Source organism: Helianthus annuus, chromosome 2 (genome assembly GCF_002127325.2).
Source record: "Helianthus annuus cultivar XRQ/B chromosome 2, HanXRQr2.0-SUNRISE, whole genome shotgun sequence".
In the NCBI taxonomy this organism is placed as follows: Eukaryota; Viridiplantae; Streptophyta; class Magnoliopsida; order Asterales; family Asteraceae; genus Helianthus; species Helianthus annuus.
The window spans coordinates 170,810,181-170,875,756 of record NC_035434.2 but is presented as its reverse complement, the minus strand read 5'-3'; the positions used below and the strand labels follow the sequence as shown (position 1 = coordinate 170,875,756).

General features: G+C 34.7%; 1 protein-coding gene across 2 annotated transcripts; it reads right to left on the bottom strand.

Annotated features, from left to right (window-relative positions):
- Positions 1–21,692: 21,692 nt before the first annotated feature.
- Positions 21,693–50,908, bottom strand: LOC110927193 (probable disease resistance protein At4g27220). Of its 2 annotated transcripts, XM_035985745.1 has the most exons (6): positions 50,850–50,908; positions 26,373–28,738; positions 26,044–26,279; positions 25,456–25,933; positions 22,971–23,036; positions 21,693–21,923 (listed from the first exon to the last, which is right to left on the bottom strand). In XM_035985745.1, the coding sequence occupies exons 2-5, from the start codon at positions 28,732–28,734 to the stop codon at positions 22,972–22,974; spliced, it is 3,141 nt and encodes a 1,046-aa protein (XP_035841638.1). In that variant the 5' UTR covers positions 28,735–28,738; positions 50,850–50,908; the 3' UTR covers positions 21,693–21,923; position 22,971. The 2 variants fall into 2 exon arrangements, with proteins under 2 accessions (XP_035841638.1, XP_022026509.1); XM_022170817.2 differs by having other exon boundaries at positions 26,044–28,738.
- Positions 50,909–65,576: the final 14,668 nt, after the last annotated feature.

Sequence of the window (65,576 nt, the reverse complement as noted above, 5' to 3'; positions counted from 1 at the left end):
TTATATGTGATTTTATACTTGAACGTTCATTCGTTTCGAAATGTCGCTTTAATCCTTTCGCACGTTATCGCAATCACAAACAATAATAATCCCTTGTGAACAAACTAAATTTACAATGCTTTCGTTCATTCATGTTATGCTATGTGGAATTCATGATTATGCTATGTGAGGCGTTTAAACTTTTATACTATGCAAATCAGCTTGAATCTTTACGCGATGTGACCCTTTATGCTATGTGATCATTTTCATTTTCTTAAACAAACATTATGACCAAGTCTCATCTACTCCCTCTTTTCGAATTCGAATTATTTTTTTTTTGAAATTTCATTTTCTACGCATATATCGTACAAATACTTTATCATACATTTATACATTATTCACATACATGATTTCACATAATTTTATTTATACCCCTTGTAACAATAAATGGAGACATATCATCAAGGTGGGAGTGATTTCCTTCCCTTGACGACTAACTCCGTTTCTTCTCTCATCTTACAATGGCCTCGCCAACGTATTAGGAATGAATCCCTTACTTAGGTGATCGTTACCAATATTTTCCTTAATAAACTATATTACGTAAACATGATCACGTTTACATCTAAATCGTTTATCATTAGGCAAATCTCTATTTATTCAGCATGCATTGTTTATATGAACGAATTCCTTATCCTACAATATATATATATTTTTTTATATAGCTCACACACACGAAATTCTTAACCTTTACCATAAACGCTTATTTCTCGATTTTCAAAATTTACAACCTAGTTGGTTTAATAAACCATTGCCCACGAAATTTTGTATTCAACGTAACTATTGAAAAAGGCTCATCTTATATCCTTAGACTAGAGATCTTCTATTTTCAATTAGGAATCAAACCAACTTTTTCCCGCACACCTATAAAATACTACCAATGTTATTCAATCATTTACTAAAATTCCTTTCAAAATCGGTAAAATGTCTTATAAAAAAAAAAACGTTTTTTTTCAACGATCACTAAGATCGTATACCAAAATCCTTTTCATAAGAACCAACCATCTTCAACGAATGTAAATCCTTTTTAAAACAAGAGTAGCATTTCCTTTCTTTCACAAGGTATAACACACATAACCAATAGATATTTTATGCTCTCTTTACATTTATGAACTAGATTCTATATGTCATGTCAACTCAATCCATTTTTGATTTTAATTAAACGTCACGCTTTGCTCAAAACAACTATATATGTATATCATTTTATGTGCTTAGGTTTATATCTCGTGACAATTACACTTATACCCTCATTTTACCTTCATACTCAAAACTTCTTGGCTTTTTTTTTATGTTTAAATTCGTATATTACGATTCATACCATAAACAAAATCATTACGTATTACACTCATATCCATATTCGCATTTCTACATCTTATGTCTACACTTATATTTATATTTACACCTTTATGTTAATTTTCATAATCATATCTATATCCATACGTTTTATATTATATTCGTGTTCCCAAATTATACATTTACACTACACTTATATCCAAGTTTATGTTCATACTAATACAATTATACTTACACTCATTACGTCTACACTAATATTCATATTCATACTTATACTCATACATCCTACTTATACCTATATCTGTACAACTATGTTTAAACTTATATTCACATCCATATATTTTCCTCATACCAATACAATTATGTTTATATTTAAATTCATAGTTATACCCGCATTTATACCATTTACGTTAGACTTGTACTTATATATATACTCTCATTTATACGATTTACGTATACGCTCTTTTTTTTATATACACGCCATGCTTATACTTTACTCATACTCTTGTCATACGTTTTGGTGTTTATGCTCACATCCGTATTCATATTTAAACTTATACTATGCTCGTGATTTATTCATACTTAAAATTTATACTTTCGCACCTATACGCGAGCGAAACCCTAGGGATTCGCTTACTTTGTTATACTATTTGGGGCACAAACGTACTTATATGCTACATTTCTATACACTCGCAATCTTATTTTCAGAATTTATTTATACCTTAATTCGTACGCAACTAGTACAAGTTATGCGGATCATGTGACGATCAATGTAATCGCGGGTGCACACGGGATTATAGTGATAGTCGTATGAGAACCATAGAGTGTACTATTGTGTATGGTAAGACACGGAACGTAACATGACACCGGATACGAAACGGACGTCACATGGCCAAAACATGGTGGACACGCCGCTGGTACTTCCTATATATAAGTGTTTTCACCATGTTACCAAACTCTCGTAAAACGTGCCATGAGAAATTCAGTGTTTTGAAGACCTTTTGGACCTTATACAAACTTTAAGCAACTCATAAACGCATTATATCCGATTATCCATGACGAGACCTCATCTTTTCCCTACGTCTTCCTAAATTTCGGGACGAAATTTCCTAAAGGAGGGGAGACTGTAACGCCCGGCTCTTTTGTACTTTCCATTTATAGAAAGCTTTGTTCGTATTTCTATCTTTGGAAACTTTGTAGTCTTGTAATCGTTCCTTCTTTGTAATCATTATCAAACCGAGACTTGGATCATTAATGAAGCTTGTATTTTGTTACATTTATGTTATACACACTCTATGTATGCTCGTATGTTCGACTTCGTGAATCAATCAATGTCTAATTGTTATTCTTGGAAACTATGTGCGAAACTTATAATTAAACTAAACTTATGCATTGAACGTGTTTTGAACGAGAACGATACTTAATTTCGACATTCATGCACTCAATTATACTTGGTTTATGATAAACATACTTGTCTTGCCCTTAAACAATGCTTATATGACAAGAACATCCCCTAAAAACTCTTAAAAACCCTAAACTATGAACTACAGGGGCCAAATTGTCATTTTTCAAACTTAATCCAGAAAATTGGACCCCGTCGCGTAGCGCGACGGGTATGGGGCTTGATGCTCGCGCTAGCGAGCCCCTGTTTTCGGCAGATTGTGTTTCTTGAGCTGATTATGCACGAAATCCCATTAACCAACCTCACCCAATCACCTTTAATCCACCTCTAATCACCTCCAATCACCTTATAACTCTTCCATTATAAATACCCACCTTCTCCAACCCATTTGACACTTTCACAACTCTCTAATCTTCACAAATTCACTCTCAATCTGCAGTAAATCTGAGTTTTTGGACAGATTCTTGTAACTTCACTAAAGTGAGTGTAACTTGCTTATTTCTTAACCAAATCACTTGGTTCTTCTTCCTATTGCTTTGTTATGTCCTTGGGTTTGAATCCTTGGTTTTTCCTTGGAAGAATCATGCTTGGATTTGCCCTAAAATGGACTAAAACTTTCTGTTTTGTTTACTATTAATCAACAACAAGTTATTTCTTATCCAACTTGTGTCTAACACATCTCACACCAATGTCCTAATGCTTACAACCTCTCTTATGGTTGGTTAAGCTTAAAAACATGGTTGAGACATCTAAATCAGAGGCTAAAACCTCATAAACTTTCTGTTTTTAATTAGGGTTTTACCCACAAGTAATGTTCAAGTGTGAAACTTATTGAATGTGTGATGGTTGGATTAGCTTGGGCTATCCTTCATAAGAATCCACTCATTACTTGATGTTTTGCTATAGATTAGTTGTTGTTAATACCTTGATACTTGTATGTTCATGACCCTCCTTGTTGTTTATAACAACAAGTGTAGTGGTGAACAATAGAGGTGCCTAAATGGAAGCTTGCTCTTCCTACCTCATGTATGTATTCTATGACACAAAGAGGTACCTAAATGGAGACATTAATCTCCTACCTCATGCTTGAATCATAAGACTTGTAAACTATATAATACCTAAGCTATTCTATATGTACACATCTAAGTAACTAAGACTTGATGATGACTTAATAGTTATTTGTTAAGTGGACGTTACATCATCTATGACCATGCCCTTGTTACGACTCTAATGGATCTTAGAATCCATGAAATCATACCAACTCTTTTGAGTTTCAATAGTGTCAAGAACAAGAGTTATGTGTACAAGATGATTATTTTCACCTATGTTACTTTCTATATATTTTAAAAACTCCGAATCTATAATCTTCCGTTATACGCCAAACTCACACACCTACGTTTCCTTGTGTAGAAGGACAAGGTGCTCCGAACTAATTCATCTACAAACTTGCTCTCGGAATTTCAAGTCACCACTTGCAAACCGTGAGTATACTCGTATTTCCCCCTTTTATTTTTACCACTTTTGGGGTGTAACATGTTTACCTATTGAAACTTACACATGAACTTTTGTCTAAACACATGAACATTCCTATAACATGCTTGTATATGTGATGACTTGATACTTTAAATTTGGGTGATTCTTATGTGTTGAACTTATCATTAACTTCGTACGAGCCAAACCTTGACATATGTAGCGCTATAGGATTAACGACCCGCCTCTACTGAAACTTTGGTTATGTCATGAGCAAGTTGCGTTTTCTTGGTTTGATATGTTATACACATGCCATATTTAATGTTTATCTTGAATCGCATGCTTGCTATGAGGAATTGTTCACACTTTTATCTTATGCTATGTATGTACCAAACTTGTATACTCGCCTTTGCTTTTGCATTGAATTGTATTTTAAACATGTTACAGGTTGATGATGATGAAATGAAAGAGGTAGCACGATGCCTAGATACACACTTTAGACGTTAGGTTTAATATGTTGTATCGAATTTTGGTTATGTTGATTTGTTACTTTGATTAAACTTGTTGTTATTTGGATCTTGTACTAATGACTACTTGGAGTTTGGAAATGAAATTTAGATTATTAAATTATTGTCACAAATAGCGTTATGATGTCTCGAGCAATCTTCACACTTCGTCTCATCCCGATGTTTCCGCCATTGGTTGGGGTGTGATAGTGAGTCTCCTGAATGCCAATAAAATCTGCTTTAAACTTGCATTTTAAACTACACACCCACAAACCTTTCCTAGAGTCGGACACCCCATTAATGTTAACCGAAATAAAATTCATTGACGACACACTGACTCCATTTCCCCACTTACAATTTTTTTAACATGATTTTCGAATCCCTCCACCTCTATACCCAGACATTCACCAAATTCCATGGTTCTGTTCACTTCCGACATAAACAACCGGTTCTGGTCATTCTCACTGTTATCTCCCAAAGACTCACCGTTACCCCTTCGACTTGTGTCCTGATCCAAAACCCCAGGTGCCTCCTTTTCAAGCCTCAATATTTCTTCGATATTAAAAGGATCAGAATCTCTCGAAATATCTCCACCCTGAATATCTCTCGAACCTTCTACACTTTGATTTAAATCAGGGATCACATTTTCCCGGGCCTTCATGGACTTCTTTCCACACCGATTGGGCCTAAGTGTGACATAACTGGGCCTTGGGGACTCCAATATGTTTCCATTGTAATGTTCTGACTCACAACACAAGTCATCAGGGCCCACACAAGCACTTTTCTTGTTTAGAGAGTTGATTTGATCAACCGGGCCCACTTCCACTGTTTCCTCATTTAAAAAATCACTTTGGTCAACCGGGCCCACTTCATCCATCTCCTTATTAAAAAAGTCTTTTTGCACACCGGGTTCCTCATGCGCCGCCTCTGACTGTCGAATCTCCTTGGGACTAGGGGACGTGCAATCTTGATGATTCTCCATGCAGGGAATCGAGGAGTCCCTTGTGCAACTATCCGAACCAATATCGCCGGAGGAAATAGACTCTTCGTATTCCGATGACTCAGCCGGAGACTCCATAGCCGGTGACTCAATGTTCAAAAACTCCGGGCTCCATTTACCAGATATTTCCTCCACCCACACTGTAATAGTCTGATCCTTCCAAACCAAACTAAACTCCGATGCAATCCTTTTCCCAGTATTCACCAAAATAGCAAGACGATCTTCCGCCATGTTACCATCAGACAGATCCACCTCCGACTTAACTAAAAGACGTCCGCATCTTTCTCCAATTTTGTTTATCACATGATGATCCCAAAGGGAGACCGAGACACCCAAAACTTTAATCCAAGCTATACGCTTGAAAATGGGTGGAATACCCTCCCACAGATATAATCTGGCGAACCATTTCTCCAAAACATCCATTTTCATATAACGAAACTCTTCTGCTTCCTCAGGGCTGTTAAAACACAATAAAACCTTCAAACCTCCCAGGTATTTTAGTTTTAGGCCTTCTTCTGTGACTCCCATAAATTTTCTTTCAAGTTATTCAGGATGTCGATATCTTTAGTTTCGCCGATAAGAGACTTAAACTCCATAGATTTCTTCGTAACCGTGTTCATAGGAGGAAGTTCAATAGCCACCTTATTCACTTCTCCTCCTTTTTTGAAAATAGAACTGTAAGTGTTAGTCCCTTGATGAAAGGAACCAGAACCATAGGAGGCCCCCACTGGTCTTGTCGGAACTTCCAAACCATGCAGCCTATCAAAAACAGATACACGATTACCACTATTATTCAACTCCACCTTTGATCCATCTCTATTAAATCTTGCAAGATTGACACCAATAATCGCCCCCTCAATGCGAACTTTTTTTAGGCTTTCAATCCACCATTCCGGATCCTTGACATTGGATACTTTTATGAAACCAAACTTGTTTCCAGCTCTATCTTTTTTAACCGGGACAAAGGCGTCTTCTAAATTACCCAGGTGTTCTTCCACACTCTCCGGCCCATAACTTTTGTGTATAGAACTAACCGGAGAGCATCCCGTAGTTCTCTCGAATCAGACAACTTTTTTTGTTTTGCAAATCTACGATTTAACTTTTGAGTTAAATCACATTTTAGTCCATTTGGTTTGGATCATTTTGCCAGTTTTGTGTACAAAGGTTTCATTTTTCGTATATTGGTCCAAAAAAGTTTCATCATTTCCATTTTAATCCACTGGGTTAACTTTATCCATTTTTCTGTTGACGAGAAGGGCAATTCGATCATTTTATATGACCGAATTGTCCCTCTAGTTAACAGAATTACATATAAAATGAGTGAATTACCCTTCTCGTTAACAGAAAAAATGGATGAAGTTAACCCAGTGTACTGAAATGGCAACGGTGAAACCTTTTTGGATCCACAAGCGAAAAATAAAACCTTTGAACTAAACTGTCAAAATGGTCCAAACCACACTTAACTTTTTTTTACAGCATATCTATTAGTTTTGACACCACTATTATCATATATTTATATTGAGTAAACTGCTAAAATCGTCTATGAGGTTTGGTCATTTTAATTCAAAATCTGGTTATATTTTTCGGTTAGCATTTTTTTTTGTCTTTTCCTCCCTTTTAATGAATGGCAAAATGGTCTTTTAACGTTTTATTATAACAAATTAAAAAATCTAACCATTTTGTCCTTCATTAAAAGGGGATGAAAAAGAAAAAAAAAACTAGATTTTAACTGAAAATCTGAACATATTTTACTTTTGGATGAAAATGACAAAAAAAATTGAAACAACAAGGACCCGGATTCAAAATGTTCAAGTTTTGAACTAAACTGTCAAAAGTGACTAAACAAACCTCATACACCATTTTGGCAGTTTACTCTATATTTTAATATAAGTAGTTGATTTTCCATCCGCCCGCGCGTTGCGGCGGGGATCCAATGTCTGCAAAACGCGTGTCAGTAACGGCAAGCAGATACCGCATATCAAAACATAAATAAAAATGTCGTGAAAAGTATAGTCACTCTGTCCTAAAAAAACGATTTTAAATAACTTAATATATAATAATAGGACCCACACGTCCTACATTACGGCGGGGACACAATGACTGCAAAACGCATGTCAGTAATGGCAAGCAGATACCGAATATCAAAACATAAATGAAAATGTCGTGAAAAGGATAGTCACTCCATCCTAAAAAAGCGATTTTAAATAACCTAATATATAATAATAGGACCCACACCTCCTACACGTTTGAAATTCGGTTGTTTTCAGTTCAGTTATTACGGTGTTAACACGTTAAAATATGGATGAGCTCGGTACCGGTAACGGTACCGAAAGTACCGATTCGGAAAATCATCGAAATTAGGTACCGGCACCGAAAATGCTTGGTACACTGCGGTATGGTATTTGAAGATAAAAATCAATAAATACAGGTATGGTGCTAAACCGGTGTCGAACCGAAAGTAACGATTCTGAAAACGCCAAAAGGTGGGTACCAAATTGGTACCGAAAATGATTTGGTACAGTAAATTTGGTATCGGTACGATACCGGTTTGATTACAGGATTTGATACCATTTGCTTATCAATAATCTAAATATCCAAGTTAATTTTACATGCTATAATTCATTCATTACAGAAAAAGACAAAAAATAAAGCAAAATAAGTTGTTGTGTATATAAAACCCCATTCAAACGAAATACAATTTACTTACTGTGTGTATGAAAAGTAATCTAAACGGTGCAATTACTTGCATTGCTACGTTGCTACATGATTTGATAAGCTCGGTAACAATCGGTACGGAAAATACCGTTACTCAAATCTCCCAAAGCGGGTACCGGTACCGAATATATCTGGTATGGCACGGCTCGGTACCGGTACTGGTACGGAACCGACATTTGAGGGTAAAAACCGATGAATACCGGTACCAAACTGGTACCTAAAATACATCTGGTTTGATAAATTTGATACCGATACCCAACACCAGCTCATTCCTTAGTGATATTACTATTCATTTAATTCTATTTTTATTACAATACTATATATATTCATTGAAAATTTTGTTTACTATTCATTTACTTAAATTACATCTGATTTGATAAATTTGATACCGATTCCCAACACGAGCTCATTCCTTAGTGATATTACTATTCATTTAATTCTTTTTTTATTACTATACTATATATATTCTTTGAAAATTTTGTTTACTGTTCATTTAGTTTTGTTTTTAATATATAGGTTTCTATTTTTATTACTATACTATACATATTCATTGAAAATTTTGTTTACTATTCATTTACTTAAAATACATCTGGTTTGATATAGTTGATACCGGTTCTCAACATCAGCTCATTCTTTGGTGATATTACTATTTATTTAATTCTATTTTTATTACTATACTATATATACTATACTATATATATTCATTGAAAATTTTGTTTACTGTTCATTTACTTTGGAAATTTTGTTTACTGTTCATTTACTTTTGTTTTTAATCTGATTTGATAAATTTGATACCGATTCCCAACACCAGCTCATTCCTTAGTGATATTACTATTCATTTAATTCTTTTTTTATTACTATACTATATATATTCTTTGAAAATTTTGTTTACTGTTCATTTAGTTTTGTTTTTAATATATAGGTTTCTATTTTTATTACTATACTATACATATTCATTGAAAATTTTGTTTACTATTCATTTACTTAAAATACATCTGGTTTGATATAGTTGATACCGGTTCTCAACATCAGCTCATTCTTTGGTGATATTACTATTTATTTAATTCTATTTTTATTACTATACTATATATACTATACTATATATATTCATTGAAAATTTTGTTTACTGTTCATTTACTTTGGAAATTTTGTTTACTGTTCATTTACTTTTGTTTTTAATATATAGGTTAATAATTACCTTTTAAACTTATTTTGTGCAGTACATAAGCTTAAAGAGCTTTTATATTAAAATATAAATATTAAATCTCAGTACATGTATATTTAAATAACTTGCAAGTTAGATATATTTTTTCAATGCATTTAAGCTTTGTTAATGATTTCTAGATCAAGTAGTGAAAGACTTACATTTTTTTTGAGAGGTGCAGGTTTAACTTTTACTTTTACTTAGTGCTGAGTGAGACACTGGTGGACAATGATAGAAGATTCAGGAAAACCTGGGTTGGATTGGATCCTTGAGCCAAACGGGTTTTACTGATAATTTCACGGTCGTGCCTACGGGCGGATGGGTTACTGGGTTTTCCCCGGAATTGGTGGTGGACTCGGGTTATCTCGGAGTATTTCGTTTGTCCAGTAAGTGTTCCAAAAGTGCTCAGGATTGATTCTGTTGCCGTTAAAAAATGCATTTTAGCTTTAACTTTTTGAAAATCATAAATTGCAGGCATGTGTTAACTTGGGTATGCATTTTACTCTTATTCAAGACTGAGTTTCAAAAATTGTCCTTTATATTTATACCAATTTTCAGGTGCTGTCCTTTATGTTCAAATTTGACGAGTTTTGTCTTTTATGTTTTCGTATCATACACGTTTTGTGCTTTAGACCTAACCCAGTTAGTTTTTTCAGTTAAATTTGGTCATATGCTTTGCACATGAGGGCATTTCTGTCAATTCAAAGGTTGCAGAAGCTTTAAGCTGTAAATCTGCCGTTGAACTTACCTTTGAATTGACAAAAATGCTCTCATGTGCAAAGCATATGACCAAATTTAACTGAAAACACTAACCGGGTTAAGCCTAAAGGACAAAACGTGTATGATATGAAAACATAAAAGACAAAACTCGTCAATTTTGAAAATAAAGGACAACGTCTGAAAATAAATATAAAGACAAAGGATAATCTTTGAAATTTACTCTTTATTCAATAAAGATTGCTAACTTTTCAAAATACAATGTAATTCAAAGAGGAAACAGTTAACCAAGATGTTTGTTCTCCCTTGCATGCAATGTTGTAAAAGTAGCTTTCAGATAATCAGATTTAGTCAGTCAATTTGGGGGCGAATTAACTTAATAAAACTAAAAAACATAATTTCTATGTCCTGAAAATTAATTTCTTTAAAATATATCATGTCCAAGTACTCTCGAGATACTCTCCACCTAAGTTGACTACTCGCTTCTCAAGAATTAAACGACATGAAAGTGCCTAACAACTTCTACAACCATCATATATAATATATTTTTAACTTTTAAGGTTGCACATTTTAATATTTAGTAAAAAAGTTATATTTATGTTCTAAAATTAGTGATGTGTTTTCAACTAACTATATATGGTCCAAAAAAAAAAAAAACAAAATAAACACAAAGTTTTACAAAATTTAATACACGATACATCACAATCCAAATGCCTTTTCCAACATGGCCTTCTTATAAATTTTTGTCTTCTTTCAGATCTTAAGGCCTCACCTTCACATATTGGAAATGTGTGATGTCCCCTTCAAACATTACAGGCTTTAAATATACATATTTATAGTTCTTTCAATACCATGAAATGGTTTATTCCAGAAAATCCTAATCGATTTATACTAGACCGACATACCTACCAATGGGGAGGTGATCCATTGGTAAATACAAAGCTTTTAAACACTTTGAGAGAAGGAGGTCTTACGTTCAAGTATTATAAACACAGGAATAAAAAGAAAATTTTCCGTTCAAAAAAAAAAAAAAAAAAAACTAGACCGACATAACTTCTTAGTTTTATCACATAAGAGGTAAATTAAGTATATTATTAAATGGTTCATTTAGATCAACTCTTAGGTTGGCATGAACCTAATACATAATTGCATTTTGGTACAAGTGGTTTCAAGGGCTCTTACCATCTCTTTCTGTGTGAATCTTATTTCAAGGGCTCTTTTGGTGTAAACCATTCTATATTCTCCTACTACAAACTATAGTATGCCATAAAAGTAAAACCAGGGGTACAAACGAACTGAGTTACTCGATTTCGGCTTGAAAAAAAGCTCGAAACAAGCTGAGCTTAAATGAAATCGAGCCCGAGCCGGTTGGCGAGCCTAAACGAGCCCACTGTTTATATAACTTTTAATTATTATATTAAATATACATTTAAACAATAATAATTACTATTTATAAAAATATAAACATAACTAAATTATATATATAATAATAATTATAATTAATAAATAATAAACGAGACGAGCCCAAGCTTAGCTCGAGCTCAAGCTTTAGAAAGAAAACTCGAATCAAGCGGAGCTTAAGCTCGAGTTTTCATAAGTTAAACGAGCTCGTGCTCGCTCATGCTCGCTCGACTTGACTCGTTTGCACTCCTACGTATAACCATGTCTAATGAAACATTTCTGGTACATTACAACTCATTAATACCTAATATAACTAGTTATAATCTAATACATGATTTCTTAAATTTATAAACAAAAAAAAATCAAAAATAGAATTAAATACATATGATTTATAACATTTTGTAACACACACACACACACACACATATATATATATAGGGTAAGGATACTGTAAAAAAGGTCTAAAGTGTGAGAAGTGTATTATAACACTCTATATAATAGTATATAACACCATATAAACACCGTATAACAATACGTAACACCATATAATACCATATAACACTATGTAACACTATATAACATTATATAACAAATATAACACTATACTTCTATCATAGACATGCTATCAGACAAACTATAGTGTTATATTTGTTATATAATGTTATATAGTGTTACATAGTGTTATATGGTATTATATGGTGTTACATATTGTTATACGGTGTTTATATGGTGTTATATAGTATTATATATAGTATTATAATACACTTCTCACACTTTTTACAGGATCCTCTACCTATATATATATATATATATATATAACAATGAATTTATTTTATTTTTAGTTGATGTAATAGTATCGAAATAAAACTCTTTATTCTAATATGTCCACTTTAATGAATTTAGTAGTCTGATGTAAAGGATTAAAGAACTAAATCACAACTTAACTATTTTAGCAAAGGACTTTAATATTAAACCGCGTTTGTCCCAATATGTCTATATCCACCAAGACACGCATGGTGCGTTATAACTCAGTATGACTTAACACGACTTGTCACAATCCAATCTACACATCAAGACCTAATATGACCCTAGTTATTCTCCATCTTGTCTCATTAAGGCTATCATGATAACTTATTACAACGTAATATGAGTCGTTATAATCCAATCTAACCTGTTAAAAGTTAACGTGACCCTTAATATCCATGGTGCCTCATAACATCCATTACAACACTTTTTTTAACGGCAAAGCTTGCTCCTACCTTACATTACACAAATTAATTAAATAACTCACCTTGCCCAAGTTTGAACCTGGGACCACTTTACTAAGTGGGTTAACCCCATATTAACATTAATAAAACATTATATGTTAATATGACCGCTTACAACTTATCATCCTATTATGACATGTTGCAATTCCCATCTTGAAGTGATCTTTTTTGTCACTAATTTAGTTAATTCTTCTTAATTTGTGCTTATAAATTGGTCTTTTTTCTCATTTTTAAGAGGTCTTTTTTAGTTCTGAATTGTTTAGAAGTTAAAGTAAGTTATCTCCATAGATTTAGGTGATTAACCATTGTCATTCCATTGTATTCATTCACTTAATTCTTGAATTGTTTAGGTTTGCGTCTTTCTGTGTATGCCTGCGCACTTTTTAAATATGTAAAAACTGAAATGATATATATACACGGTTTAATCATTGTTCATATTTAAACGAGTCTTATTTTAGCTTTTCAATACGTTATTCAGAACTGTCTCCATTGATATGCTTTTCAGTAGTTCGATTTGTCTTGTCACCTGTTGGTATTTGGAAACAACAACAACTAGGACAAATTAGTTGAATCATAATTTAAAGATAAGTTAAGAGTAGTTATATCTATCTGTTTTATTGTACATATATCTACAATCTACATTAGTTTATTAGTTTCATGATTATTTAATTTTGACCTCTATTTGGAAAGAGATATCCATAGACCATAAATAATTAAGGGGCTGTTTGTTTACCTCTTAATGAGGCTCTTAATGGTTCAGACCTCTTACTGGTTCAGCACTTAATGGTTCAGACTGTTTGTTTCACGAGCAGATGTCTGAATGATTCAGACATTTGCATCTGAATGGTTAAGATTTATACAGAGTCTGAATGGTTAAGACCTCTAATCTGAATTGGTCAAACATTTGCCTCTGAATGGTTAAGCATTATACATGTTCTTAATGGTTCAGACCTCTTACTGGTTCAACACTTAATGGTTCAGACCTCTTACTGATTCAGCACTTAACCATTCAGATGTTGCCAAACAGCCCCTAAGTGAATACATAAAAAAATCAACGTCAATATTGTATATTATTTTTTCTTTATAATTCTTTATTTCTTTTGCTTATGATGTATCAAGTAATTAATTTATTTGTTTCTTTTTAAAAGTTGTTGGAAGGTGAGAAAGACACTCAGAAAAATGTAGCCATAAAAACCAACTGCTTTTGCATTGTGAATTTGCAAGTTCTGCAAATGAGGATGAATATGCATCAACTGTTGTTCTCAGCAACTTCAACAAAATTTTAGTCCTAGCATGTATGCCAGGTTATATTATAGGACCAAGTTTCAGTGTGTTTGCTGCTAGATTGCATTGAATGATATTGTTAAAGGCGCTTTAGTTTAACTGAATCATGTTTTTTTTTAACGGCAAGCGAGGAGTTCCAACAGAAAAACGCAAACCAAACTCAGCAAAGAGCTAAGATGGCCAAAACAGTAGGAATACAAGCAAAGAGCTAAGATGGCCAAAACAACAAGAATACGAGAGAAAGAATATCGCCTCTATCGCTTTTTTCCTGGTTTTGATAACTTGCAGCCTAGAAACATGCTCCAACATATCTTTGACAGATTCAAAAAAAGTCTGAATGAGAATTTTGAGCCACACACACTTGCGACAAAACTGATCTAGCCACAATGCATGCATCCAAGAGATGATATGTTGTTTCCTTATCAATGTCACAAAGCGGCATGGTTCATTATCCTCTCCTTGCTAAAGCATCCTTTGTAGGGATCCTATCTCCCATACAAAGAGATTTACTTTTGGAACATCCCAACTTTTCCAATGGAAAGTCTGGGGTTGTGTTGCCCTCGGAGTGAAGCATGTCCTCCTTGACTTGTTTGACCAGGAAGTCTTTACCACAATAAGTCTTCCACACCCTCCTGTCATCAACCTCGTTGACTTGTTGAAGTTGTAACTGGCCCATAAGCTCCTGGAATTCCTCTTGTACGCCTGATGAATGTGGGAGCCTTTTGTTGGTATCATTGTCACAGGACTCCCTCTTGTACGCCTGATGAATGTGGGAGCCTTTTGTTGGTATCATTGTCATAGGACTCCCAGGTCCAAGATTTAGGACTTGAGGGATGATAAAAATTATCCACGTAATCACAACATTCATCTCACCAATACATGATCGACTGATCGTAAAACTTGATAAAGAAACTAAAACGAACTTGTAAAACCAACCATAATACACAATCTGAACTTGATAACTTAAAGACTTGATGAAGAGGTGTGTGTGAAGGGAGACGTCGATCAAAGAAAGGATGTGTCGATCCCTTGATAACCATTTGTACGATTATTCCCCTACACACGCACCCTTTCATAATCAAGCCCAAACTAAACAAACTTATCCCTAATGGACCCTAACTCAATGACCCAATGTTTAATGGCCTTAGGCCCAATTCAAAAATCATCATCAATCCCACCAATAGCAAAGCTAAGGTAGGGTCTGATGAGGGTAGATGTAGACAACCTTACCTCTACCCCGTAGGAATAGAGAGGCTGCTTCCAGTTAGACCCCCCAACTCGATTGTAGTTTTGTATCAAGCTTTGTACCTAAGACACATAAAACTCAAACAATCGGGACAGAGACTGATTGGTGCATGCACCTCTGTGTCTTTCAGCTATCAACGTCACCACATGATGCATGATTAACCATCTTCCGCATCACTTTATCCCCTATTTGAAACTCTATGGGTCTTCGTCTTTTATCCGCATAAGATTTTTTCCGATCCTGAGCTGCTTTTAAGTGGGCCCGGACCGCGTCGACCTTTTCATTGGTGGCTCTAATCACATCTTTGTGGGCAAGTTCTCGAGGACCCACTTCACCCCAACATACCAGAGTTCGGCATTTCCTACCATAGACCATTTCATACGGGGCCATACCAATCCTTGAATGGTAACTATTGTTGTATGAACATCCGACCAACAGTAGGTAAGCATCCTCACTACCGTCGAAATCGATAATACATAGGGTTGAGCAAGTCACGGTTCCGAACCGCGAGAACCAAGGAACCAAAACCGAACCGCTAGATCCGAACCGTATTCTTGTATTTAGGGTATGGATCCGGTTCCGGTTCTTAAATTTGGGTGAAAACGGTTCATAGTTCGGTTCGGTTCAGAACCGCCAAGTCCTTTTAAAGAACCTCCAGAACCAGGTTGGGTTTAAACTTTAAATATTATATATAAAATTACTAGTGCATGATTTAGTAGTTAAATATTTATGTAAACCTGGCACTATGATACAAGGATGAATTGGGATTTATTGTTATATTCCAATCCACAACTTGATTGCAGCTTATAATCAAAGAGCTTTTCATTTCTTTATTTCTTTTGGATGGAGTTATGTGTACCGTCATTTATGTTTGTTTTACAAATCTATATATTTAGAAGTTTATGTTTTCTAAAGCTTGTTAATCGGTGCAAAAATTGTTAATTTACACATACTGTAAGTTGCGAATTGCTAATTGATGCTAAATATGAAAAATGTATTTTGGTCTTTATAGCTATCAGTCTCATCATCAAGTAACAGAAAGTATCATTTAGTAAGTCCGTCACCTTCATGTTCCATATCCATTAGAGTTCATTATAAGTTTTAAATGAGTTTGATTGTTTTTTTAGTTTAATTGTTAGTTTTGAGATATATTTGTCAACCGGTTCTGGCAAGAACCGTACACGAGAACCGTTAAACTCGGTTCCGAACCGAACTGAATTGGTTTTTAAACGGTCCAGTTCCGGTTCTTATATTCAGCATTAAACGGTTCCTAGTTCGGTTCGGTTCAGTCCGGTCTGGTTCTGAACCGTTTCAAAGCCCTAATAATACATGCCCGAAGCATATCTTCTAATGTTTGAATTGTTCGTTCGCTTTGCCCGCCAGTTCGAGGGTAATACGCCGTACTGATCAACAGTTTTGTACCCAATTGTTCTTGAAAATCGCGCAAGAAATTTGAAGTGAACTGGGTATCTCTATCGGACACGATGGATACCGGCACTCCATGCCAAGCTACAATCTCGTTCATATACACCTCTTACATCTTTTCAGAAGTATAGGTCTCACGAATAGGAATAAAGTGAGCATTTTTGGTTAGTCTATCCACGATCACCCAAATGGCATCGAATCCCCGAGCCGTTTCCGACAATTTGGTTAAAAAGTCCATAGTAACATGTTCCCATTTCCAAACCGGCATGTCTAGCGGTTGGAGCTTGCCATAAGGCTTTTGATGCTCTGCTTTTACTTGTAAACAAGTTAGACATTTTTCGACTTACTTTATCACATCTTTTTTCATCCAGGGCCACCAATAATTTTGTTTCAAGTCCCGATACATCTTGGTTGACCCCGGGTGAATCGAATAACACGACTTATGGGCTTCGCTAAGTAGGAGGTCCTTAACACCACATGTGTTTGGAACACATATTCTACCAAACCGGGTTTTCAACCCGTTATATCTATTATATCATTCACTCAGCCTTTCACTCGTTCCTTGCTCCAATTTTCTTCCCTTACCGCTTCGATTTGCACTTCTCGGATTCATTCAAGTAGACTCGAGGTTACCACAGGTTGCATCGACCGTACTCAAATTGGAGTGTATCCTTCCTTTCGGCTTAGCACATCTGCTACTACATTGGCTTTTCCCGGATGATAGTGTATTTCGCAATCATAATCTTTCACTGTTTCTAGCCAACGTCTTTGTCTCATATTCAGCTCCTTTTGATCAAAGAAATATTTCAAACTCTTATGGTAGGTGAAAATAATGCATTTCACCCATACAAGTAGTGCCTCTAAATCTTTAAGGCAAATACCACTGCGGCCAACTCGAGGTCATGAGTCGGATATTTCTTTTCGTGGACTTTCAATTGTCTCGAGGCATAGGCAATCACCTTGCCCCGTTGCATAAGTACACACCCGAGGCCTAGGTGTGATGCGTCGGACTACCATATCATCGATGCCATCTGGTAAAGTCAATACCGGAGCACGGGTCAAATTTTCTTTGAGCGCTTGGCACACCCTTTCTTGTTTGTCACTCCAGGCAAACTTTTCATCTTTACGGGTTAGCTTAGTTAACGGTGAAACAATCTTGGAGAAATCTTGAATGAATCTCCTATAATATCCCCCAAGCCCCAAAAAGCTTCTAATCTCAGACGGATTCTTCAGAGGGCTCCATTTTGACACTGCTTCTATTTTAGACGGATCTACTAATATTCCATTGGCACTGATGATGTGCCCGAGGAATTGCACCTCTTAAAGCCAAAAAGCGAACTTCAAGAATTTAGCGTAAAGTTTTTCTCGCCTAATTTTTTCTATTACTTCTTGCAAATGACGAATGTGATCCGCCTCATTCTTCGAGTATACGATAATATCATCGATGAACACTATTACCGACTTTTCTAACATTGGCTTGTAGACCCAGTTCATGAGATCCATGAATGTCGCAGGTGCATTTGTTAACCTGAAGGACATTACGAGGAACTCGTTCCTCGTAGTGTCCGTACCGCGTACGGAAGGCCATCTTTGTTACGTATTCCTCTTTCACTCTCAACTGATGATAGCCTGACCTTAAGTCGATTTTCGAAAACCAACTCGCACCTTGTAGTTGGTCGAATAGGTCGTCTATTCTCGGAAGTAGGTATCGATTCTTTACCGTAAGTTTGTTTAACTCTCAGTAATCTATACACATGCGCATACTTTCGTCCTTTTTCTTCACGAATAATGCCGGTGCTCCCCAAGGGGAGACACTTGGCCGAATAAATCCCTTGTCTAATAAGTCTTGCAACTGAGACATTAATTCTTAAAGTTCCGATGGTGCTAATCTATACAACGCCTTAGCCACTGGTTTCACATCCGGGACTAATTCAATCCCGAACTCCTCCTCCCGCTCAGGTGGTATCTCCGGTATATCTTTCGGGAATATGTCTTCAAAATCTCGTACGACGGGTACGTCTTCAACCTTGGGCGACTCTTTTTCCGCATCACACATGTAGGTTAAATAAGCCTTACACCCATGATGAATGAGTTTGCGGGCTTCCATCATCGAGCATATTATGGGGTTACAGCTCTTTTTCCCATAAATAATAACATGCATTCCACTCGGAGATGTTAGTTGTATCTCCGCACGGAAGCATATCACTTTGACGTGGTGTCGAGACAACCAATCCATTCCAATCACCACTTGGAATTTCCCCATCGACATGGGTATCAAATCAACTAAGTAATCTTCTCCATCAACATTTAATTTGCAATACCGACACATATCACAAACAATAAAACTTTTATTATTACCTACTTCTATTTACATAGGCATAGATAATTTCGTTAATGTAAATGAAGGATGTTGAATAAATCTAGGAAAAATTACAAGTTTTGTCCTTTATCTTTATACCACTTTTCAGGCGGTGTCCTTTTTAACGAATGTTGACAGGTGATGTCCTTTACTAGGTATTTTGTTGCAAGTTTAGTCCTTTACACCCAACCCAGTTAAAAAACCCTGTTAATTGTTGACATGCGGTGTCCTGTACTAGGTATTTTGTTGCAAGTTTAGTCCTTTACCTAGGTATTTTGTTCCAAGTTTAGTCCTTTACACCCAACAATTAACATGGTTTTTTAACTGGGTTGGGTGTAAAGGACTAAATTTGCAACAACATACCTAGTAAAGGACACCTCCTGAAAAGTGGTATAAAGATAAAGGACAAAACTTGTAATTTTTCCATAAATCTATATGAAACAAAAGATTTATTTGCACCCATATCAAATAAAATGTGTGCGTAAATATTATTATTTATGGTAAATGTCCCTGAAACCACATTGGGTTCAATATTGGCCTCAGCCGCAGTTATGTGGAAGGATCTTGTCGTTGATCTTGGAACTTCCGTCTTTGTGTCGGGCATCTCTTTCTTTCCTACCAACTCTGGGCACTCAGATTTATTGTGACCCGGTTGGTAACACTTGTAGCATACCGGCACCTTGTCGGGGCAATTCGAAGCCCCATGTCCCATTTTTTCGCATGTAACACTCAGCTTGTTCTTAAGAAAACATTCGTCCCGGTGGGCACGTTCACATATCTTGCAGCTAGGTGACCCCCCTTTCACGTTCCCCTTCTTTTGGAACTCTTCACCTTTTGTTTCTTCGTGGGGATTGGATTTGTACCCAACGCCCTCCTTTCGCCCCTCTCTATTTGTTTCTTAACTCTATCTCTCGCTCCCGTATGGCATTTACAATCTCCGTGAGATTTTCATATTTTGAGGGAGTCATAAACTCCCGATATTCCGCACTCGACATATTATAGTAATAATAGATCTTTTGCTCTTCTGTTTGCACCAACTCATCACAAAACCTCAACTTGTCGAGGAACATTCCCGTGATCTTGTCAATTGTTTCATCCTTTTGCCTAAACAGGATAAACTCTTCTTTAATTTTGTTAATCACGACTTTAGGGCTATAATGTTTAAGGAAAGACACCTTAAACTCTTCCTATGTCATGGCTCTTGTAGCCTCAATCCCTTATTCCTTCTTAATATTGTCCCACCAATCCTTTGCTTGACCCCTCAATTGACTGGTCCCATAAGCTACAAATCTGTTCTGTCAAAATGAGTCTGCTCAAAGATTCCTTTCACGTCATTTATCCACTGTTGGCAGGCAATAGGATCTACTTCCCCATTATAGATTAGAGGTTTATATGCCACGATTTTATCAGATGGACACGCTTTCTTCTCTTTAGAGGGTGTTTGGGGTTGAGTTTTGAAGGAGATTTTTAGATTAGTTTTGAGTTTTGAAATCGTAAATAATCAGTTTTGAGTGTTTGGGTAAAATAATTAAAAAAATTGATTATTTGCGTTTAGAAAGTTACAAAACGCAGTTTTCCAAAAGCAGCTCCTCCCCCCTCTTGCAACAAAACGCAGTTTTCCAAAAATTGATTATTTGCGTTTAGAAAAGGATTTTCACTTGTTTATTTTTTAAATATATATTTGCCAAACACTCAAATAGTTGATTATCTGATTCTTGTGATATCAAGCAACATAATCAAATCCAAACACTATCTTTCAACATCACGTTTTGTTACAGTTAATTATCTGATTCTGATTATTCAAAACGCATAATCTATTTTCAAAACTCAACCCCAAACTCCCTCTTAGTCTTGTACAAGTCTTTCTTTTAGCTCGTTCATTCTTTCCTCTACAACCGATAGGATTGTAGTTTGTATCTATCCATAAATTGGGGTAGACTAGCCTCTAGAGCTTTTCCGACTTTCTCGGAAATCTTCTCTCGTATCTCCTCCGTCAGGAGGGATACCATATCATCACCCATTTCTTCTAATGTCCATAACAATTTGATAAACAACTTGTTTAATCATTTCCATATATTATTATATGGAAATTTATTCTCATCGCTTTATATTACACGTGATGTATCCTTCTCTTTCAATTTGGTCAAGTATATATCCTTGCCTTAACCATTTATGCATAGTGTATTTCCCGGGTTCGAGTGTATTAATACACCCCTCCCATACACTTTAAATCATTTTCTTTTCTAGCATTTTCAATTGAAACTCATTTCATAGTTAATTCTTATAGGATGTCTTGATCAAGCCTTGAACCAAACACAGTTAATGTTTAACCTTGAGCTCTGATTACCAACTTGTAAGACCTGAACTTACATAACTAAAAATTTATATAAAAGTGTTGCATTTATATACAAGTAATGCAAATAAATGTCCATACAAAATTTCAGGTTTGATAAAAACTTCATAAGTATTTAAAATACTTCAACACGTTAACATTGTTCGGTTCGTGAAATAACTTAACAAAAAGCGGAAGCTTGATCTTCGGTTGTGTTCGATTCTTCGTTATGCTTGATCTCCATCCGTAACATCATAGGGATCACCTAAATATCAAATATCATCTCACACGTTAGTTATATGATGCTTAAACGTAGTTTGATAACCCAAGTTTACCAAAACAAACAAATAAAAAGATGGTGAGAAGACCCGCCATAAGCTACGGCATGTATGTCGTAACTTAACTTACGGCCCCCTTTTATGGTGTTTCCAGCCATCCCCGGCCGTAGGTTACGGCTGGGAGTCGTAACCTATGGCGCAGCCCAGCTGCAGCATTTCCATTCTTGTCCCTTTTTATACAAACATGTCTATAACTTCCCGATTACTTATCCGCCTCGCACGAAAATTGTTTCTACGTGACCAAAAACATTTTCCAACATTCTTAACTTATAAACCCATAACTCGGGTTTATAACTTTATGTTTTACGCTATCAGTTCTAAATTTATATGTTTATTTATTTGACCCGTTTTCATGTTTGAGCAATCGAGCTTATGAAATTTGCATCTTTTTCGCAAGAACATCATTTTTACGACTTTACCCCATTACCCGGGTTATTAAATTTGCGTTTCACGCATCCGCTACCCGGTTTGCGTTTACGCGTATTCGACCCGTTCAACCTTTTAATGGTGGAACTTAATTAGTCCGAATTATTTCAAGAATTCACAATCTTCTGATTATGACCCATTATTCGGGTCCATTGATTTATTGTTCCCATTCCTGTTACCCGGTTTACGCATGCCTTCGTAAATTTAACCCTTCAATCGGGTTTATGCCGAAGTCATTACTCTCGCACTCATTTCGGTATGCGTTACAACTTCCTTTTGACCCGTTTGTTTGTTCATGTGAAATCCATCACTTGGAACAAACCAAACTTATTATTAATTCGTTATTTGACCCATTTGGTTGTTTCATGTGAAATCCTCACTTTAAACAAACCAAACTCATCAACATTACTTATTTTAACCCGTTTGGTTGTTTCATGTGAAATCCATCACTTTAAACAAACCAAACTTTATGAGTAATTACCATTATTCAGTCATACACAAATAACACATGACTTAACAACAACATAACGGAGCGTAAAGCCACGTACCTTAAAGCTTTCCTTTCAAGCGCGTGTCCGCCCCTGCTTGACCACTCGATACTTCACCCAAATTGCCTATAGAGTTTAATCCGATTTATCATTTAGAAACCATAGTACAATTTATGATTCATAAAATTGTATGTATTCGATTACAAGGTTCATGTTATGATTCTTCCACACCTTTCAACAACTCACATTCACTTAGGCATTATACCAAACACCTTATGGGCATGGATTTTTACACCAAGTTTATTAAGTTTTCACTTCAACAATTACTGATGTTTTTCACACCTTATTAAGTCAATATGACTAGTATAATCAATTAACATCTAGAGCTCACTATATTAACATCAAATACATCAATTTTACTACCACAATTCATGTGTTCAACACATCTGCAAAAAGCCACTTACATATAGGTAGTATATTACCCTTATACTTAATCATAACATTTTCTCTACCATTATTCATCAAGGATTTGCCTTAAATCATGTGGGCACTACAAATTTTATCACAATTTCAACAATCCCTACTTCAACTGCACATCATAAGGTTCATCAAGAAATCACTACTTCAACATATACTAGATTTTTGACATACGTTATTTATGATGAGATGAGGTTGTAGACTCTAATTTATCAAGCATGCATCAAAATCATTTTGATTTTTAGTTGAATTAGATGGATTTTTTTAAGTTACATCAAAACAGAAGGTAGACAGGCAACAAGCTGCTCCGCCACCTCTTTATTAAAAAAAAAAACAAAAAACAGATGAACTGATATGTTCACATACACTAAGAACTATTTTTTTTTGCATAAGAACGCAAAGAACGATTTTCATACACTCCGAAACAGGCTCAAACGAATTTTGATAACTCATTACAATAGTGTTGGAACTCATTAAAGCTAAACTATAAGATCTAATATCGTAAGGTTCAATGAGTCAGTTCCAACGCCGCTACGACGCTGAAATGAGTTGAATCGAAGTTCGTTTGAGTCGATTTTAGAGTCCTAAAAGTCATTCTTAGGCAAATAGTAGTTCTGATGTGATCTTTCACACACACACACATATATATACTGACATATATATATATATATACATATATATATATATATATATATATATACATATATATATATATAGGGGATCGCTAGAATGAGAACTACCACGAGTTGTAAGAACCACGAGAACCGCGACCCGCGGGTGGCCGTTGACCGCGAAATTTTTTTTACACCTAGATCCGTATATTTTAAGATCGGGTGTAAATTTTGGGTTCAAACGGCGCGCCCGAGGGGGTAGTTTTTTACGCCCAAAGTTTGGGTTTTTTTAATTTTTTTAATTTTTCTTTTTTTTTTTAACCAAACTTTGGGCGTAAAAAACTACCCCCTCGGGCGCGCCGTATGAACCCAAAATTTACACCCGGTCTTAAAATATACGGATCTAGGTGTAAAAAAAATTTCATGGTCAACGGCCACCCGCGGGTCGCGGTTCTCGTGGTTCTTACAACTCGTGGTGGTTCTCATTCTAGCGGCTCCCTATATATATATATATATATATATATATATATATATATATATATATATATATATATATATATATATATAGGGTTGAGTTCATTTCAGAACTCTAAATAACTACAGAACTTTCAGAACTCCTAATAAACAATCATTTTATATATAAGTTTTTGTATTTAGAATCTTTTTATCATCTATTATATGCATTTCTTTGATTACATACATGTTAAAAGTAGTTTATATATGTTTAATTGCCAAAATTATATATATGTGTCATAACTAATTACATATATGTAAAAAAAACTAGTTTACATATGTGTAATTATAAAATTACATATAAAAATGATAAAATTACTCTTAACATGTATGTAATTATAAAAATGCACATAATAAATGATAAAATTATCCTAAACACAAAAATATATAAATCAAAAAACTGTTTATTAGGAGTTCTGCGAGTTCTGTAAATATTTATGGTTCTAAAATGATTCTGGCGCTATATATATGGTAGTGTTTATGCGAGAACCGAGAGAACCAACGTGAACACAACAAAATAAACCCACTACACCATAAAAAAACCTAACCCCCCTCCCCCCCCCCCCAAAAAAAAAAAAAAAAAAAAAAAAAAAAAAAAAAAAAAACCTAAAGAAAACCTAACCCCCCCCCCCCCAAAGCCAAATGCTAAAGACTAAACCATAAAGCTAAACCCCTAAAAAAACCTTAAAAAAATCTAAAAACCACACAAAAAAATTAATATTTTTTTTTAAATCGCTACTTTTAGAATAAAAAATTTATTTTTTTTATTAAAGAAAAGTAGCAATTTTTATAAAAAAAATTGTGTATTTTTTAGATTTTTTAGGTATTTTTGGTTGGTTATCGTGGTTCTCGCAATAAAGGGTGGTTCGTAACGGGTCCTTCTCCTATATATATATATAACTTTAAACAACCTAAGACGTGAAATGTTTTGATGCCGTACGTACCTTTTCCTATTCTTAACCGAATCGAATTTGGCCTTGGTTGGTGCGAAGTTTGTTCATATGACGTACCTAAAGGATATGTTTTTTCCACCCATCCCGTTGTATCAAAGTCATAGTCATGAAAACTTGAGTTTCTTTCACCACCTTTTATACTCCACACATTACACTCTTTAGTAGTACCCCACACATAAATGTAACGCAAGCTGATGTTGATAACTTGTTCAACTTCACCAAAACATTCCAAGTCTATGTTGAATATCTCTCGAAGGGAAGAACACCATGAAATTGTTATTTGTTCTAGATGTTTCAATAATCGCATTGGATTGGTTGGAAATAGATTCACAAGCTTATCACACGATGCCACCTTAATGTATCTTAACATGGGAATATTATCAAATTCCTCCTCACTACTACTCGGCCATATCTGCTCCAGATTCTCCATACTATATATTCTTAGGCCTTTCAACTTTAAAGTTCTAACCTGCACAAATAGGTCCGTCCAAACAATATACATTACATTAATTATAATATTGGCAAAAGAAATAACTAAACCAATTGACATATACAAATCAGTTATGTGTAATCAGCTACCTGACTATTAAAGAGTGCTTGTTGCAATGCAGAAGTATTTTTATTGTCAGGATAAATGCTAGTGATTCTGGGAAGGTCATCAACTTTCAGTTCAACCAGTTGCGGTAGCTCAACCACACTGTCAACCGGGAACAAACGTACAAGCTCTGGTAACCGATGTAAAGATAAATACTTTAGCTCCTCAAAAATGATCATCTCGCCTTTACCATTTATCTCGCCATTGTAATCATGCACCACTGCTTCCAAAACAGAGCATGACGAAATTATGAGGCGCTCAAGTTTCCTCAAACCACGTGTCACATGTGTTGGGAAGAGGTATTTCAACTTACCACAACATTCAACATGAAAGTCTCTTAGATACAAAAAAAAGCTTTGATCAGAAGGATTGACTGGAACAAAATCTTCAAGACGACTCATATGCTTCATACTTAAAAGTAGACTCTCTGATTTCTTGACCAACTCATCAATTTTGTTGTCCACAAGGTCGCTTCTGTGCTCGTCCCAAAGTGTCAGCTGTAATGTAGTTTTGAATGAAAATGTTTCAAATTCAATGTATTCACGACCTATACATATCTTGAACTTATCAAGTTTCTCAAAGGATAGATCTTTTAGGTGGTTCATATCATGGAATTCGACCTCTAATGCACAAAGTTGGCATGAAAGCATCTTTAACTCTTTCAAATTAGCATCCGTGAAGTGGATTCTTTTCATAAGAGAACATCTCAAATAAAGCTCTTCAAGTTTGACTAAATTTATAAAGACGCCATCATCAATATGAAGGTCGGCACATTCTGTCAGATCTAGTAACTTCAGCTTTCTTAGATTCCCTATCTTAGATGGTAACTTGCGGATGCCACAATAAGCAAGACTGAGCACCTCCAAATTCACAAGATCTCCAATGAAAGAGCAATCAAACATCAATTTGCATTTATGGAGACAAAGTGATTTAAGGTTGGTCGAAAATTGAAGAGATGTTGGTAGCGGTGGATATTTCATGTTATAAAATGCAATGACTTTGAGATTTTCCATACTTGCATAAAAATCTTCCGGAAACTTGAGCGACTGATCCCCGTCCATAAGTTGTATAAAAGAGACGTCTGGGCACTTGAAGTCTCGCGGAAACTCAGACATACCCATGCATCTTAATGAAATTCTTTTGCAAGATTCATTCATTTCGTCTCTACACCACGAGGACACATCGCCATGGTTTACAATCCAGGCAAAATCATCTTCGGAAACTCTTGCTAACACAAAAGCAAGCACAAGATCGTGCATTTTAACACATCCAAGCCGTTCACTGTCCATCAACAAATTAGCGTTTACGAGATTGCGCACACATGTATTTGTCCTGTCTCGAGCCTCTCTCAAAGTGGAAACATTTTTAAACAACTTTAGGCCCCATCCATGTCTTACCAGATCCTCTATTTGAATATCAGAGTCCTCAGGGAACAAGCCACAATGTAGAAAAATCGCTTTATCCTCATCTTTTCTTACATACTCGTAGCTTATTCTGATAATTTCTTGCACACTATCATCAAGATCATGATTCTTTAGGCGGTTAAGTGTATCCCTCCAAGCATAATCGTCTTCAGATTTAAGGGTCGTGCCAATGAGCTGGATGGCAAGTGGCAAATTACCACATTTTTTGACAATATCGCATCCTATTTGAAACAGATCTTGATCATGTTCTTTAGAAACTCCAGCATATTCAGAAAAGAACTTTTGTGCTTCCACGTCTGACAACTCATTGACTTGGACTACTTGAAGAAGGGAAATACCCGCAGTTAGTTTGCAAACTTTTGAGTCTCGTGATGTCAACAACAACTTGACGCCTTTTGGCAAAGGACTTGTTAGTCCAAGATCCTTGATTACAACCTTCTCCCACACATCATCTAATATAACTAGAATCTTTTCTTTATCGTCTTCTAACATTTTTTTAAATATTCTTTGGAGAGTATCTGCCCTTGCTTCTACAGTCGCTTCACGTATACCTTCACCTCCTATTTGTATGGCTATATCATTCTGAATAGAAAACAAGTTAGGATTTCTCCCAATAGCTACTTTCACAACGAAATCAAACATCTTCTTGTTTTTTGCAACTTTTTTAAGTTGTTCCATCATGTGGGTTTTTCCTACACCCCCCATTCCACACAAGGCTATCACTTGACTCTTGTTGTCGTCTTGTTGAAGGAGCTTTAATGCATCGTTGAACGGCACTTCTCTGGACTTGAAGTCATCTCCACCCGGTGACGATGATAATGGTGTAGAAGTGGTGGAGGATGTGGCTCTTCCAGCAGCCAATGGGGCATCGGTCCAAGTAATCTCAGAATTTTCGGTAATAAGTTCTTGAATCCTCATAGTAGCCTTGGATGCGTTTCTTCCGGCTCGGTACCTATTTTTCATGTGTAAACATCCAATGGCATCATCTGAGATGCTTTCGACTTCATCCTTGACCTTCTCAACCTCTCCCAACCAAGCCTCTACACGAGCAGGTATCTCCTTATCATTTATTTCATTTCTGTTCTTGTGGTCTATAACATCAGTTCTTGTAGCCACCAAACGACTCATTTTTTCTCTCATGCCAGTAACATGTTTTGTGGAGCAAATCACATATCCTAGGCGTTTCGTGATATGACTTGCCATAAATTTCACAACAGGAGCAACGACTTGGTCATATAAAATCTGCTCCATTTTCCTGATCGAGACCAACAAATCATGCAAGCATATATTAACAACAAAATAAAAGAAAAACCCTAAATAGTGTTCAAAAATATTCGTTAGTCAATCAACAAGTGATTTAGGTTCTTCAATAATCGAAAAATGAAATCTTACTTACAGGGTTCTTTTAAGTAGAATATGATCATACTAAATAAAATAAATATGAATGTAATCATACAGTTATGTACATGATCTGAATGTGACAACAATGCAAAACTAGTTCTAAGCACTGAACTACGAGTATGAACTACGAGTATGGAAATAAGCAATTAAGCATATTTGTGTTGGCCCCCACCCCAAAAGAAGAAAAAACCAATAACAAATATCGATGAAGAAATCGGAATTTAGGAACAAAGAAATAGTCAACCAAATAAACTTTGCATAAACTTCATTCATAAACCTACGTAACTTGCATCCTACGCATAGTAAATAAAAACCAATCATACTAAGTTTAATTTAAATAAAACTTTAATTTCATTTAAATAACTCAAACTGTTATATAATATTAATTTATATAGTGTTAATTTACAAGATTTTTATGCGTTGTGGGTTGTACTTTGTGCTTTATTGGTTTTACATTGTTTGGGTGTTTATTTTTGTTGCTTTTTGGGTCGGTGAGGTGGGGGGGGGGGGGGGGGGGGTTAACGGGTTGCCCCCTCGCCGAGTCTTAACCTTTACGCTCTCTCACTCTCTCGTTACACGCTTCTCTCTCTCTCACCCCCTTACACTCGTGCAGCTTCCATGGCCTTTCTCCGGCAACTCTCCTCCTACTTCAGGTTAGTTTTTGGTTTATTTGTTTACGTATGTTGTTTGTTTGGCTTGGTTGTTTGTTCGACTTGGTTTTTGGGTCTTATTGATTAAAGGGTTTGTTTTACTGGATTTGTGTTACTTATGTGGGTATTTTGGCCGACGTTGTTGAGCATTTGTTTGTTGTGTTGACGTATGTTGTTTCGTCTACTTCGGTTTTGTGTTTATGACTTTTCGTCTGGTAGCTATGTTTGTAACTGTTTTTACTGGAGGATTTACTTCACGGTATCGTTGTCGTTACGTTCGTCTATTATGAAGACGTATACTAGGGTTTGTTACATTCGGTTGATGTTTCGGGTTTACTTATTTCTTTTGATCGTTCCTATCCGATGATGATGTTTTGTTAGGTTATATGTCATATGGTTGCATGTGTTAGAAAATTGTTAGATTTTATGTTTTTAATGTTGTTTTTACATTGATGTTTACTGTTTAGTTGGTTTTGACGATTCGTATCCAAAGTTGAATCTGATGACTTTTAGGTTGGTTTTATGTATTTTGATGTGCGATTACATAATTGCATATGTTTAGCACTTGTCTGGTTTTGTGGTTTTGATGTTGCTTTGACGATGTTCATTGTTTTTATTGTTTGGTTGGTTCTATGATGGTTGCTTCAGGCATATTTTGTTGAGTGTTGTTGTGTGAATGTGTAACTAGTCAATAAGGATGACTACTTAGTTGTACGAGATTGTTTTAGGCTTACGTCTGCATATATGATGGCATGCTTTTTAGATTGGTTTTTGAAGGATGTGTATTGAGATGTATTCAGTTAGTTAGGGTAGCTATTCAGTTGTGTGAGCTTGTCTACAGTCTTTCGCGACTACATGCTTCCATGTCTTAAAAAGTAGTTGCATTTTATGTTTTTGATGTTGGTTTAACGCTATTCAGAGACTATTCAGACTGTTTGGTTTGTCGTGTGATGCTTTGTTTTTTTTTGAACGTCCAACATAAGAATCGCCGGGTACTCCGTACGCGGCACCCATTGGCCGAAAGGTAGCCCGCGGCAGCCCAACCTGCACGCACGGAGCCCCTAGCCCACCATGCCACCAGTTCCGGGGAAAACCCGACCCTGCACCCGCCCGAGGGCACGACAATGCAAAGCCGGTAAAACCCGGGTGGATCAGGAATCGAACTTGAGACCTTTCGGTCAAAAGTCTTCCCTCATTTCCATAACCACTGAGCAATAAGCCCAGGGTTAAAGCGTTCTTTGATGGTTGTTGGTGTGTTAATGTATAACTGGTCTGTGATGAGGACTTTTTAGTTGTCCGAGGTTGTTTTCTCTACGAGTCTTAACCTTTTCTGTTTTTTAATTTGTTTTTAGAAGTCTGTGTATTGAAAGGGTATTTGGTCGGTGAGGTTGGCTTTTCATTTGTATAAAATTGTTTACATTCTTTCGTTGGGTCTATAATACTTTGCTAAGACGATGGTTGCTTGCAATCTATGAGTTGTCGGTTATTCAGTTGGTGAGGATGAGGTAGTTGTTGTACGAGAATGCTTACTTTGGGTTTCTATATCTGTGAAGCTATGCTAAGACACACTTGTGCTTTGTTTCTTTTACTTAGTTTGGGTGTGTGTTTGTGTTGTTTTTGGGCTTGTACATTTTGAGTAAGTAGAGGGTTTAAAAGGTTTCCCGATATTGTTTAACTATTGTATACGTTTTCCTAATGATGAGGCTGTGATGATGATTGGTTGTAGTAATTTGTCACATCCCAAAAATAGATTTGGTTATTAAACCAAATTAACTAGGAATGAGTGGATAATATACTATTAGCGGTAAAGGTTAACCCGACAAACATTAGGATTTAAATAAATGAATCTAATGTTAAATAAAAAGTGAATGAATGCTTTTAGAAAATAAAGCTTATAAAAGGCTCGGCTACCGAGGCTTAAATTAGATCGGGTCGGTCATACTCTTTGACGACCCAAAACCCGATTTTATTAAGTTATACATTTTTATGTATGACACAAAAGTAATTGAATTAACTAACTTAGTCATATGATGACTTAAATACTAAGAGGTAAGTGGGTTAAATCTAAATATAAGTAACTAGATAAACTCAATGGGATAAATTTGGAGCCGTAATATTTACTCTTGGTGAAAAGCCACGACACACACATACACTTGTGTGTGAGTTTGCTCTTGGATGAATCAAGAGGAAGAAGGAGAAAAGAAGAATAGAGATTTGCATGAATAATCTATGGTTTTAGGAGTGTTTCTCACCTCCTGAGCATCAAGTAAGTATCTAATTGACCTCTTGAGCCTTCTTGGTTAAAGTTCTTGGTTGGTTTTGATGAATCAACCCTAATTGACTAAATTGGATGTGTTAGATGGTTGAATTCAAGTTTAAATGCATTAAACTAGTGTCAAAATGATCTAATCATCTCAATTTAGGGATTTGGATTTAGGGTTCATGTTCAAGAAAAATATGAAATTTGATTTGAATATGATTTAATGCGAATTGATGTTGTATGGATACTTATGATAATCATACTTGGTGATTTTGTGAAGTATTTGACTAAATGAGATGTTTAGATAGTTGTCCATGTATATGATGAAGTGGGTTTTGGCATGAAAGATGAAACTATGATTATTTGGTCAAAATAGTGAATTAGCTCATGATAGTTGAAAGTTTATGTTAACGTAATTATAATACGTATATGAACTTGTAGAGTTGAAACAAATATTCTAGTTTTTGCTTGTAATTTGAGCTAATATGGTGACCTAAAAATGATGTCCACCAAGTGTTCGATAAAATGGCTAAGTGAGTTTTATCAAATTAATAATGCATCTATGTATGTCAATGCTGACCAAAATAAAGTGGCAGATAACTGAGGTACAAAACTCCATAAGGTATGATCGTCATGATACTTGATGACTAATCTAATCATCTTGTGAATGTTATATAATAATTTGACTCTTGACAAGCTAAGTGGGAGCTTGAAAAGGAATGGGTCAAGCGGGTCAAAGACGTGAGAAAACATGATCGGACGCAAGGTAAGTAAAGCTTACACTTCCTAAAGGGAACCACTACTCATATAATAGGAAGTAATTGGTAAAGAATAGGTTGACAAAGAATCGGATATGATAAAACAGATGAAATTATGTTGAACCACATGTTGGTGATTAAACAAAGAGTTTTTAAAAGAATACCCTATGGTGTAAGCCATAATGGGTCAAAACGGATGAAATTATGTTGAATCACACGTTGGTGGTTAAGCATAGAGTTTTAGAAAGAATACCCTATGGTGTAAGCCAGAATGGGTCAAAACCGATGAAATTATATTGAACCGCACGGTGGTGGTTAAACATAGAGTTTTCGAAAGAATACCCTATGGTGTAAGCCATAACAGGTCAAAACCGATGAAATTATGTTGAACCGCACGTTGGTGGTTAGACATATAGTTTTAGGAAGAATACACTATGATGTAAGCCAAACAGGTCAAAACAGATGAAAGTATGTTGAACCACACGCTGGTGGTTAGACATAGAGTTTTAAAAAGAATACCCTATGGTGTAAGCCATAACGGGTCAAAACGGATGAAATTATGTTGAACGGCATGTTGGTGTTAAAACATAGAGTTTTGAAAAGAATACCCCTATGGCTTAAGCCATAATGGCTCAAATAAGTAAAATAACAATTAGATCGCGTATTAGTGATTAAACAAGGAAGTTTTGAAATAAGACTGTGATGTAATGACAAGTCAAATGGGTAAGATGATAAGTATGCACCTTTTGGCAATAAACAATACATGATTACTTTGAAATTCATAAAGAGTAAGCCAAGAATGGGTCAAATGGACAACTGGGTCAAACTGGTTAAATGGTGATGTTGTCACCATTTGAATATTATATTTAATGCTTTGTCTTGTTAAGTCTTATACTTACAGGTAAACAGCAAGGTATTGATAACGGGTAAATGTTTTGACCCACGCCAGGTATGTGTAATGGATTATACTTTCCGTAAGGGGTTGTGGCCCTATTAAAGATGGTTAGGTTGGGTTAGATTTCGACAATAGACTAACTCATGTGAGGTATAACTAGTATTCGGGTAAAATGGCCCTTCGAGCCAAGGATATGCCCATGACGCGAAAATATGATTAAATGAATTTCAATATACTAAACCATTGGAAATCTTTATGCCCTTGCGGACATAATTAATCTTGATGGGATAACGAACTAAACGTAATCACTAGTTTTCATCTAAACTCTTAAAAGTTCGCCGGTTTGGAAAAAAGGGCTTAAATTTGACTAAAATGCCATCGGATAATGGGTTTGGGTAAACTACCTCCAAGGGTAGATTAGATAAGGATTCCTATATTCGAATGATGTTTCCGGTAATTAGATATGAGAGACTTGAACAAAAAAGACTTATAATCTTATAATGCGTTGTTTAGGTAAAGCGTAGTACAGGAAGGTATTATGGGATCGTTAAGGTTTTGCATAAAGTAACCAACCATAAATGAGGTTGTGGTTGGAATAAACAATGAAAAACTTGGTATGAAAGTAGGGGGCGCGAACTAAAATGCATAATGCCTCTGAACGGGTCGGTTGGGTAATAAACTTCAAACTAAATAGTAGGAGAAAAACTAAAGGAATATGGGCCCGAGTAGTGGGTTATAGTTCAACTGGATAGTAGAAGAATAATTCTCTAAAGAATAAAACTGAGTCTGGACCGAATTGGATGTGAATTGGATTGTAGAGGAATAATCCTCTAAATAATAGAAATTGGATCCGGACCGAATTGGATATGGATTGCCCCTAAGCGACGCGCGAGGGCACCTTGTTTCAGCAAAACTGTTTTCTTTGTTATTTTTAAACGAGTTTGACCATTTAACTTAAGAACTAATTGTTTTTTGTGTTTATAATAGGCTTTTGCAACGGCGGGGAACAGACGGACGACCAAGCATGAGAAAAAACGAACACTCCTAAACTGATATCACTTTGGAGACGTTCATGGGAAGGTTGAAGCATGATCATGCACGACAGAGTTTTTGAGTTTAAAACTTTAAAATCACTAAATTGTAAATTGAGTGTATTTATAACAATCCTCCTAGAACCCTTAACGTAACCCTAAATATCCTAAAATATATCCCATATGCGAGAAACGGACCCAGAATACCTTAATATTTACAAAAATCAAGAAAAACAAAATCTGGGAGCCGCTCGCGGGGCGCTGCTCCCTTAACTCTATATGTCGCGGGCTGCGACTAGCCTTGCTTTTTCCACACTGCATAGAGCCACGTGTCCGGTGACTAGGCAAGGCTAGGTTCGCTGACTAGCCGAGCCTAAGACCTAGTCTACTCTCTCGTGGGCTGCGAGAGAGTTAGAGGAGTGCTTCGCAGTCCGCGAGCCGCCATACTCCAGGCCTATAAGTAGAGGTCGACGAGTTCATTTGCAATTCTTTCAAAAATCGAATTCTCTCTCAACTTTCTAATAGTTATTATTATACCCGGGATATTATACCCCTATAAAGCGAAGCTCTGCCTCGTTGTAAGTATTATAACCCTGTTGTTACCCTACACGATCGATCTAGGGCTCTGATGTGTGTAAAATGCAACATATAAATTACATCAAATGAGGCATGAAACTAACCATTTTTAAGTACTAATGTTGGAAAAAGAGTGTTTTTGTCTTCCTTTTGTATTTTCAAGATTAAATGAGCTCAAATTAACAAAAGAAGCAAAAAGACAGCTAAATCTAACATAAATACAAGAAAAGGAACATAAGTGGATTGCCCGACCCCTCAACAGCATCCTCCCAAGCAAAACCGAGAAGGCAGAAGACTGAACACGCCTCGTGCTCAGCCAACACGGGGTCGTGCCCAAGAAGCAGCAGAAAAGACAAACCTATAGAAGCTTCTATTGCCCACCACGGGGTCGTGCCCAGTGAACACGGGGGCGTGGCGAAAGTACTGCAGGCGCATTAATTGTAATTACGAATTACAATTAATGAAGAGAGAGAATGTCAGACAGGCACGGGGTCGTGCCCAGCGGACACGGGGCCGTGCCCAGCCTTCTGTTCAGCCTATAAATAGGAGTGCTTGGTTTCATTGCAACTCATCCCTTGGCACACCACCTCTCTCACACTTCATCCACCACCCACCACCACCATAACACCATCATCCACCACCATCATCCATTGTCCATCATAGAGTGTGTGAGTCGTCTCGGGATCCAAGATTGATCGTAAGAGTTCTTGACAATCAAGGCCATGTTTGCCTAAGTCTCTTACTTCACTTGGTGAAGACAAGTGTTTAGTATAATACTTTTTATTTTTAACCTTGCACTTTTTAATTGGTTTTGTATTAATGACTTTAATAACTAGTTGCTTATGTTGAAGGTGATTCTTCCTTATCGTTTGTCCGTGGTGTCTTGGCATTATTTTACTGTCTATACAAAATAATAGATTTTCACCATTCATATCTCCACAGTCTATATGGAGGTATGTTGACTACCTGGTCGGGGGTTAAGGGAACGGTTTGGTAAGGGTCTTGCCCTTGTTCAGCGTTTAGAGGTCCTGCAAGGTACCTGGGTCAAATTTAGTAGGATCTCCTTCAATACCCATAGGTATTGGATGGCGGGGATCCAAACTCTTTGACCCCCTCATAAGTTAACTACTATTAATACTATAACCCGGCTGACTCAGACTACTTAGTCGAGGGTAACGTCACCTCCAAAAGAGAGGCCTACCATAATTTGCATTAATAACTTAATTCATTATCTTTCAATAATCCGACCCTTTAGGATTGTATCCTTGCTGACTCAACTACTGGGTTGAGGGTAACGTCGCCTTCAAAAGAGGGGCCTACTACAATAACTAAGATAATCTCTTAAACAAGTGCAAAAGTGCGAAAATAATCAAAGGTTATACTAATACACGAGTCAGATCCAAGTGATTCATCTTGTCTATCTGTTTTTATTTTTATTTTATTTTTCAGCATTTAGTTAGTTTTATTTTCTTAGTTTAAAAATCTTTTCTAACATTTTAATTTGGTTAGACGTTGAGGATAAACCGGTATTAAAAGCTCTTGTGTCCTTGGACGGCCTCGGTATCTTACCAACACTATACTACGTCCACGATGGGTGCACTTGCCCATATGTGTGTTTAGTGTTAGTGAATATCGTGTTTTATAAATTTAAAACTTGGCTAAAAGTGTAAAAAGGGCTAAAAATATACATCTAAAATATATATACACTGACACGCATCAGGCTCCGTAACGCATGTCAAGGCTCTGCCTGACTCAGTCGTTGGAGTTCTGTCTCGTGTTACACCCGATTAATCTAGGACTCCGTAATGCATGTCAAGGCTCTGCCTGACTCAGTCATTGGAAACTGTCTCGAGTTGTACGGATAATGTGATTTGGGTTATTTTACTAACACTTGTGCATTGTTTAATTTTAATAGATAATAACCAGGAGAATCACCAGGAAGCTATAATAGTATCACCTAAGTCAACAATGTGAGTACATTTCTCTTTTATAAACACTTTTTGTGAGTCAAAATGTTTTACCAAAAGCTCAAATGCTTTCAAATACAATTACATTGATTAAGTATTTGTAATTCTACAATTGTTGCTAGTATTATGGGGTTTGTATACAGTACTTGATAACCTTCACAATTGGGCATGGGTATCCAATGTGTGATATGACCATAGTCACATATGTCCATGAACGGCTCCGATTGCCAAAGCACCATATCGATTAGCACCAACGGAGATGCAGGAACTGAAGAAACAATTGGACGAACTTCTTGACAAATGTTTTATACAACCAAGTTCATCACCATGGGGAGCACCGGTGTTGTTTGTTAAGAAGAAAGACGGATCAATGCGTATGTGCATTGATTACCAAGAATTGAACAAAGTTACGATTAAGAATCGGTACCCACTACCGAGAATCATTGACCTGTTCTATCAACTTCAAGGAGCTCAATTCTTTTCTAAGATCGATTTACGCTCCGGATATCATCAACTGAAAGTACAGGAAGAGAACATTCCTAAAACTACTTTCAGAACTAGGTACGGTCATTATGAATTTACCGTCATGCCATTTGGTTTAACCAATGCCCCAGCCGCATTTATGGACATGATGAATAGGATATGTAAACCATACCTGGATAAATTCATAATTGTTTTTATAGATGATATTCTAATTTACTCTAAGAGTAAAGAGGAACATGCAGCGCATCTGCATACATTTCTAACGTTATTGAGAAAAGAAAAGCTTTATGCTAAATTCTCAAGATGTGAATTTTGGTTATAAGAAGTGCAATTCCTTAGACATCTGGTTAATCATGAAGGAATTCATGTGGATCCCACAAAGATCGAGGCGATTACTAAGTGGAAATGAGTCGCCAACTGAAGTACGAAGTTTCCTTGGACTGGCAGGATATTATAGACGGTTTATCCAAGATTTCTCTAGAATAGCCATTCCAATAACCAAACTGACCTGCAAATCAGTTAAGTTTGAATGGGGACCAAAACAGGAATAAGCCTTTTAAGATTCTTAAGCAAAGGTTAACCAATGCACCCATACTCGCATTACCAGAAGGAACTAAAGACTTTATAGTCTATTGTGATGCGTCTAAGTTAGGGTATGGATGTGTGTTGATGCAACGTCAAAAGGTTATAGCTTATGTTTCTAGACAACTTAAGAAACATGAAGAGAATTACACAACCCATGATCTAGAGTTAGGAGCCATAGTTTTTGCCCTTAAGATTTGGAGACACTATTTGTATGGAAATAAATTTGTTGTCTTCACAGATCATAAGAGTTTAAGATATATTTTTGGGCAAAAAGAATTAAATATGAGACAGAGACGTTGGATGGAAATTCTTACTGATTATGATTGTGATATTCAGTACCATGCTGGGAAAGCTAATATAGTAGCTGACGCTTTAAGTTGAAAGTATCATGAAAAGCCGAAACGAGTACGTTCTCTCAGATTAAATCTACAAGTAGATTTAAATGATCAAATTAGAGAGGTATAGGAAACAACATTCAAGGACGATGTTGAAGGTTTAAAAGGAATGATTAAAAATTAGAATAAGGAACAGATAGAATTTGGAAATTCCATAAGAAAAGGATTTGGATACCTAAACAAGGAAACCTACGCCACAGAATTCTAGAAGAAGCTCATAAGTCTAAGTATACGATACATCCCGGAAGTGATAAGATGTATCAAGATATAAGAAAGAATTTCTTGTGGATAGGAATGAAAAAGGATATAGCAAACTATGTTGCTAAATGTCTAACCTGTTCACAAGTTAAAGCTGAGCATCAGAAACCCTCAGGATTATTGCAGCAATTAGAGATGCCAATATGGAAATGGGAATTGATAACAATGGACTTTGTTACCAAATTATCCAAGACAAGAAAAGGTAGTGATACAATCTGGGTGATTGTAGACAGATTAACCAAATCTGCTCATTTCCTACCAATGAAGGAAACTTTCAGTATGGAACAGTTAGCCAAGCTCTATGTAAATGAAATAGTTTCATTACATGGAATTTCTTTATCTATTGTATCTAATAGAGATAGTCGTTTTACTTCTCATTTTTGCACAACTAAAAAGCAATGGGAACCAGGTTGAATCTAAGCACAGCTTATCATCCACAAACAGACGGACAAAGCGAAAGGACAATACAAACAATGGAAGATATGCTTAGAGCCTGTGTAATTGATTTCGGAGAAAATTGGGACAATCATTTAACATTAATAGAATTTTCCTATAATAACAACTATCATACTAGCATTAATGCTGCACCTTTTGAAGCACTTTATGGACGAAAGTGCTGAACTCCGGTCTGTTGGGCAAAAATTGGAGAAAAACAATTATCTGGACCAAAGATAGTGCAAGAAACAACAGATAAGATAATTCAAGTCTAGGAGAGACTAAAAGCAACACGAGATCGTCAATAGAATTATGCAGATAACAGACGAAAACCTTTAGAATTTCAAGTAGGAGATAAGGTATGTTTCTCCATGGAAAGGTGTAGTCGGATTCGTTAAATAAGGAAAGCTAAGCCACAGGTATGTTGGACCTTTTGAGATTATTAGAAGAATAGGACCCGTAGCCTATCAACTACAACTGCCAGAGGAAATGACAGGAATACATGATGTGTTTCATGTATGTAATCTCAAGAAATGCTTAGCAGACGAATCACTAATGATACATCTTAAGGACATAGAGGTAAATGAGAAACTTAAGTTTATCGAGAAACTCATTCAGATTGAAGATAGAAAGATCAAGAATCTCAAACACAAGAGACTAGTTCTGGTAAAGTAAAATGGGATTCCAAGAGAGGACCAGAATACACTTGGGAACTCGAATCAGAAATTCAAAAGAAATACCCACAACTGTTCCAGTAGACCTCAAGGACGAGATCTAAAACAAGTTGGAGAGGATATAACAACCCTCCTAGAACCCTTAACGTAACCCTAAATGTCCTAAAATATACCCTGTATGCGAGAAACTGGCCCAAATACCTTAATGTTTAAAAAACTCAAGAAAAACAAAATTTGGGAGCCGCTCGCTAGGCGCGACTCCCTTAGCTCTATGTGTCGCGGGCCGCGACTGGCCTTGCTTATTCGACACTGCATAGAGCCACGTGTCCGGTGACTCGGCAAGGCTAGGTTCGCTAACTAGCCGAGCTTAAGACCTAGTCTACTCTCTCGCGGGCCGCGAATGAGTTAGAGGTGTGCTTCACGGGCCGCGAGCCGCCATACTCCAAGCCTATAAATATAGGTCGACGAGTTCATTTGCAATTCGTTCAAAAATCGAATTCTCTCTCAACTTTCTGATAGTTATTATTATACCCGAGATATTATACCCCTATAAAGCGAAGCTTTGCCTCGTTGTAAGTATTATAACCCTGTTGTTACCCTACACGATCGATCTAGGGCTCCGTAACGCATGTCAAGGCTCTGCCTGACTCCGTCATTGGAGTTCTGTCTCGTGTTACACCCGATTGATCTAGGACTCCGTAATGCATGTTAAGGCTCTGTCTGACTCAATCATTGGAGTTCTGTCTCGAGTTGTACGGTTAATGTGATTTGGGTTATTTTACTAACAGTTGTGCATTGTTTAATTTTAATAGATAATAACCAGGAGAATCACCAGGAAACTATAATAGTATCACCTAAGTCAACAAATAAAGTTTGGGAATAATCCAAGCAATGTAAAATGCTACAATTTTCTAAGGGGTATGCCGTTTAGGAAAGTCAAAGTGCTTGGCAATTAGTCACGCCCTTTAGATTGTAGGTTTATATAACCCACACGCAAATCATTGTAATATACTTATACGATCAATTATCAAGGGTTAGAATCAAATACAAAGTCTTCTAAAAATAAGAATTCATAAAAAGAGTATCAAACGGACTCCGATTTACCTTACGCACTCGAACCGTCTCATCGAACTCTACAATATGAGATTTTAGGTTTTTGCTTTAGGAAGTTTGGCTTGTATATTTTAGAATTTTTGTTTAGATCATTGTGTCTTTTTATTTATTATTGTATATTTTCTAAATTTGCATCATTGTGCCTTTTTTACGACTCATTGTGTCTTTTTTCATCAACATTATGTTATATTTTTTGGCATTGTTTTATATTTTGCTCAATATTATGTTATATTTTACGATTCATTATGTCTTTGTACACTTCTTCTCCTAATGAGGTTTTAGGTTTTCGCTTTTGGAAGTTTAGCTTGTATATTTTAGAATTTTTGTTTAAATTATTGTGTCTTTTTATTTATCATTGTATGTTTTCTAAATTTGCATCATTTTGTCTTTTTTACGACTCATTCTGTCTTTTTTTCATCAACATTATGTTATATTTTTTAGAATTGTTTTATATTTTGCTCAATATTATGTTATATTGTCTTTGTACACTTTTTTCTTTTGAGGAGACTTTGCCCAGTTATCAAAGTCCATTATTTGTCTTTCATTGTGATTCAATAGAGATCTTGAGCAACACAACCAAATAAACTTGCATAAACATTACTCATAAACCTGTAACTTGCACATCCTATTTATTCTAAACAAAAAACCAATCACTTTTAACTCTTAACTGGATAACCACGAAATACTTTTAAATAACTAAGTAAACTTTCAACCTAATCCAAACTTGGTAGATAACTCAAACCATGAAACAAAATTAATTTAAATGAAACTTTCACTTTCACTTAATTAAGCGCTTACACTTTACATTTTAGGATTAACACTTTCAATTTGTATGAACTAAATGATTAGAGATGTACGTAGTGTGACAAAAAAAGCCAACGACTTGGTTAGCTATTGCATTACCAGTGTCATAATAAAAAAAATTCTCCAAATAATGTCACATGTCATTCTCTCGTTCAACTTTAAAAATTTTATTTATATTTGTTTATTAAGTTTCTTTTAATATTAATATTAATTAATAACCAATATATAGATATCACTTATTTTTATCTAAAATTAATAAGTTCAATTTTGCAATTTAGACCCTTTGTTTTTTTACTTTTAACTCAAAGTTTTTTAACTTTTGCAATTTAATCTCAACTTTTTTTATTTTCAATTTTGGTCCACCATACTTTTCATTTTTCCCAAGTTTTTTGTTTCATTCTAAATTTTGTGAGTTAACGCACTGCAACGTGTGTGTGGGGTTCAACATTTTTTTCGTATATTTTTTTCCCGTTTGACTGGTCCGTCGTGTCAAATCTATTTTTATGCGTTTGACAAGTTCGTCCAACACGCGTGTACTGGATGGACTTAGTTATTTTTTCTATGTTTTAAGTTTCGATTTATTTTCTCAACAACTATCATGCGCGATTCAAAGATTTTACGTGTGTTTTTCTTTTCCCGTTTTTATTTATTTATTTTTTTTTGAGCTTTTCCGGTGTTGGTTGTCGCTGACAATGGTATAATATTACTAATACTTAACACAGTTTTATAACAAGAGGTGCAATGGAGAGGCTTAATACTAGTAAAAAAAATAAAATAAAAAAAGTTAGACTTGTAGTACCTAACCAAAAGTGGTTTTTGCATTTGACGATTTATGTTTGTATATGTGCAAGGGGAAAAGGAAAAATGATAAATATCGTTAAAAAAAACTAGTATATTTTTCTGTTTTATTCTATAAATAATCCCTCCACTTTCTTTTCTAATATCAAAGTCCCTCAACTTAATAATTTTGAACATAATTATAAAGTTTTTCCTAAGAAAAATCATTATAAATTTGGTCCTTATAAGAATGAAACAAAGAAAGCCACTGGCCATTCTGGCGAGCAAAGCACCTTGTCTCGGGCTCGGCTGGTTATAAACAAAACTAGTTTGAGCCACTTCGAGCGAGTTTTTAGACCTTTTTCAAAAGTGGTTATTTTTACGACCTTTTTTAAAAGTATTTATTTTTAATATAATTTATTCTATCTTTTTTTTTTGTTTATTTGTATTTTTATAATGAGGGCATTAATTATTGAGAAAACAAGTAAAAGTTAAAATACATTATATGTAACTGATCATAAATATAAAATACCTACTTTGTAATAAAATTTTATTATTATAGAGAAAGTTCACAGTTATGTTCAAAATTACTAAGTACTTCAATATGCAAATAAAAAAAAAAAAGTAGAGGGACTTTTATAAAGAAAAAGATAAACTTTGTTTTTTTATGGTAATTGCCCAAAGTTAAACTAAGAACTAATTTTTTCCTAAAAACGATTTTCAAGGACTTCGATACTAGCTCAAATGAACTTTGATGAAACTCATTCCAACAAGCTTCGAGTGAGCCGTAAACTTTTTGACCAACATAATCACCATCTAACTTTTCACTCCCAACATCTTCTCACAACACACCTTTTTTACTAACCATCACACCACTTACGGTTCAAGGCATAATAAAAGATTGCGGTTCAAGGCATAATAAGAATAGCGTGTTGGAGTATTTGGAGGGTTAGGAATAATTTGGTGTTCTCAAATAAACCGGTGAGAATAGATAGCATCACTAGCGAGATTAAGGCGTCGAGTTTTCTGTGGTGGTCGAATAGATCTAAGTTTAAAGGTATAGAGTGGAGGGATTGGTGTGCGTTTGTAAATATGTAATAGTTGTGGTTTTTTGGTTGTAGTTGTTTCGGTCGGCCCGGTTTGGGCCGGCTAGTTTGTGAATGAAGTTTACCTTTCAAAAAAAAAACACCACTTACGGTGCGCCTACCTAACATTTGATCAAGATTGATTGGTTGGAAAAGAAAGCGGCCTCTAGCCTTTTATCGAGTGAAGAAAAGAGATCTAGGATCGATCTTCGGCTTCAAGTTAGTAAATTGGAATCTAAGAAGTCGGCGGATCTTTTCCAGAAAGCCAGAATTAATTGGCTGCGATTTGGTGATGATAACACCAGATTCTTCCATAAAGCGATCTCAATTAACTTGGCCAGAAACAGAATTAATTGCTTGTCGTTTAATGGCTCTTTAGTTTCAGATCCGATGGTGCTAAAGGAGGCCATTAGAGGCTGGTTTAAAAAGCAATTTGCTGAGCCCATAAGAAGAAGGGCCGATTTCGATAATGTTGGTCTTCCCCGTGTTTCTGATCATTTGGGCCAAGCTCTTTGTGAAGGGTTCTCGGAATCTGAAGTCTTTTTAGCTATTAAGTGTTGTGATGGTAGTAAGTCTCCGGGGCCGGATAGATTTTCCCTTAAATTCTTCATTTTTTTCTGGGGAAAGGTTAAACCGTGGATATTGGGTATGATGAGCGAGTTTCATTCTTCGGGCACTATTAGCAAAGGATGTAATTCCTCCTTTGTTGCTTTAATCCCTAAAAGTAGTGATCCGATTGAGCTGGCCAATTTTCGCCCCATTTCTCTTGTCGGATCGCTGTACAAAATCATAGCTAAGGTGTTGGCCAACCGTTTGAAGCCGGTGATCAATAACTTAGTGTCTTATACTCAATCGGCTTTTGTGGGAGATCGTTATATTCTCGATGAGCCTCTTATTGTGGGAGAAACGGTGGCGTGGGCGAAGAAGTCGAAAAAGAAACTTTTAATTTTTAAAGTGGATTTTGCTTAGGCATATGACACTTTAAATTGGACATTTCTGCTTAGGATGATGGAAAAGATGAATTTCCCTCAGAAATGGAAATGGATTGGCTGGATTAAAGGATGTTTACAATCGGGTATGGGCTTTATTTTGGTGAATGGTTCGCCTACCGCGGAATTCAAGTTTAAAAGAGGATTAAGGCAAGGTGATCCCCTCTCCCCGTTCCTTTTTGTCATAGCTATGGAGATTATCCCTTTGCTTTTGAACAGGGCATGCAGTCAGGGTTTGTTTCATGGGTGCCAGCTCCCTAACGGCGGTCCCTATATTTCTCACCTCTGTTATGCAGATGATGTTCTGTTTATAGGGGAATGGTCGGAACTAAACATTCTAGCTTTAAATCGGTTATTGAGATGGCTCAGTCTTGTCACTGGTCTTAAAGTCAATCGAAATAAAAGCAAATTATATGGGACTAACGTCCCAGACTCGGAGGTTGCCTATTTTGCTTCTTTGGTGAAGTGCGAAGCTGGTTGTCTTCCCTTTATGTAGTATTCCTATTGGGGTGAATATGAAACGTGCTAAGTACTGGAAACTGGTGTTGGAGAGGTTTTCGGCTAAGCTTTCTAAGTGGAAAGCTAATCATCTTTCCTTTACAGGTCGTATGACTCTTGCAAAATCGGTTCTTGGCAGCCTTCCCTCGTATTTCTTATCCCTATTTGCAGCCCTGAAGTTCATTATTCATAGGTTGGAGAAGATCGGAAGGGGCTTTGTATGGAGTAAGTCGAGTTCGAGTCACAAGATGAGATGGATCCGTTGGGAGTTTATCATGAAAGCTAAAAAGAGGGGAGGTATGGGTCTCGGGGCCATTCAAAATTTCAACTGGGCTATGCTTGCTAAGTGGTGGTGGAGGTATAACTCGGATCCTAATCAACTTTGGGCCCAAGTGATTGGAGCGATTCATAGAGGGAATGCTAGTGTTATCCCGCCGGATATCCCGGTGAAGAAGTCTTTTTCAGGAATCTGGAAAGATATTGGCTCGGTGGCTTCGTCGTTGGCTAAAGTGGGTATCAATATTAAGGACTTTCTGATCCGAGATGGTGTCTCTTGGAAGTGGCGGTCGGTAACTAATGGAGCCTTTTCTATTAATCAGGTTCGATTGGATATAGAGTCTTTTAATGGGGTAGTTGATAACAATCAGTTGGTTTTTTATTATCCTTCTAAAGTGAACTACCTCCTGTGGAGAGGGATGTTGGGCAAGGTTGCTTCTAGAGTGGGTTTGAGCCGTGGGGAGTTCATATAGCAGATGTCTCTTGTCCGCGATGTGGCATGTGCGAAGAGGAACCAGACCATATTTTTGTTAACTGCCTTTGGGCAAGAAGCATATGGTGGAATATTATAGTCTGGATGAGTATATTTTTCCTGCCGATGTTCACTCTTTGGAGGAGCTTATTTCTTTTCTTCTTAGTCGGCCGGGTGGGAGAAGATGGAAAAGGATTGTTTACATGGTCACTTTGGAAACGGTTTGGAGGATTTGGAAGGCGAGAAATGAGATGATTTTTGAAGCCCGCTTCATTCCGGTTCAGGCTACTGTGGAGTTAATCAAAAGGACGCCTTTTTATGGATGGGGAATCGCTCAAAGCTTCAAGATCTGGATTTGGGTCAAATGGAAGTCTTTCGATATTTTGGACCTCTTGTAATCTTTTCTTTTGTTCCCTGTCTGTTGATTTTGGTCATTTTTCGTTTTTGTATCCTCAGCTTTTTGTTGGCTCTTTATATATATATAAAGTGATTTTGCCGTTAAAAAAAAGCATAACATGCAAATTCTAATAAATTTGTGTGTATTTAATTACTATATGATTTTTATTCAATATTACAATTAAAACAATCTATTGTATATTATATTCTTATTTATTTTATAGAGTGAATTTCAAGTTTTGTCCTTTATCTTTAGGCCACTTTGCAAGTTTTGTCCTTTATGTTTAAATTTGACGAGTTTTGTCCTTTATGTTTAAAAATCAAGCACGTTTTACCCTTTATGTTTAAAAATCAAACACATTTTGTCCTTTATGTTTAAAAAATCAAGCACGTTTTGTCCTTAAAAATAAATCATAAAGGACAAAACGTGCTTGATTTTTAAACATAAAGGACAAAACTCGTCAAATTTAAACAAAAAGGACAAAACTTGCAAAGTGGCCTAAAGATAAAGGACAAAACTTGAAATTCACTCTATTTTATATTTTTAATAAGTTTTTTTTTTTTTGGGTAAAGTATTTTTAATAAATTATAAGCTAGGTAAAGTGTGTAAAGAAATAGAAGTAGAAAGTTTGTGAATTGGTTTCTACAAAAAAAAAAAAAAAAAACAGTAGGATTTCTGTGTTTTGCAACAGATTTTCGATCAGTATCAGTTTGGATCACTACATTAGCGGTTTGGTTTGTTACGGTATCGGTATGAGATAGATATTCAGTATGGTAACCGAAAGATATAACCTTGATGGGAAATCAACACATGTTTTACATCAATCGAAAACTAATAAACAAATACAAGTACTAATACCAATGTTATGTGGCATTTATCAACTCTATTCGCTACTTACGTTACCGCATCGGCACTCACTATAGCGTATATACTGCCTCATCGAGGCAACCATAAAAAATGAATATGGTACTGACGTTGTTTGGACGATTTCGAAAAAAGAAAATGTCCCAACTATATTTCGAATTGTAGATAAAAAAATATGCTTGAGACAACTATGTATTTAAAACTATAAAATATTATATTATATTACTAAGTTAGTCATGCTTACAAGAACGTAAAAACAATTATGATAGTGGTGCTTATATTCTTCGTACGCTATTAGCCTCTTTTTGAAAATAAACTATATTGGGCGTTATCGCATATAAAAATAAGCATGTAATAACGGTATATTTGAAATCTATAAGGTTTTAAATTATATTACTAATATAATGAAATGGGTAAGCACCTTTTAATATCATGTACGTTTGTGCTTCGATCACTTTTACGTTACAATTTGCAACTTGGTTTCGAGTAAAATTTATATATAAACGTTTATAAAAATAAGCATGTCATAAAACATACTGAAGTTTATAACACAACATATCTTTAAAACTATAAATGATGAACAAACTGTGCTCAAAAGTAATTTATTAGAATTATATAAAAAAAAAGAGAGAAAAGAAAACAAACCCACCTCAATAGGATTTTAGTTAGTATATATAACTAATATTTAAGACTATGCTTCATAGCGGGACTGTTAAACTTAAACTGAACACAAATTAGATGTAAAAACGTTGAACCATGCACGTACAGCGTGTTAACGCGTAAAAGTTAGACCAACACATAAAACATAGAAAATAATAACTAGGTCGACTTACGACCACACATTGCGATTAGGCTCTTAAACCGCAAAGGAAAAAATAACGTAAAAACTTTAAACCATACACGCGTGTTGCAGCATGTTAATTCACAAATTTTAGACTAAAACGTAAATTGACAAATTTATTAAAGGTAAAAAGTATAAAGGAATAAAATTGAAAGTGAAAAAGTGTTATGGTAAAAATTAAAAAATGTGTTTTGACAAAGTTGTAAAAGAAGGAAAGTATAAGGATTAAAAGTGTAACAAAATTGAATTAGTAACGTTTACTCACGAATCAACCTTAGTGATTAATATATAGTTAAGTAGGTTAGAACCTTGTGTATTACACGGGTTGAATAAATGTAATTTTATATACTAAATAAAAAAAATATTTTTAAAAATCTCGTTTATTACATGGGTTGAATAAATGTAATTTTATATACCAAATAATAAACAATATATATTTAAAAATCTCGTTTATTACATGGGTTTAATAAATGTAATTTTATATATTGAATAATAAAAAAAGTTATATTTTTAAAAACTCCGTGTATTACACGAGTTGCATAAATGTAATTTTGTATAATAAAAAATAAAAATGTTATATCTTTAAAAAATCTCACAGTTTGAATGAATCTAATAAAATTTATATCTTTTAAAAACTAACAGATATACTCGATATACGATGGATGGGGTGATTGCGGTGATGATTCTTATAAATGTCACGTAATCATCCATATTTTAGTTGAGAGTTGAACACGAAAATAAAAGTATAGAACCAATAAACATTAAGTAATATTTTTGTTTACCCATTTTAAACATTTTTAAATAGGTTCTACCATTAACTAATTTAGTTTAATAAAATAAATAAATCATTTACATTATATTAATTTATATTTAGCGTACATATTTTGTTAATTTTAGGATAAATAATTTTGAAATCTGATAAATATTTTAAAATGTTATATTATCTCCTATACGAATTGTTTAAATATATATTAAATTTAATTTTATAATTATCTTTTAATTGATATTAATTATCTATAGAAAATATATGACTTCAATGAATAAGATTGTCCTCCTATTGGTTTTGTTGTATTATATAGTATAGATTTTGATTTTGTTATTTTTTATTTATTTTTAAAATTATAATGTTTTTAATTAATATTTTTTCATCTATACCTTTTATAATTTTCTTAACTACCTATTTATTTTATTTTGTATACCAATCAAATGTCAAATCCAATTAGATGTGATCGGCTATGTTTTATTGAGTTTTTTTACTAAAGTGGTGTTGGTGAAAAAAGTATTTACCAAAATAATTTTGTTTCAAAAATATTTACCAAAATAGTGTTTTATCTTATTTTATTAATTTCTCACTCCTAATCTAATTGGATAACATCATTTCAAAACTATTTACCAAAATAGTGTTTTATCTTATTTTATTAATTTCTCACTCCTAATCTAATAGGATAACATCTTTTTATATTAAAGAATCCATGTAAGATAAAATTTAAAAGAACCATACAAAATAAATTTCCAACATATAAAATAAGATACCATTATAATAAGTTGATTGAGACTTATAAAAAGGAAAAAGATTATTGTGAGTCTGTTAATAAAAAATATAATGGCTGATTATCCAAATCAAATTCCAAATTTGAATCAAATTCAAACTATGAATTTCAAACCGACCTATTATTCGATTATTTTCTTTTTGTGTTGATATAAATAATACATATAATTAGTTATTGATTTGTTGTTGCTCATTGTTTTCTAAAACTATAACAAGTGATAAAAAACATTAAAACAAATCAATTTCTTAGAGTTTCGAAAAAAAAATCTTCTAATTTATTTTCAAATGTGAAGTCTCAAAGGTCTTGAAAGTATTTAAAGTTAATCATTTAATTTTTTTAATAAAAAATGATTAAGTCAAATTTTAGTTAATAAAGTGAAGCTAACAAATGAAATTAGGAGTAGAAACCATTAAATAGAGATAAAATACCATTTTAGTAAATACTTTTGAAACAACACTATTATGATAAATATTTTTTCCACCAACACCACTTTAGAAAAAAAACTCATGTTTTATTCAATGGTGGCGGGGCAACTTCATTCATTTACTTTATATTTTATATATATATTCCGATGTAATTTCTTTTTGTCATTTAATTTCTATTTTAATTGATGTAATTTTCTTTTGGAGAGTTAATTAATAACTAAAAAAAATTAAAATAGTATAACTGAAAGGAAAATAGGCATACGGGGCCTGTGTTTTAATTTGTGGATCTATTGTGTCAGAGGGCTCTTTAGTTATGACAAAGTATGCTAAACCTCTTGACATCCACAAATAATTCACACCTTTTAAAGATAATTGTTGGGAAACACAAAACTGAAACAAGAAAAAAAACAAAGAACAAGCAACTAAAAGTAGTTAGAACAGGAATTAAATTCAATAACATCAAAGAACCACAATGAAAAATCAACTACACCTTTGATTGATGGTCTAACCAACAGAAATTAAAACAAAAACGAAAACTGATTAGATGATTATGATGAAAACACAGCTGAGGTATTAACTGGGTTCGCGCTAGAAATTAAACCAACAGAAATTAAAACAAAAATCAACTACACCTTTGTTGGGTATATATGTAACTAGATTTTAAAATAAACGGATATATGTAATTACCCCAGATTATAATAAAGTTAAAAACAAAGAAATAAACACATCCATGGTAACAGATCTTAGTGTTTTTTAACACATCTAGTTTAACATATACTGTGCTCTTATACAAATGAATGAAGTGTGTGGGTTGTTGTTTAGAAATCACATAATGACCTAGCATAGAATTGAATCAAGAAAAGACAGAAATAAATATATACATATAGCTAATTGATCAAGAAAATACCTCTCTTTTGCTTGCGATCTTCTTCTTCAAAATCTCTTGACAATAAGGCTGGAAAGTGTATACACAAACAAAAGGATTAGTGGGGTTTATAAATTATAATAGTAAGAGTAAGTTACATGTTTGGTCCTTGTGGTTTAAACCAAAGTTTGGTTTTAATCTGTGTGCTTATTTTTTGCATTGGCAGTCCTCAAGGTATTTATTTCTTGCATTTCTAGTTCAAATCGCTAATGGAGTTAGTTTTAAATATTAGTTGAAGGGCAATTTAGCTTAAGAGTTAATAACATGGTTGGTCCGTATTATTGCACATGTGCATTACAATTTTTATATATATATATATATATAAAGTAGCGAATTTAATATTAAAAATTGTAAAAAAAATATTTAGTATATTTTTTAGGCTTTTTTAGTTAATTTATTGGTTTTCTCATTTAAAGTAGTTTTTTCATGATCAATCCCCTATATATATATATATATATATATATATATATATATATATAGGACAAAGATCCGTTAGGAACCACCCCTTATTGCGAGAACCGCGAGAACCAGTGTGAACACAAACAGTAATTCCTAAAAAAATCTAAAAAACACCCAAAAAATTTTTTTTTATTTTTTTACTATTTTTTTTGAAAAAATCGCTATATTTTGTTAATAAAAAAATAAAAAAAAAATTTCAAAAAAAAAAAAAAAATTCGAGTACCAGTTATCCATGCACATGTGCATATGTGTCGTTTCTTTGTCAAATTCCGTAATTCATTACAAATAATAGTCAATTGCACTTTCATTTACACTACTACGTATAATACACTATCTTTTACATTACCAATGTTAGAAATGCACATGTGCATCTATATGTATCAACAGGAAATAAGGTGTTTTGGTACACTACTTTCTCTTTCATCTATCATTCCATCCATAATACACAAGCATGCACATGTGCATTTCTGTCATTTCTTTGACAAATTCCGTAATTCATTACATATATTAGACAATTGCACTTTCATTTACACTACCATATGTAATACACTACTTTTTACATTACCAATATTAGAAATGCACATGTGCATTATATGTATCAACATGAAATAAGGTGTTTTGGTACACCACTTTGAATACACTTTCCCTTTCATCTATCATACCATCCATAATACACTACCATTACCTCATACCATCCATAATACAATACCATTACGTCCTACCATCCATAATACAATACCATTAACAATATTTTCACTTTATTACATGTATGTAAACACCATTTATACCATCCAATCAACATATTACATAAAAAATTGACAACTATAACCAAACCATCAACCACTAGATATAACTAACCAAAAAACATGTAGATGGGTCTACTTCTCCATTCAAAATCACAAACTTTTTGTACCAAAACACGTTATATCATGGTTATACCTAATTATGCACATGTGCATTTTGAATATTGGTAATGTAAAAAGTAGTGTATTACTAATGGTATTGTAAATTAAAGTGCAATTGTCTATTCCTGATAATGTATTACCGAATTTGTTGAAGTAATGATACATATGCACATGTGCATGGATAACTGTTACTCGAAAAAAAAAGTTTTTTTTTTTTTTTTTATGGAACGAAATATAGCGATTTTTTGTTAAAAATATTAAAAAAAATAAAAAAAAATTTTCAGTGCTTTTTTGATTTTTTTTAGATTTTATTTTGTGTTCACATTGGTTCTCGCGGTTCTCGCAATAAGGGTGGTTCTCGCATGAACCTTACCCTATATATATATATATATATTACATATGTTGTGAAGCATAGTCAAGCATTTGAGGTAGGATAAATTCATTAACCTCAAGAGTTCATCATTACATAAAATCACCAACATTGCTGATGATTAGGATGGTCATGAATACAATAAGGAAATGCATAAGTAAAACTAACTATTTGCAAAGTGACCAAGTGAGGGGTGGTGGAAGTTTAGTTGTAGAACCAAGGTTCTCAACAATATCATACATAACCTACATGAGTGCTTCCAACATTGTGTGATTGGGGACTTGGTATGGTTTCATTCACTTCATTGTTTTGTAGGTTACTTAGTGAATTACAAGGACAAGAAACAAAGGTATATAAATCTCATGTTTCTGGAAATTAACCACAATCCAAGTCATTCAACATGGAAGCTTGTTGGTGACTTGAATATGTTCCAAAAACAAGTAAAAGAAAGACAAGTATGAAAGTTAAACAAAAATCCCCACTTGGACCTCAAAAATGGTGGTTTACCATACTTGTTTACCTTGGTAAACAAGAGGTAATACTCCTAGAGGTCTCCCAAGTGTAAGGAAGAAGAAAACAAGTAAGAAAGCAAGCTAGAGCTAACTTTTTGGACTTATAACTTTCAACCAAAAGTTGAAAATCTTGGAGATTTGAGTGTGTTTGGAAGTGATTTCGATGGGTTGAAAGAGTTTAGAAGATGTCAGGGGATGGTATTTATAAGTGGGATTAGGGTTTGGGTGTTAAATGAAGATGATTGGGAGTTAGGAGGATGTAATGGTTCAATATCAAACAATTTCACGTTTTTTTGTTGCAGCGACGCTCCATGCAGACAACAAGGAGGTCCATACGGTCAGCATGGTCCGTCAAAATTACAAAAAAAAAAAAAAAAAAACTTTTTTAGTCCTTTTGAGTTGTTTTGTTGGTTATTTTATGCTATAAACTCAATGTTACGCATGTTTTTGGGGTTTTATGGTGTATGTAAGCATGTATAATAATAAAACACGTATGATTGCATTCCGAAGAAAATATAAACTTGATGTATGACTCAGTTTTGGATAAAAAAATACGTATTTTGTGAATGTTTACGTATGTTGCACGTATAATTTGGCAAAAATAATACAAAATACGATTTTCATTATGATCAAGTCTCGAATTACAAGGGATTGAAATGAAAATACGAATTAGATGAACAATGGAAAAGAAGGAAAAATATGGAACATTATATGGTAAGCTCTTGCCATGGCGTGACGATAAGATCAAAGCGTGGAGGACTTGATTTTATAAATGTAGCTACCTTTGGGAATTGACGCCTCACCGAAGGAACCATAGTCACAAGTAATTTAAACCCCTTTAACTATTTTCTTAGCTAATATTAAACTACAACGGTATATACTTTCCCTACTGATGGGGCAATATCGTTGTGGTTTGATCCGACCTTGCATGGTGTTTCCCTGCTGATTTAAAGAAATATGGTCGAGTGTTTGAGGGTCCTTAAAAAAGAACTACACTTTATACATTAACAAATACAGTTTCTCGTCTAACAATCCAGACCTTGTTGTCCATGGTAAGGTTTAGTCAACGAAGCACCAAGAGGTAAACATATGCCAAACACCTTTTTCCTTATTATTGATCACAAACCTTTTTATTTATTTCTTTATATTATTTTTAGCCATTTTTAACTCTTTAGTTTTGGTTTGACTAGTTGTTGACGAAGACTCGATACTAAAAGTTGTTGTATCCTTGGACGACCTCAATATCTAACCATTACTATATTACGCCAACGATGGGTGCACTTCCCAACCTGAATTGTAGTGTGATCATATTTTATTGTGTTTTTATTAATATTAAAACTTGAACTAGTGTATAAAACGGCTAAAAATATACCACTTTTTATATACACGCCACAACACGTCAGATAGTAAATTCTACTTCAAAGGATGCGTTTGTGGTGATATGTTCGGACTCCGCCGAAGGCAGTGAAGTCTCTTGGGTTCGAGAATCTATGTGTTTTATTTCTTGTTACCCATTATTAGTCCCTGAATCATCAGGATCAATAATTTTAATCAATCCAAAGATAAAGACATATGTGAGTAATGAAATCGAGCTATAAGAACAAGAAGAAGAACAAATATGTGTGTATTCAATTCAATCGTCATGGATTACATATCGACATTCGCTGGTTTTGCCATGACTGGGTCTGTGATTACCGTATTGGAGTTGTCGGGAACTTCAATGGGCCTGTGACTGGGTCTGTGATAACCGTATTGGAGTTGTCGGGAACTTCATTCACTGGTTTTGCCATGACTGGGTCTGTGATGACCGTATTGGAGTTGTCGGTAACTAATGAGAAGGTCTGCTGCAACTAGGTGGATTAGTTGAATTATAGCTTGTTCTCAGGAACCGGAAGCTCGGAGGACTTCTGGTAATTTGAAATCTTAGCTTGTTCTTGGAATTGAGGGCTTAGAGGATTTCTATTGTTAAATATAACCGAGTAGTGGAAAAATGGGTTACTATGTGCTTGATGGCAGTTAGAGTATTCGTAAGGCCTTCGACTAAGAAATTGTTGGGCTGTGAAGGCATTGGGGCCTATTTTGATTAGAATTGGGATGCCTACTTTGGATGTCTTGGCGCCTAAGTTGTTAAACCTATTGTTCTATATATACATATATTTTCGGTCTTATATTGTAATCTTTGGCATTTTTCGCTTGATGAAATAATCTAGTTGCAGTACGTGGACGTAGGTCTTCCACTAGGAACAAGCCATGTAAAATATTGTGTCGTGTTTATTATTTTCTATTTATTGCATGTTTAACGTGTGTGCACATGTGTGTTGGTTCCGTTGCGCCACTTAATACATAACAGGGCATGTTCAATGAACCTTATTCTCTCCTAGTTGCCAATGTACTCCATGGTGGTTCTACGGCCAATGCTAACATATACTTCACCACCAACGGATTAATGATGGTACGAGTGGTATCCACCAAATCATGTAAATGATAATCATGATCAATACTTCACTATCAACGAATTAGATACCAAAACCTCTATTTACATCTTTGATTCTAGACATCTAGGTTTCAATCGACTTAGCAAAAGGGGGCAACATAACGACGACTAGATATTTGACGCAATGGGTGTGATGGGCATCGGCCGGAGTTCAGTCACGAAGGGTGCTTCAAATTCACCGAACTGGTGCATGGTGTGGGGGCAACTGGCGTGGGGAGATGTCGATCGGTAATTCACGAGAGATTTGGTAGTTTTTGCCTTTTATCAAATTACACAAATGGACCCTATATTAAGTTTTTGAGCTATAGTCAGACCAAAGCATATAATAAAGTTGAGTCTCTTTCCATTAAAGAAAATTGTTTTAAACGCTATAGTTATACACCACATACCTCACCATCAACAATCCCAAGCCAAAATTACCTACATATAAATTATTATTATTTTTTTTAATTTGAAGCTTAAGAGCCCAAGCCTCTTGCTTTATTTCACGTCTTCTTAAGCAACCCCTGATGGTTATAAAAGTAAACGTAGAAATTATTCGAAAGTTTATATAAAGATACGATACCTTTTAAAAGATTAAAACGTCGTAACGTGTAATCCGTTAAAAACCTCGAAGAATAAAAACCAAGAAAATAGACAATTTGGAAAACCATAAGATGCAAAAGAGAATGAAAAATTTAACGTTGGAATGCTAACACAAACCGTTACGTTGTGTTGGACGTAAACGGACTCAATGGGACAACGAAGTTGATGTTATTCAAAAGTTAAACCTTTTAAAATTTTCAAAACGTTGAAATGTTGAATCGTTAAAAGTAACTCAATGAATATAAAATAAAACAATAAAATAAATCTAGAAAAATTCAAAGAATACGAAACATTCAAATGTTGTGGGTTCAGCTGGTGCATGTGAAAGCGAGTAATTGAGGAAAACAACGTGGGCATTGGCTTGGCAGCTAGCTTAATTTCAAATGCATGCCTTATTTTTTATTCATGCATTATTGAGTCATTGTTTTAATCTTTGAGTCATTGTATAATATATAGAGTAATACGTGTTTTATCCTATTTAGGTTCTACGTCAGTTTTTTTCTATTTTATTCTCCACTTAGGGTATACGGGGTCGATGCGGCAAAGCTTTGCCACGAGGGGAGAGTGCCGCCATTAAAATTTTGCCGTGGGGGAGAAGTTTTGTCGTGAACATTTGCCGCTTGCGGTGAAGGTTTGGGAGAGGGGATAAAGGTGGGGCCCACTAGTATTGAATCAATCATGCCTTTTTGTTTTCTTTTTTTAAATGGTTTGATGAAACCACCTCATTACTCACAACCATTTTCAAAATATTATTAATATTAATTTATATATTTATCATTATATTTTCTCACTCCTTACTCACAACCACTTCCAAAATTAATCACTATAAAGAAGCAACCTAACTATGCATGTATGTGTTGTAATGTAAGCTTTGGGAGTCTTTCAAAAAAAATGGAAATTTTCCTTTTCAACCCTAAAGTTTTAATGTTTGAAAATTTAAATTTAAACTTTTAAAATCTTTGTTTCCTTTTTAACCCTAAAGTTTTAATCTTTAACAATTTACCCTAAAGTTTTATTCTTTGACAATTTAAGTTTAAAATTTTTAATCTTTGTTTCATTTTTAACCCTAAAGTTTTAATCTTTGAAAATTAAACACTATAAAGAAGCAACCTAACTATGCATGTATGTGTTGTAATGTAAGCTTTGGGAGTCTTTAAAAAATGGAAATTATCCATTCTTTGTAACGTAAGCAACCTAATTATCCATGTATGTGTTTAATCTTTGATAATTTAAATTTAAAGTTTTAATCTTTGTTAATTTAACCCTTTTGATTAATTTGAATTTTTACTTTTAATTCAAAAGTTTCCATCTTTCGCGATCTTACCACTTTGATTTTTTTTACTTATGTGTTGTAATCTTGGCTTTGGAGGTTTTCCAAAGAAAAAATTGTGATGCATATGGTTGTTGTAACCTTGGCTTTGAGGTTTTACAAAAAAAAAATTGATATTTTTACTTTTCACCCATAAGTATTTCATAAATTACTTTTAACCCAAAACTATTTGTTTTTTTTTACTTTTAACACAAAATTTTTTATCTTTTGCAATCTATGCTCACAACTTTTTTTACTTTCAACTTAGGTCCTTTATAGTTTTCATCTTCCGCAAATTTTTCGCTTTATGCTTCGTTCTAAATTTTGTGACTTAACACATCGCAACATGCGTCTTTGGTTTAGCGTTTTTACGTTTCGTTATAAATTTTGCGAGTTAACACGACGCAATGTGCGTGTGTGGGTGAACGTTTTTACATCGTCTATTTTTTCCCGTTTGACAGGTTCAACATAACGTGCGCGTCCTAAATCGACTTAGTTATAACTAAAGAATCCCCGCCGCATTGCGGCAGGCCGTAATTCTAGTTATTAGAAAAATTATAAGGAAGAACAACGTTTCCCATATATTTTCTGTTTCCTCCACTCACAACAATTTCTTAAAATACATGTAACTCACAAATATATAGGGAACCATTGTAAATACTCTAATAAAGAGGAATAGTTTCTCTATATAGGTAGGGGCGGACCGACCCATAACCGTGGGTGGACGGGCGCACACTTTCAAAAAAAAAATAGTGTTAAATTTCGTCGAAAACCCCGACCGCACCCCTTGGATTTTTACAACCTTTTCAACCCCCCCCCCCCTAAAAAGTATTTTGAATTTAAAAAAAATAAACACTGATTATTATGAGTATATAAAAGTATATAACACAATTTATATAATTATTTGTTAATGAGTTATTCACTTAATTACTTAACTCAATCTACAATCTAATTTTATTAACCCAACTACCCAAAACCAACCCAAAGATTTTGATCTAAATAAAATAACCCAAACCAACCCACCCATTCAACTTCCAAAAGACGCCCAATGACTCATGACCGAACAAGCTTTTTGGCCTGAAAATTCAAAATTCCGGCAGTTCCGACCATTATTACGCCGGAATTCCGACTTAGAACGACTATCCTTTCTTTATGGATTTTCTTTGTTGTTTTGTGTGGTAATTAGGAGAAAATATGGATGTATAAGAGTTTGATATTTTTATGTTTCTTTGATGTTTTTTGGTTGTTCTAGACTTGTAGTTAATGATTTTGTTGTTTTATTTAAAACTTTGTTTGTTTTATTGATGTTTTCGCGGCAATGAAGAACGTGAAGACGAAGAACGTGAAGACCGACTTACGTAATCGGATTGACGATGAGAATCTAAGTGATAGTTGTATATGTTATATTAGAAAAAGATTAGACACTTCTGGTAAAAAGAAAATAGAGTAATAAGCAGTGTTTCTTCGCCTTATTTTGCACTAGATAGCACACATGTAGCTCCATTTAAATCATTCTGATAAAATCGATTTGAAACCCATTAAGTTCACAAATGGAAGTGGTTAAAAAATGTAAAAAAACTTTGGTGGTTCTATGACAAATTCTGATTCTTCAAGTATTATATCAAACCGATTTTTCAAGACCTAAACAATATGCATTCAGGTAATAAGACTCAGGTGCTAAAGTCTTAACATTTTGTTGAAAGTTTTATAGTTAGACTTTGTTATTATCATGACTACAGATCCATAAATTGAGTATTACTTGGTTTTACTTTTTTATGTAATGCATGATATTTATATCAAGTTCAGGTTAATACGGTTCGGGTTCTGTTAAAAACGCCATCCTTAATTGTAAGATGTTAAAATAGATAATAAAACAAAAGGGGTTATTAGTTAAAATTGCAAATAAAAAAGAGAAGGAAACAATAAAAATTATATAGAGATAAGAATAGAGAATAACTTGGGTGTCTCAGTTAGGTTCGAGAAAATTCGATTTCTATCGAAAACTGTTTAGATAATACTAACTAGGAATTACCCCCCCTGAGTTTTAGGGGCCCTGATCCTGATTCCGATTGTTCTGAAACTTTCAGGGTTTGTGTAGAATTACTTGGGTGTCTCAGTTAGGTTTTCCTATTGAATAAGATAATATAATAAATAATAGTTTTGTCGAGGGTTGTTACATCCTCCCCACCTTAATAAAAATCTCGTCCTCGAGATTTACTGGAAGGGATGTGCTTTATTTCGGACTCCAGCTCCCAAGTGTATTCTGGCTCTCTCTTTGAATTCCACTTGACTTTGACCAACCCAGTCGTTTATGTTTGAGGAATTTGACTTTTCGATCTTCGATAACCAGTGGTTTCTCTATGAATTTTAATTTTTTTCATTTATCTCTATATTTTGAAGAGGTACTACCAGGGATTTGTCTGATAGACATTTCTTGAGATGGGATATATGAAATATATCATGTATTCTAGCTAATTCTTCTGGTAGTTGTAACTGGTAAGCTACTGGTCCTATTCGTTGAATCACAGGGAATGGTCCAACGTATCTCGGACTTAGCTTTCCTTTCTTACCGAATCGTACTATATCTTTCCAAGGAGAAACTTTTAAAAGTACCTTATCTCCTATATGAAATTCTAAAGGTTTATGATGATTATCTGCATAGCTCTTCTGACGATCTCGAGCTGTTTTCAGTCTTTCCTTGATTTGAGTTATTTTGTCAGGGGTTTCTTGTAAAATTTTAGGATCTGATAATTAACTTTCTCCTATTTCTGCTTAACAAACTGGGGTTTTGCACTTGCGTCTGTACAGTGCTTCGAATGGGACAGTTTCGATACTTGAATGATAATTATTGCTATAGGAGAATTCTAATTAAGGTTAAGTGGTTATCCTACTTGAATGGTTATCACACATGCTTGCAGCATGTCTTCCAAGGTTTTGAATGATTCTTTTACTTTGTCCGTCTGTTTGGGGATGATAAGTTGTACTTAAATTTAGTCGTGTTTTCATTGCTATTTGGAAACTTGTTCCAGAAATGAAAAGTGAAACGACTATTTCTGTCCGATACAACGGAGAGTGGAACTCTATGTAAGGATACTGTTTTATTTTTGTACAACTGGGTTAACCTTTCTATGCTAAAGGTTTCTTTCATAGTTTAGAAGATGAGCTGATTTGGGTAAATCGATCCATGATTACTCAAATCGTTTTATTACCTTTTCTGGTTTTGGGTAACTTAGTAACAAAATCTATTGTTAAGAGTTCCTATTTTCATATAGGCATTTCTAATTGTTGGAGTAATCCTAAAGGTTTCTAGTGCTCTGCCTAAACTTGTGAACAGGTGAGACACTTAGATATATGACTGGCCATGTCCATTTTTTTATTCCTATCTACCAAAAGTTATTTCTTAAATCTTGGTATATCTGATTGTTACCTGGGTACATGGTATACCTAGATCTATCTAGAATCTTATTTCTTAATTTACCCTGCTTAGGTACCCAATTGTTTTCTTAGGGAATCTCCAAATTCTTATTAGTTCCTTGTTTTAATTCTTTGGCTTGTCCTTTCATTCCTTCAGCATTGTCTTCGATTACTGTTTCTTGAACTTTCTTTAGTTGCTTCATTAAATCTAACCGTAGATCTTAATCTAAGAGCATGGACTCACTCTTGCTTTTCATGATACTTATGACTTAAAGCATCTGCAACTACATTTGCTTTTCGTCGTGATACTGGATATCACAGTTGTACTCATTTAGGATTTTCATCCATCTTCTTTGCCTAATGTTTAGTTTGTTTTGCCCAAATACGTATCTTTATCTTTTTGTGATCTGTATTTACAGATAATGTCTCTAAATCTTAAGGGCAAAATTATAGTTCCTAGTTCTCAATCATGAGTTAAAATTTTCCTCGTGCTTTTAAGTGCCTGAAGGCATACGCGATTACCTTTTAGCGTTGCATCAACACACATTCTATTCCTAATTTTGAAGTATCACCATATACTTCAGTTTCTTTTGGCAATGCTAAAATTAAAGCACTTGTTAACCTTTGATTAAATATCTTAAGAGCTTCTTCTTGTCTAGGTCCTCACTCAAACTTAACTATTTTACAGATTTAACTTAGTTAAGGGTTTAGTTATCTTGGAACAATCTTAAATAAATTGTTTATAGTATCCAGTTAAACCTAGAAAACTTCGAATTTTTATGGCTGTTTGCGGAACCCTCTATTTAGTAATTGTTTCTGGTTTAGAAGGATTCACATGGATACCTTCGTGATTTTCCACATGACTTAAGAATTGCACTTCCTGTAGCCAGAATTCATACTTCGAGATCTGGGCGTACAATTTTTTTCTTTTTCTTAACAAAGTTAAGAGTGCATGCAAATGCTTACAATGTTCTTTTTGACTGTTGGAATAAATAAGTATGATAACTTATTTTATATACATTAAATGGTTATTATTGTGGTTGGATATTGGTTAGTGCTGCCTTGTTTAAGCATAGATGATCAGTCCATGCCTAACTAAGGCTAGGCTACTCAATATCTGCTCCTGACAATAACCAGGGTATTTAAAATACTGATATATTATCATAAACTTACATTGGAATAGGAGGTGAATTTGTATATCATTACATGAGTATATGATTGTTTTAAGATTACTTTTATTGAATAAATTAATAAGGCAAATTTAATATAAATAATTTTAAATCCGAGATTAGCGAAATCTTCAGATTTTGTGGAGATGTCACCAGAGGGTGATTGTGATTAAAGAAATATTTTAGTGAAATCGAAGGCCAAAAACATGTTATAGTTTCAAGAGAATCAAGGTGCTTATTGGGATTATTTTGAATTTGAATATGATGGCTTAAAATATCATATGGGACCTGGAATTGAATACGAGTTGTGAGCAATTTAACTGGGTTTGAACAAAACGAGTGGTAATAAGGAAGTTCGGACATCTTTATAACAGAAACCATGGAAAATCGAGTTTTGCAAGAAATTCATTGATTTAAAGAGTCATTGTTTTGTAAAACGAGATTTTACTATGCAAAGATCAACTATAGTGAAATGATATTTGAACTTTTGATTAAACAACAATTGGTATAATGTCCTCCTATGGTCTTCCTAATTTGAATGAACCATAAGTACAATGAACATGTGGATTTACCAAGAAATGTAAAAATTTGCTACTATGAAGGAAATCCTCATGGTATGATGCCTATGAGAAGGAGTAGAAACAGGAGAGTTAACTTACTATAGGCAGAAGTCAGAGTTTTAATAATATAAAAACTTTACTTGGATTTCCGTGTGACACTAGTGTGATGTTATTATGGAAGGTCGAAAAAAATAAAATAGAGAATTTACAAAGGTATGTGATTCCTTTTTGCAGTGTGATTTATGGAACGTACCTTAGCGAGATCTGTGTCGTTGGTAGAATGATATGGCAAGAGTGTTTCTTCCTAATTAGTAGTTTTCTACTGACAGAATTAGTATTGGTGTCATCGTGCCCAATTTATACTTTTCAAAGTTCTTGCCTTGGAAAGTCGTGTGTGATATATTTCAACGTCTGTGGACGTATATTTTAAGGTTCATGTGTTTTCTTGTGCGTTAGCACAACTTTATATGTTTCTTACTTGTGCTTTGTAAATTTTTATACTTTCGATGATATCCCTTCTTTAAAGGGTTCTCATTGTATGAGTTACGAGGTAAATGATCAAACAAAATAATGTTTGATATTGGAAAAGAGATTCCTGATAGAGAATTCTAGACACGGATGCTTGTACTTTATTTCAATTTGTCAATCCGTATGGGTTTTTGGAATTTGCTTATAGATATACCTATCTATATAATCACATATTTCACATGCTGAAATAAACATACCATTTATCAGGTCAATGTATTTAACAGATTCATATTTCCAAGAACCACTCAGGTATTTGGTCATGATACTATTTAGGGAAATCTTGTCACTGATTTGACATATCATTTACCCCGTCTTATCCGGTTCGTGCCGGAGCGGTAATCTCAATATGTCCGGTCAAGCTGGAGAGTCTGCTACTTTATACCCAGTTTTGCCGGAGAAAATTTTCTATTTCCCATAAATAGTATCTTTTCAAGAAGTGCCTCTTTTATTAGGGCTTTTATCAAGGAAATTTGTATTCCCATAACATATCTTATTCTAGACCAAATAATATCAATAAGCAAGAATAAATAGCAATTAAGTGCTATTGCCTGCTAACCGTCATACCAGTATCCATTACATTATACTTATATAAGTAATTTACCTTAAAATTTATTTTAAGGCAAAATTCTTAAATTCAAGTCTAAATACCATCCAGAGTGCCATCAGATAATATTAAGTTTCTAATTCTCCGTTTCACTTAGGTATTATTATAATACCTAATTGTGTAAACCAGTGGCTTAGCTTATACTAAGGCATCTTTTCTTATATTCAAGTCTAACTGCTATCAGCTGTGCTACCATTTAATAGAAATTTCCTAACTCTTTTTATTTAAGCTTAAGTATTATTATCACAACACTTATAGGCTTAAAGCAGTGGCTTAGCTCTGATACCACCTTCTGTCACGGCCCCCGACCCACCCTGGACGGAATCGGGTGCCGTGAGCAGTCCCGTGGTACCGGTGATTATTTTTATTTGGAAAAACATTGCAGCGGAAATTTCATCAGGACCGTGAGTTAAGAAAAATATCAGAGTTTAAAAACACCGGATTTTATTTATTAAATAGATGGGATAAACCCATGTTTTACAAAGGTAGCTTTTAATATAAAAACGATATTTCTTAATTTGATTTAATTAATGAAATAAGCCACTTCTTGATGCCTTCGGTGCCGGATCCAATTCTTACTCCGATATATTGTAATTACCTGAAACGTGTTTTAAAAAGGTTTTGTCAGCGGGAAATACTGAGTGAATCATTCTGTTTTCTAAAACGACCCGGGAGTTATAATTCACAGTATTAAGAGCGATTACAATGTTTCTATCAACCAATTATCAAGAATGGGTATTTGTCACTCGATTCATTTCTGTGACTGTGGTCATATCACTATTGGGTCCCGTTGCCCACATAGTGACGGTGTACTCACACAGAGTAATAATAACTCACATAGAGTAATATTCACTCACATAGAGTGATAATAACAGTAATGTGCACAATACCCCACATACCAGCTGTAATTTGGTGATTTACAAAGACTTAATCCCTGTAATTATAACCTTTGAAAAATGATTTGGAGTATTGTAAAACAGTTAATAAAAAGAGAATGACTCACATTATAATCATGCAGATTCCTACGGCCAAAGTTTAGTCTACAGATAAGCCTTGATATATTGCAGATTTATACAAGTAGAGCTTAGCCTATTGAGTTAGCTTTGTAATCTAGTGCACACAACTAGGTAGGTAACTTAATACAGCAGTTACGTCAATTCACGAGATTAAACCTTCACAACGATTAATCAGTGCAATACTCGATAATTCAATCGGATTCACAACGAATAACAGAGCATAGTCCGAATTCGAACAGCACTCTAATATTCAAGTCGAAATCATGACGAATAATCAAAGTACAAGCTCAATTGAGCAGCACCTGGACTATCGTTGGATAGTTATAATCGATCGGACGTTGAATCGTAATAGCGATCGAGTTATTACCCTGATTGCGGCAGCGTTTCGAGGTTTGTGTGTGTTAATTGTGGTAAACAGAGCATAACTCCGTGCCTCAGACGAATTTCTTCGTCGTTCAAACGCAGAATTTCAAGTCCCAACCTCTCCTATTTATAGCTGGAAAATAGTCCCCCTCGCGTGTCACGACAGGGAAACATGGTCCTGGCGCGTGGCGCGAGAGGTCACTTTTGATATGAGGTAGCCACGCGTCTCAGTAGCTTGGGTGAGTCGACGGTTCGAGAAAATTCGATTTCTATCGAAAACTGTTTAGATAATACTAACTAGGAATTACCCCCCCTGAGTTTTAGGGGCCCTGATCCTGATTCCGATTGTTCTGAAACTTTCAGGGTTTGTGTAGAATTACTTGGGTGTCTCAGTTAGGTTTTCCTATTGAATAAGATAATA

What these genes read in the sequence shown, in the direction of transcription:
- LOC110927193 (XM_022170817.2), bottom strand. Translation starts at nt 28,734, where the DNA reads ATGGAGCAGATTTTATATGACCAAGTCGTTGCTCCTGTTGTGAAATTT. An exon ending in AAGCACTCTTTAATAGTCAG is followed by an intron (nt 25,934 to 26,043) that starts GTAGCTGATTAC and finishes CTATTTGTGCAG; the next exon opens with GTTAGAACTTTAAAGTTGAA. An exon ending in TCGGTTAAGAATAGGAAAAG is followed by an intron (nt 23,037 to 25,455) that starts GTACGTACGGCA and finishes TAAACTCTATAG; the next exon opens with GCAATTTGGGTGAAGTATCG.